At 32.7% G+C, this 63205-nt stretch overlaps 2 protein-coding genes across 5 annotated transcripts; both read left to right on the forward strand.

Annotated features, from left to right (window-relative positions):
- The first annotated feature begins 14622 nt into the window (after window positions 1-14622).
- Window positions 14623-36276, forward strand: LOC134695237 (uncharacterized). Of its 4 annotated transcripts, XM_063556450.1 has the most exons (8): window positions 14623-14731; window positions 17924-18060; window positions 25720-25884; window positions 26240-26359; window positions 28426-28455; window positions 29926-30058; window positions 33162-33361; window positions 34164-36276. In XM_063556450.1, the coding sequence occupies exons 2-8, from the start codon at window positions 17938-17940 to the stop codon at window positions 34431-34433; spliced, it is 1041 nt and encodes a 346-aa protein (XP_063412520.1). In that variant the 5' UTR covers window positions 14623-14731; window positions 17924-17937; the 3' UTR covers window positions 34434-36276. The 4 variants fall into 4 exon arrangements, with proteins under 4 accessions (XP_063412520.1, XP_063412524.1, XP_063412523.1 ...); XM_063556454.1 differs by lacking the exon at window positions 28426-28455; XM_063556453.1 differs by lacking the exons at window positions 14623-14731; window positions 17924-18060 and adding an exon at window positions 20247-20459.
- A 1462-nt stretch (window positions 36277-37738) lies between these two features.
- On the forward strand, window positions 37739-46871 carry LOC134695238 (uncharacterized). The gene is made up of 6 exons (XM_063556455.1): window positions 37739-37899; window positions 41167-41331; window positions 42592-42711; window positions 43655-43787; window positions 44777-44976; window positions 46144-46871. Exons 1-6 carry the CDS (start codon window positions 37795-37797, stop codon window positions 46405-46407), a joined length of 987 nt encoding a protein of 328 aa, XP_063412525.1. The 5' UTR covers window positions 37739-37794; the 3' UTR covers window positions 46408-46871.
- Window positions 46872-63205: the final 16334 nt, after the last annotated feature.

The raw sequence follows: 63205 nt of genomic DNA on the forward strand, positions 1-63205 counted from the left end.
AGCAAAATTTGATAACTTGGTGACAGCAAAATATGATAACTTGTTTACAGCAAAATATGATAACTTGTTTACAGCAAAATATGATAACTTGTTTACAGCAAAAAAATATGATAACTTGTTTACAACAAAATATAGAGACATCGATGGTTTTTTTACGCGGTCATTAAAAGCAAACAATGATAGACACTTTTGATCGAGCTTTTGGTCCAATGATTTTAGCATTTAAAGTCCATATGACCGTATGGCCTTCTTTAATGCGGAATCATATATGGCACTGATATTACCAAACACATAAAACTATCAAAAAGATAGACGAACTGAATGGAAAGAGAAAATTATTGAAAAAAAAGATTCTGACAGACGACAACCAACAACCACAACCGAAAAGTAGGCCAATAATATATTTTATATAAATATCTTATTTAACAGTCTTCAAACTAAGCCCTACACAGGGTAAATTTCATATCTTCTCTCAATTATAAAATGGTTAAGTAGATACATAAATCTGTCATCAACAACTGATTAGGGACAGATAATATTGCTTCAAAACAGATGTTTAAAACAAAAGCTAAGCGTGTAAATTTTTGATAACCACTCAAGTACAGAAATAACCAGATAAAACAACAAGTTAAAATGCAAGATCTTATGTTTTGCCTTTACATAGAATTATCAATATTATTACAATTTAAAAATTTGCATTTTTGTCAGCAATAGCTATAGGGTATTCCTAAATCTTTGAAAACATTTTTAGTATTAGTTGTGTATTTATTTCAATTGTTCATTTACATTGTAAAAGATGTTTTTATACTTAATATGAATGTAATATGTGTTGCTGGACAATAAACACATTAAATTAAGCAATCAATCAATTTTTCATTTTCACCTTGTTTTTATTCAAAGAAAAATATGGTTTATCATTGTTAACTTTTTATGCCATATATATATGATATATTTTTATTAGATTATGCATAATAATTCAATTTCATTGTTTGTTCATGTTGGTTATAATTTGCATGTACATTAAAGATATAAAAAATATTTCAAACATGAAAGTGGTTGTTAATTTCTGTTAAATGACATTTTCTATTTCAGCTTCAAAATTCAAATTATACCTTTTTTTTAAATAAACTTAACACTTGATTTATTAAATAAGACACAATTAAGAATCATTGATGTGTATTTACTATTAATACATTTGGCCAACAATTATCACTTCAAAATCAGGTTAACAAAACATGTGGTTTCTGTCAACTTGCAAATTTTAATTGAAATGACAGTTTAATTTGTATTTATGGTATTTTCTAAGTGATGCAGATGATAAGCCCAACATCATTTTGATGTGTTTTCTCGGGCATAGTTGCTGGAGGTAGACCTAGGTTAAGGGAAATAACTCTTAAAATCATCAGTATGTTTGTGTCAACCATTTTCATAAATATATTCAAAGCTTCTATGTTACATTGATTATTTTCAATCTGTTTCAGTTAAATGCTTAAAATACGTTGATGAAACTTGTTTTTTACAAACACAGAACTGATTTAAAGAGTTATCTCCCTGAACCAAGGTCTAACACCTTAAATGCCACGTTGATAGCGCTCTTTGATTTATTCGGACAGTGATTTGAAATATTAAAGAGGTCAATGCAAATTTTACTAAAATAAATATGTTTTATCTCAGTCAAACGAATAAACATGTTTTTGAATTTGACTAAAATAACTTCTCATAACTTCTCTACTTATTTGGCAGACAAGTAGGATTTTAGAAATTAGAGTACTCTAAGACTGAGTGAACTGATGTGAAAAATGTCTATCTGAGATAACAATGTATTTTTATGTCAGACTAGAAAATTAGGATAAAACTTAACTGCAGTAGGTTGAAAGCAGATATGGGTGTCGAATGTCAAGGTCAAGGCGAATTCCTTTTTCTGAATGGTATGGTAAATAAACCTTCGTTCAAGAGAAATCTACTTGACTTTGTCGTAATACATTTATTATGTTTTGTTGTTTCACGAAAGGACCTTGGAAATAGTCACATAGTGCAGAATTAAATGCAGTTAAACAGAATGATTTTGAAGCAAATGTAGTGCTATAAATTGTTCATTAAAAATCTTTGTGTGCGTTCATATCTGAGTCTGAGTCCGATAATTGTTCAAAAAGTTGGCATGACTCTAATACTTGATGATATCTTCATTGCGAATATACACGGTCTCGCTCTAAAGATTTCATCAGTGTGCATATAGTGTGTATATTCAGAACAGATTGAAGAGATTTCGAACATCGGTTAACTACTACAGAAGCTATTCTCTTATTTTCCCTCATTTGCTTCGAATCTATCTTTGTTTAGAAAACATGATGTTAGACTTTCCTATAAGGTTACAAGAGCGCAATTATTCGTAATGCATTTTCCATAGGGTACCACTAGTGTTCCGTATTTTTTTTCTCGAAGACTACACAAACTAGCGAAAAACGGGTGACAGTTCCTGTTACTAGAAATGCCAGTGTTGCATTACAACAAAAAAAAAACTATAGGGCATGCGGCTCAAATTGACTTAAAATGCTGTTGAAAAAGATCGTTTACTTTTTTCGCTTAATGCTTATTTTTAATGGCTCCGACGTGCAGAAATCAAAGATATTTTCTATACTTCGTAAAATATGAATAGGATTTTCGACAATTTTTAAACATAATTGGATAAGATTTCGATTAAATGTAATTTCAATCCTGTATCAACCAATCAAAAGCCGTATAGGATTCTATTCTGAGTACATCTTGGGGTAAAAAACTTGCCGGTTAAATGTAAACAAATAATTGCGCTCTTGTAACCATAACACCAGAGCTCTCGACAATGAAATTTTACTTACACAAGGTTAAGTACAAAGTTTGTGCTCGAAACACACAATCCAATATTTTGATTGGTTGATTTCTAAGTCAGGGTACAATAATCGTGCCCGAAATGTATAAGACGGCACTCTGAATATTGGTAAATGTTTAAACCGTTGATCCTGGTATCATTCTTAGTATTTAGAGAAAGTTTGTCTAACCGAGAGTGTACCATGTCAATTGATTTTTTTAGCATATCAATATTGTTTTTATTCCATGCATAACTTAACGGGTAAGATCTGATATCTTCAAATCAGTGTTTTCTGTTTCCCTGACCTGTTACAATTTGTATTCGTTGAGAATTTTTTGTTTGTCTGATTCAAATGTTTGAATGTTTGGATGAATCAAACTGTGATGCCCGTTGACTTTTTATTTAGCAACACTTTAAACACTTATGTATAGCGTTATAGATTTTGACAGTTTTTGATAAACATTTCAATCAAACTCGATATAAATAGCACTGTCCCATATAGAAAATACCTAGAAACCTTTGTTTACACTATGCTGGCATTAGTTATTATTTTACATTCTGCTTTTATAGCGCTAAACCCTTAAATGTGACCAAATACCTGTCGTGGAAAAAAAATCTTCTTTATTACTTTTTTTGCATAAACCCTAATATTGGCAAATGACCAACTGACCAATCGGCCTAGTGCCATCAGAGATGTTATCTAATACTTAAGCGTAAATACTTCAAAATCAGAAGACAATAGAAATATAAACTTGAACAAACATCAAACAAGAATATGTCAATAATTCACGGATGTGCACCGTGAAATTGGGTGTAAAACTCTACAGCATCATATAATAGGGAACCTGTGTACTAAGTTTCAAGTTGTTTGGACTTATTGAAGCTCATAAAAAACTAAATTGACAACAAATTTAACCAAAAACTTTAATATTACTGGCCATTTTAAATGTAAATACTATGTTTTTGTTTATTTATGTTGCAATTCAGTGTTTGTGTTTTTCTGTTGCTTTCCTCTTATACTTAGTTGACGTGTTTACCTCGGTTTAAGTTTGTAGCATTCATCTTATTGTTTTAATTTAAATTAATTATATTGGGTTCATTATGTAACGTTGCTTCATTTGCATTTATGTCTTATCCCTATAGAAAGAACCTTTGATAAATAAGACAACAATGTGTGTTTGACACCAAAAAACAATATTCAAGGGCTATGTTTTATTTGTTAAAATTCCTAAACCGGAATCCTTATCGGGATCGTTTCTAAATTTCCGGGAACGGTAAACAGTTCTGTAAAAATGACGATATTCTATCCCCTTTGAAATATTTTTTTCCCCAGGTACAACAGAACTTCAAAACCAAATCTTTATATATATATATATAAATATGAATTTAGTTAACGTTTGAAGTAATTTGCAGTAACAAAATCCATGACTTAAACAATTTACCAGTAACAGATTACGTTCGTTAAAATCTAAAACGTCACTGCAGACACGGGCATAGCGAACGAGTTATAAAATATCAACACCGTAGGATGCATGGTGTCTAAAGTAGCATCAGCATCCAAAAAAGAAAAGTTAACAAAAGCTAACATTGTCGTAATTAGGGGTGTGGAGTTTCCCGTGTAAAACTGACATATTTAAATCTAGGAAATGACAGTTATAAGCTTTTACATTTGATTTATCTAAAGTATGTTCCTTGGGTGAATTTTGTAAGTTTATTTAGAAACGTCTTTATTATTTATAGAAAAAATGTCATCAAGATAACGGTTACTGTTGTTGAATCCATCAAAATACTGTCCGTGTCCTTCAAATGTTTTGATTTTAAGTGGATCAAACTGTGAAGGCCCGTTGCTTTTTATTTAGCAACACATTAAACACTTATAGATAGTGTTATAAATTTTAACAGTGATTGATAAACATTTCGATCAAAATTGTTATAAATAACATATATATAACATACCAAATACCTAGAAAACATTGTTTATATCATGCCGGCAGTGTCCATAATTTATTGCGCAATACCCAATAATAATTTCAAATTCCTTTAAAAAAACCATCTAAATTACTGAAAAACTATCAAATTGATTAAAATCATTCTGTTGTGTAACAATGATAAAACCAATAGGCCTTCCACCTTCTGCGAAACTTTTTTCTAATGCTATAGAGTGAATACTTAATCCGAATACAGACAACAAATTACAAAGAGACAATAGAAACATACTCTAACAAACATGCAAAATTATGTTTTACCTGAACTGCAAAATAATATAAATAAAAGCCTGGAGCAACACGACCTGAAATAAATCTGCATATTTTTAGCAGGTGCTTCGGAAATGATATCATATACACATTATCCGACATTATTCGATTTCGTTCAGCCAACTGGTCACAATTGGTAACGATGCAAATTATCTATAATTTGAAACCTATATAAAAATGCGAAATTCTTACGAAATTGCATGTACGAATTATGCATTTTAGGTGAAAAAAGTTTCAAAACAAAAATACCAAGCTCCAAGGTAAATTCAAAAAAAGAAAGTCCATACAATTTGACGAATCTAAAGGCACGACCATATCGACCAACAGAACGAAAGAAAGGCAACTGTCAGATTCTTGATTTGTACGGGCATTTTTTTAGGGAAATTGTGGGTTATATTAAGCTTGGTTTTAAAACTAGCTTAAGCTCTTTCATAAAGTTTTTTTGCTGTTTTTTTTTTGGATAAACGTCTAAGTTACACGGGTAATTGAAATAAAATACCCTTTTAAATGTATGTTAGCGTACGTTTTTGTTGCAGTTCCGTGTTTCTGTTGTTCCGTTATTTTCCTCTTGTAGTCGATGCGTTTCACTAGGGTTCTAGTTTGTAACCAGGATCTGTTTTCGCTTTATCGCTTGATGACTTTTGAACAGGGTATGCTAATGTTGCCTTTGTTTAAAATGAACTGTATGGCATGCTCAGGGTAGTTGCAGAGAGCAATAGCACTTCACTAGGTTTCCGATCATCAAGTAAAATGACACGAAGCATATATTAACGTTTAACAAGTCTATACGAAATAACTTGGACATGTCAACTTCATAATTATAACTGATTTTCAGCTTTAACATTTATATTTGTATGTTGCTATGATGCATTTATATTTACGTCCTATCCCTAAGAGATATATAATTGTTTGGTTATATAGTGATAAAGGTTATAGCAAAATCATGACTGGTGTACCTCTATTTTTGACATTTTTTCAATTATGTTTGTTTGTTTTGTTCAGACGTTGTTGTCAATATAATGGAATTTTGAGCCACTGACATACAAGTGAGAGGTTTAACTAGCTTTGTAACTTGGTTTAATCTATTTCCGACCATTCAAGACTCTCTTAAGTAGTCCATTGACTCAGATCGAACAGCAAGCTATAACATGTATAAAGAGCCCTGTAATGATTAAAACAGAAAAACCAACAGTTTAATCTTTTATTTTTAAAGAAACGAGAAAAGAGAAACACTTGTGAACCACATAAAAAAACGACAACCATTGAACAGGCTGCTGACTCAGGACAGTTGCATATAAATGCTGATTGTTCAAAGGTTTTAAAAGACGCAAACCTTCACTCTAATTCGAAACAGCAGTGTAACATTACACCTAAAAAGACACAATATAAAATATCCATTGTTTCGCTCTATTTTGCTTACTTTGATTGGTGATTTTTTGGTTTCATTGAGGCATCTACACCTCCATGCATTCATATTTCAGTCAAGATGACATAAGATTGTCCATTTATAATAAAACCAGTCATTAAAGTGTAAAATGAAATTGCTGCAGAATGCATCGAATAATGGAGAATAATAAAATTAACAATAACACATTTTTATTTAGACATATTGTTATTGCTGCTAAAACGGATGAAACACAAGTTGCACAACTTATCAATGTCTACTCTGGAACACTTTTTGATTAAGAAGCCTTTCATTTTTGGAATATGATTAAAAGTTGATCGAAGTTTAAAAAAAATGTCGTGCTCAACTTACACTTTATCTGCATTTCCAATTAGACTTTTAGATTTTTAAGAGGAACACAATTTTATTTGTTAAAGGATTATATTTTATATTTACGCCAGACGCACGTTTCGTCTACAAAAGACTCATTAAAGACGCTTGAATAAAAAAATGTTAAAAGGCCAAATAAAGTACGAAGTTGAAAAGCATTGAGGATCAAACCTTTCTAAAAGTGTCAAAAAATGTTAAAAATGCCAATGAAAACGAATATACTGTCCCTTAAAATGCTGGAAACCATTGTGGAGAAAAGTGAAATCGAATTTCCTCGTGCATGGTAGACCAAAAGAAATTAACCATTTTAGCTAACCAGACTTTTAGCTAGCCACAGGTGAAAACGTATTTAAATAAAGACTTAAAAATCTTAGCGACATTGCATATTTGAAATATCTTGTTATTGTTGGGTAAAATGAGCAAATAAAAACAAAAAAAATAATTCAATGTGTGAATGCATCGGGTTTGTCTAAAATTCAATATTTAATATTTAGCATGATTTGCTGTCTTTTTCAGTGCACCTGAGATCTCCCAGATACTGTAGTAGGTTATGCATATAGTTATTAAAGGTACCAGGATTATAATTTAGTACGCCAGACGCGCGTTTCGTTTACATACGTGTTGTTTAGTCTTTATATTTTTAGTTATGTTGTCTTTTGAATTGTAAAGTGATGTGTGTATTTTTTTCGTTTTTCGTTCTTTGAACTGCCGTAGTCAGTTTATTTATTTTCAACTTATGAGTTTGAATGTAATAATGTTGTTTTTGCCTCTCCATCTAGAAGAAAATGTGTCTAATTCCTATTATACTGTAACCTTTCCGAAAGTCGTCCAGGCAATGTTAGAACTTATCAAAAGGACGATATTGAACATAAATGTTGGAAGTTAATATACAAAAAACTGATAAAGAAACAAAATGTATCTATTTACTGACAATTTTATGATTTAACTGTGTAAAGAAGGATAGTTTATTCATGTCTGGTATTTATCATTTACGTGTACTTTTGGTTAAAAAAAACCATGTCAATCTTGTCTGCTACTGATAAATTAAATGAATTGGAATTCACTTACTTGTTATTTACAATGATTCATTGATGAAAATTTTATGTCTCACACGTTGGGTTACTTTATTGAAAGTAAAAAAAAAACAAACATAGAGGAATATTCTAAGTGCAAAACATGTAGTTCTGAAGTTGAAATGTAATTCCCAGAGCATTCATTGAAGTCTGATGTGCAATGCTATAAGCTCGGCTGAATTTTGGTGAAGTTCTATAAATTTAAAAAAACGGACGATTAGAATTGAAATTCTGTATTCCAAATGGTCAGATTTCAGTGCATTTTCAAAGTCGGATTTTGAAATATTCTTTTTGATCAACTTAATGTCCTAAATATCACAAAAGCATTGACTACTCATAACACTCATTGGAATCGAACAATTACCTTAGAGAACGAAAATCAAATATGTTTTCGACAAATAAATATTGATTTCGAAAGATATATAAATAACAGCTGTTGATCACTGTGTCGTTAGGGGTCACAAAAACGTTTTTCAGTCAAAAAATAGTCTGGTGACCCATCTTTTTTATTTTATTGCTCAGTGATAATGTTTTGTGTTTTGGTCTGTTTTTCTTAAACTATAGGTCAACTATATTTGTTGTAATAAATAGGTTAGAATTATTAACAAATATTTTGACTTGTTACATGTAACGTCGAACGAAATTAGAGGTTTTGATTAGGTTTCCATTGCCGTAAGTATCTAAACGACTTTGTTCGAAAGAAAATCGTCACACTAAAAAAAAATCACAGAAAAGATATGCCAGACCGTAAACCTTCCCCCCTGAAATACAAAAAAAATACATAGTACGTTGTATTTCTTGTAATCAATACTTTGCCGAATGAAATGTGACAATAATTATTTTTATGGTTTGAATTGTTTCACATTTGTGATTTCGGGGCCTTTTAAGCTGACTATGCGACGTGGGCTTTTCTCATTGTTGAAGGCCGTATATAGTGACCTATAGCTATGTAATATCTGTGTCATATGATCTCTTTGTGGCGAGCTGTCTCCTTGGCAATCATACCACATTTACATCTTCTTTAAAACAAAATTATATTAATAAAGGTTGAGAAACAGTGCTGGTTTGTCTAAACCACTAATGGTAGCTTTTTAAATTGGTGTAGTTCTTGTTCTGGTAATTACACGACACAAATTGGATCAGTGCGATTTAAATGCAATGCACATAGAAAATACGTTTTTCTATGTTTTTTTTATAACCAAGTCTTCATTCCAAAATAATGATTTTGTTGTGTTGTAAATAGTACAATAACTCCGAGGAAAATTCAAAACGGAAATTCCGTTTTCAAATGGCAAACTCAAAAGCTCAAACACATCAAACGAATAGACAACTGTCATATTTTTGACTTGGTACAGGTATTTTCTTATTTAGAAAATGGTGATTAAACCTGGTTTTGAGAAAACCTTTCACTTGTATGACAGTCGCATTAAATTCCATTATATTGCCAACGATGTGTAAACAAAACACACAGACATAATAGGTAAGAATATCAAAAATTGGGATTCAGCGGTCAACAATTATGGTGTAATAATCTTAATTTCTGTCAATAAAAAACAAATGTGAAACAAAGAAACACAATAGCAGAATGACAGACAAATATTAATAAAAAAATAACCTTGTTAGCACAATGACAGGATGTATAAGTAATACGTAATATGTAAGATTCCCGCTGCTATTTTTGCTAAATAGGTGCAATTTGGGTACTCGGTGCAATCTGGGTACCGTTACGTTATATCGCCATCCTCTGCTTTACGAAAGTTATAACTGTAACAAAGATACACCAAAAGGCATATAAACAAAACACATTAGCAAACATGAAAGACAAACATATAAAAATATTACCACAGCACAATAACACAATAGCATAATGACGGGATGAACAAGTACAGAGCCACGTCAAATGGAAAATAAAAACAAACAAAACAGTAACATTTAATATAATTTTATCAATACACTAATTCAGATGATTAAATGTAAGATACAAAACGCTGTGAATATATATAGTCATTTATCTGCGTTGTAAACTAGTACAAAGAGGTTTATAAAGAAACAAGAGGCTCTCAAGAGCCTGAATCGCTCACCTTAATTCTTTTGGTTAAATCTCTCATCAATGATTATTTTGGCTTTTCAATTTATTTAAATGTTTTTTGGATCGTCCTATTTTCTTCAAAAGTAAAAAAAAACCAATTATTTTCTCCTATGTTCTATTTTAGCCATAGTAGTACGTCCCTGATAGTAGCTATGTTTCTTGACATACAAGGAAATAAAATATAAAATTTATACTAAATACTCTGAAACTCATTTAGCCTAAGTTTGGCTGAAATTGATACAGCAGTTTCAAAGGAGAAGATTTTTAAAAGTAAGTCAACATGATGAACAAATTGTGAAAAAAGTCCTTAAATGACAATAACTCCTTAAGGGGTCAATTGACAATTTTGGTCACTTGACTTAATTGAAGATCTTACTTTGCTGAACAGCATTGCTGTTTACAGTTTATTTCTATCTATAAATATATTCAAGATAATAAACAAAAACAGCAAAATTTCCTTAAAATTATCAATTCAGGGGCAGCAACCCAACAACAGGTGGTCTGATTCATCTGAAAATTTCAGGGCAGATACATTGTAGATCTTGACCTGATAAACATTATAGCCCCAGGTCAGATTTGCTCTAAATGCTTTGGTTTTTGAGTTATAAGCCAAAAACTGCATTTGGCCCCTATGTTCTATTTTTAGCAATGGCGACCATGTTTGTTGATAGATCATAACTTCGGATACAATTTACAAACTAGATACCCTAAGGAACATTCAGTTAAAGTTTGGAAGTATTTGGCCCAGTAGTTTCAGAGGAGAAGAATTTTGTAAAAGATTTTTAAGATTTACGAAAAATGGTTAAAAATTGACTATAAAGGGCAATAACTCCTAAAGAGGTCAACTGACCATTTCCGTCATTTGACTTATTTGTAAATCTTACTTTGCTGAACATTATTGCTGTTTACAGTTTATCTCTATCTATAATAATATTCAAGATAATAACCAAAAACAGCAAAATTTCCTTAAAATTATCAATTCAGGGGCAGCAACCCAACAACAGGTTGTCTGATTCATCTGAAAATTTTAGGGCAGATAGATCTTGACCTGATCAACAATATAGCCCCTGGTCAGATTTGCTCTAAATGCTTTGGTTTTTGAGTTATAAGCCAAAAACTGCATTTGACCCCTATGTTCTATTTTTAGCAATGGCGACCATGTTTGTTGATAGATCATAACTTCGGATACAATTTACAAACTAGATACCCTAAGGAACATTCAGTTAAAGTTTGAAAGTATTTGGCCCAGTAGTTTCAGAGGAGAAGATTCTTGAAATAGTTTACGACGACAGACGACGACAGACGACGGACGACGGACGACAGACGACAGACGACAGACGACAGACGACAGACGACAGACGACAGACGACAGACGACAGACGACAGACGACAGACGACAGACGACAGACGACGGACGACGACGGACGCCAAGTGATGGCATAAGCTCACTTGTCCCTTCGGGACAGGTGAGCTAATAAAAAAGGAAGTCTCGATGATTGCTATATCATTGCATATTTTATAAATTTCTGTCAACATAATAAAGATATCAGATTGAGGTGGCAATTGATTGTTTATGTTCAGGAAAAAAATGTTGTGAAGATAAATAATTTTATTTCGTTATAAATTGAGCTTATAACGTGATAATAATGTAAACGAGCTGTCAGCTTCAACAGTAATTTGTCATCGATTAAGAACATTTATGAAAGTATGAGTATATGTGTGTATACATATATCAAATAATGTAATGCAGTTGTATAGTACCATGCAGATCTGCTTTAGTTAGAAGCAGTTTCAGTAATTTAGTAAAAACACTTATCTTTCGATGGATTATGACAAATGTTAAATATTATATATGTCAATCAAATTACAATCATTTAAAAATACAATTTTATGGTTTATTTCTTTTTCTTCCTTGCAAATTGTGAAATTTGTTTGATAGAAAAGAGAAAGAAGTTGAAGAAAAATATAGTTGTCCTATTCGAAATTGTGCAAAACATCGAATAGGGCATTGCCTGTCATGCAAAATTAGGTTCAAAGAGAGATAACTCAAATTCGATTGTATGTTTATATACAAAAATATTCTTTATAAATTCAGGTTAACGGATGCAACAGAATACATTGTAACAATCCTTTAAACCGATATTTGATTTTAACATTAATTTCATAACCATGTGCCCGACCTCTAAATAATCAGAATTGTCTACAGTGACCGGATGACTTAATAATCATAACTTGAAGAAGCGATTTATAAATATCAAGGGCATCACTAGTGGTCTGAAAGAGGATTTAACATTATCTTTGAAAATATCAGAACATAACATAAATACGATTTTTTTGGGTACATTTTAATGGTTAATTTACAGTCTTATCTGACAAGTTTTTAATATTTTCAATAACAATGGCCAGCTGGCTATCAAATCAAATTGGTTTATAAATATTTGATCCTTTAAAAATTAAATCAAACATAAAAAGGTCCAGGACTGTCTATTAAATTCATATTGCAAATACATAGCTGTCATGTAAAATAGAAAAATATATATTCTCTTAACTAAAAGTACATATTATGTTATCACTCAAATTACTTTTCAAGCTCATTCTTAATCATGAAAAAAAGGCAGTGGTGGATCCAGAAATTTTCATAAGTGGGGGCACACTGACTGCCTAAGATGGGACCCGCTCCAGTCACGCTTCAGTAATTTCCTCTATAAGCAACCAAAAAGTAGGGGGCGGACCCCCTTCCCCCTAAATCCGCCTCTGCCAGTATTAATATTCGGTAAAATTCCAAAAAAAGGGAGGGGGCTCGATGGTCGAATGGGTCATCTACTGTATCACTAGTCTGTCAAAACTGAAGTTGTGAGTTCGAACCCTGCACGTCGAGAGTGCGTTCGAGTACAATCCTTATTGACCAGAATAGCTATTTTCCTGTCGAAGTTCTGTTTTTTTTTCTCGGGTAGTCCAGCTGCCTCCGCCAATACAAGCTGGTCACCTTGGTACACCTTGATACACCGTGAAAGATAGCTAATAGTGGTAAAAGTGGCACTAAAACACCAACAAATCATTACATAGAAAAATAAATATGTACGCTAACCGTGACGACAGTGAACAAACGCCACAAAACAAACAAATCTTAATGATATCTAAAGGTAAATTAACAATGTTCATCAATAGATAAATATGAAATAAGTCAAACTTAAAATACCCCCCCCCCCCCAAAAAAAAAATAAAATAAAATAATAAAACAATAAAAAAATAATTAAATAATTGATAATCAATTGAACAGACCATGACATATATGCAATATTTAACTATCTAAATGATGAAAAATGTATATAATATTATAAAAGAAGGTCTGTAAAAGGGGGAAGGGGCAAACGATCTTTCATTTTTTTATTATTTCAATTTTTAGGTATTTTTCTCTATTCTGTATTTTCCCCCATTATTCTCTATTCTATATATTTAAGCAGCCAATTATTTTATTTTCTGTATTTTTGACCTATGCTTCTCTGTTCTTTTTACTTTTCCCCTTCATTCTGCATTTTTTGTCCATTATTTTTGGTATCCATACAGACCCTCATATAAGATATGATTGAAAAAAAAACATAGATTCCTGATGGGACATGTGCATTGTGGTATAGTAAACAAGCGTTTTGAGATCCTAAATACTATTTGTGTGCCCCACCTGCAATAGTAGAGGGGCATTCTGATTTCTTAAATGTGCGTCCGTTCGTCCGTCCGTCCGTCTGTTCGTTTGTCCGTCTGTCTCGCTTCAGGTTAAATTTTTGGTTGAATTAGTTTTTGATGAAGTTGAAGTCCAATCAACTTAAAACTCAGTACACATGTCCCCTATGATATAATGCCAAATTAGAGCTTTGACCCTATTTCACAGTCCACTGAACATAGAAAATTATGGTTCGAGTGGGGGCATCCGTGCACTGTGGACACATTATTGTTCATAATATTTTCTGTATATGGAGTCATCTACAAAAAGTGAAAATAAATATGGTAATATTGACCAGCTGTGTATGCAATACATATTTGAAAGTGTACATATAGCATCGCCACCAAGGATAAATAAAATAACAATATGAAGGAAAGTTCAAACGTCGTTCTGTACCACCCCCCCACCCCCCATAAAAAAATGGAGATTTATAAATGAGAGTAAGAGTTGAGGTCGAGAAATGATTTTGTTTATTACGAAAGTCTAGATTGTTTACATATATATAAATACTTTGGTTATCTGCTGGCTCAAATATTTTCAAAACCAATATTTACACAAGCTTAAGTCCTGAAATCAATGAAATACTTGAAAATCAGATTATAGGGCCAACATCATCCTAATCATGATATACCAACGTCCAATTGTCAACCTAGAACAATTTATACAACAACTACTAAAAGATATAATAGCGTTACTAAAATTGAAATACATTTTTTTTCCATTTTTGTTGTAGTGCTAAACATAATTATTTTGTCGTATACTATACACAAATACAAATATCGAGTAAAGTATGTTTATTTATAGTAAATATTCTGCTATTCATGATCATCTTAGTGTGACATTTAAATCATTTCCAGGTCAAATTTAAAGTTCAATAAGTGATAGCAACTACCAAGATTTACGATATTTCGTACGGTATTTTGAAATTGTATTAGTTTAGAAATCTCAGCGGACATTTATTCATTCTGTCGGAGCAAGTAAGGCGTTTATAATTTTTCTTATTTTCTATGTTTTTTTAATTAGTAACAGGAGTGTGTATAAACAGTTATGTTCATTTTTTAATTAGGGTGAGAAGTTTTGAATAGGCTAAATATATTATAGAACTTTTATAGAATTTTAATAATGGGTGATCGATAGAATGTCAAGTACATGTATCGTCCTTGTTTATAAAATCAGTATGTCAATTCTATTAATTTTAGCATTGAAGTTTTTATTTTATCGTTTTTGTTTGAAGTGAAAGGAAAAGATTCGATTTGTACAATATGTACAATTTGAATGTGAAATTTTGAAATAAACGAGATTGTTTATCAGAAATACACCACACCCTTGAATTGAAGTATACTAAAACTAAAAACATTTATCTATTATAACTAGTACTAATTTCGAAAAGTGGAGAGAGAAAGTGCAAGATAGTCATAGACGTACATGTAAGCAGTAAAATATAAGAAAACGGTTACTTAATAATCATAGAAAGTTGGCATAGTCTCTTGAAAGTTATTAAGGGATGTGTTTTTTTTTTACATACATGTGTATATGTACCTATCCCAAGTCAGGAGCCTATAATTGTAGTTCAGTGGTCGCCGCTGGTTCATGTCTGTCATATTTGTTTTACATACATGTATATATATATTGTTTTGTTATGGATTAGGCTGTTAGCTTGTTTTTTCATTTGAATTGTTTCACAAAAGTCTGGCATTTTACAGTCGACTATATGGTATTGTTTTTTTATTCATTGTTGATCTTTAGTAATTGTTTACCTTTTATACATTGTATAAAAAAGAAGATGTGGTATAATTGCCAATGAGACAACTATCCACAAAAGACCAAAACGACACAGACATTAACAACTATAGGTCACCGTACGGCCTTCAACAATGAGCAAAGCCCATACCGCATAGTCAGCTATAAAACTTTGATGGAGAGTTGTCTCATCAGCGCTCATACTACACCTTCTTATTCATTTAAATATGTTTTTATGAAAAACTGTGTATAGAATTCGAAGAAAAAGCAAATAATCCATTTGCAGTTTGTCAGAATATGAGAACGGGCTACATAGATTAATGCAATTTATCAAATCGAATGTATGAACATACAGTAATTGATTTTTGAACTTTCGTTAACACCTGAATGATTAGAAGTGTAATATTTTTTTCAATCAATGTTTATCAAATAGAATAAACATGGAGATATGGATTGTGTCAAAGAATCAACAACACGACCAAAGAGCAAAAACATGACAAAGGCATCAACTGGTCTTCAACACTGCGAGAATATCTACATGTAGCGCATTATTTAAATCATGCCATCTATTCATTTTTAAACTAATTATACGTGTTCCCTTTAACGAACTGAATTTTACGCCTCTCATGTTTACATGTTTGAATATATATTTGAAGATCACAAATCTTTTAAATAAACACCACCGTTATCACATTTTAACTGAACTGTGAACTAAGGTTTTAAAAAAATCATCACCGAATACGTCCAGGCGGGCGTATGACATTTGCGCCGATTTTGAAATTTTTCATTCTTTCATTTGCGCCGATTTCATTTTTTCATTTGCGCCGATTTTATATTTTTTCCTAATTGGATATACAGGTAAGTTACAGGTAAGTTCATACTTTTACATTAGCTGAGCACAGAGTATACAGACAAATCAAGTGACATTGCAATTGGCAAATGGCTATCCCAATGTTTCGGGTTACCCTAAATGAAATCGATGACTGCTTCACGTTTGACATTGTCTGACGCTCCGCTCCTTATGATGACAAATGTCATACATTCTTAAACAACATACAAGTACACATTCCATAACAGTCAACCAATATGTGATGGCGTCCATAAAATTAACGAAAGGATGATTTAACTTCACCATTTGGAACTCTTGGTTTAATAGCTTACTTGTGAGAAAATGCGAGCCCCCACAAGAACGTATGCCAGACAAAGAAAAGATGACCTTCGTTATTGACAATAACGCCAAAATATAGAAAAGACGAAATCATAAGAAAGGAATATATTAGATGTGTTGCCTATACATACTCGGCAAGAACAGATTTATGATTTGAATGTATTCCGTTTTTATGGATTTGAATGCTGTACATATATTTTTAATTCGTCATTTAAGTATAAACAAAGTGCTTTTATCTTAGGTTTTTACTTCTTTCTTGATTTTAAGCAGGAGACAACAGTTATATACATGTTATGATTGACAATTCATAACATGTACACCTGTCTAACAGAGGAGGTCTTTAATGATAAATGAAAATAACATTACTGGGATGGAGAGTTGTCCCATTGGCACTCATACCACATCTTCTTTTATCATTTCACCTGTATTTACCTGTTATTTACCTGTATAAAAATCGGCGCAAATGAAAGAAAAAATCGGCGCAAATGAAATGCAGATCGGCGCAAATGCAAAACGCCGGTCCAGGCACTCTTCTTAAAAATTTTGTAAGTCAGACATGCTAGTGTTTTACCTGAGACTCGTCAGTGACGCTCGAAGCAAACCAGTTGGAATGCCATATTGATTTACGAAGTTGGAGCAGATGAAAAACCGAAACCAAAAATGTTGTGCAAAATACGTCTAAAACAATCTAGTAATATGGTTGGGTGTAAATAACCCGCAATTTTGCATATAATTTTGTTACTAAACTTCGAGTTTACGTGACCACAACGTCATGGTAAACTCCTTTAATATTTTTTTTAATTGGTTGGACGAACAGACGTACGGAGGGAATATCGGAAGGAAGCACAACCTTGAAAAAAATAATGCACTCTATTGTAGACCGGTCTATTGTAGGCTAGAAAAAAAAGATGAAATCAAAATTGAGAATAAAAATGGAGAATGTGTCAAGGAGACAACCCGATCAAAGAACAGATAACAGCCGAAGCCCACCAAAGGATCATCAATGCAGCGGGAAAAACCCGCACCAGGAACATTGGAAACAATAGTGAGAAAAATAGTTTGAATTCAACTTATAAGGTTTGGATAACATTTTGGTACCTATCGCCTTTCTTTAATCGTTACCAAGTTAGAAATTCAAACAACTGGCGTTGCGACTGTTAGTTACAATATCACAAGGAACTGGCTATTTTGCCGACGCTATTCCACATGTCTATCAAGAACGTATATATACCGTTTTGTTAAAAAATCTTTTTGTTTTCAGATTTCTGACATACCATGGCGTTGGATGACCTGTTGGATTCCAAGATATTTAAAATCATTATAGGAGTTGTCGCTGGAGCAGCACTTCTGATACTTATACTGGTACCAGTGTCATTCAGTTACCTCGATTTCTACGAAGTAAGACATACTTTTTTTTAACATGTAACCAACGTACAATGTGTATTGCGATCCCAAATCCGCGAAGGAATCCGAACCCCGAGGAGTTATTACAAGCGACCACAACACGGTGGGTAAGTAAAATGTGGTTCCGGTTTCCTCGAAACCTAATTCTCCACGTGGTTCGGATCCAAACTGTACTAACAGACTGCACTTAAGCAAAGTGTAATTGCTCCTCTAAATCGGATTGCTCCCCGTATTTCGTATCGGAATACCTGATGTGCAGCATAAAATATTAGATGACCAAACCTGTCGTTTATATTAAATTTACTATTCTGAAAAATTATAGCATGCCATTAAATATGGATGTTCGCTGCATGCTCTTTTTCAAAATTTCTCTCTTTTTTTTTTAAATGACATAGTATAGAAATAATGGAACTTAAAAAGTGGAAAAAATGGAATCCGTGTCGTTGTTGAAGAGATATATACTAGTTTAAAAAAAAATATATGAAAATTTAGCAGGAGAGTATAATTTTTCGATTTTTGAAACCCCACTTTTAGCTCTTTATACCGTTTTTCTTTCAAAAACTATAAAAACACTATAGAAAGACTTTAAAGATTTTCAAAAATGGCTTTTTAAACTTCATGTATATTGAATAAAATTATGAAACGAAAAGCAGGGGTATGATTGTGTGAATGTTTTTTTTATAGTGTTCTATACTATAAAAAAACACAGAGTATTCAAAATACCTGACGAAAAGTCAAAAAGTCAAAAACAATATAAGCAAATTTACATCCTTATTTGAAAATTCTGCACTGCCATAATAAATCGTTACTGTAAGGAAATTGCAATATTTTGTTAGCGACACGAAACATTTTGATTTAAAACTAAAATGAAATTATCAAATAAGGAAATGTTTTAAAGGAATGGTACAATGGGGAAATTTATAATTTATACACCTCTATGCAATAAAAAAAAAAGGGAAGATATAACAAATAGCATCATTATTTATAACCCTCCCCATAAAAAGATAATAAAATTTAAATTGAAACAACAGAATAAACATGCACGTTAGTTTGGTCTTTCAAAATTGAAATGTTTTTTATTTTTATTTAAGAACTTCTGACGAGTCTTATATGGAAAAAGCGAGTCAAAACAAACTATAAGCTCATTCAAACACATTAAATAAAACTTACGAGAAAAAAATACTCGTAGCATGAACATTTCAGTATTATTACGATCAATTTTAGTTGCAAGATTTTATGTAAAAAAGACCCTGAAATTGCGAAGAGCTACTGCTTTTGCACAGTTCCTGTATACTAGTAGTCTTCGTTAAAACTCTGTTTTTAGCTGATAGCTCTTGCTTTGGCCGTCATTTATGTAGTTCCTTTGAAACAAAACATGTTTATTCGTCTTTCTTTATTTATAAAACCAGCTAGAATCTTAAATTCTTTCTCCATTTCCTTTGATTATAATTTGATTTTGATTTATGGTGTTTTAACACTACTTTAAAGCACTGCATTTAGGCTATTTCATGGCGGTCAGTTTTTATTGGCGTAGGCAGTCCTCAAATGCATTGCGTTGCCTTGTTTTTATGTATCTATTATATTATGTTACAAATAATCAAATCGACCGGAACATACAAGAACTATTTGCCACTGGACGTTAAGCAACCAACGATCCTCAATCTGCAATATAATACCCCCCTCCAAATGAAAACTAAAAAAACTTTTGAAAGTGTCTACTTTTATGTTGTCTTGAGAAAGGGGGGAAGTGGGAAAGGGGCCCCTCCTACACCAAGGTTGTTTTCAAATTGGACGTAATTGGACTTTTCCCATGGCCACCCGTTCCTACGAAAAACACTCCGACCAACAAACAGATACCGCAGTGGCTGTAGAGATAAACATTTATCTTTAAAACCAAATATGTATTAATTCAATAACCATGTTTCCACAACCTTTATCTTTCTTATTGATTAGTCGTGATAACCGATCTGAGATCTCAAGTATATTCTATACATTGATTATTTTAGATAATTGAGTACTAGTATCTTGTTATCATATGGCTAGATATAATAAAATTAAGTGTGTAAATACATGTGTATCATAAAGATAATTTGATCCGAAAGTGTGAAATGCAAAACCGGCGAGTGCCGATATACAAAAGATAATTTCAAAATGTCAGCTATTGTCGACATTTGAACTGTTCAAACTTAATGTTAAATTAAGTTTGATACTTCAGATTTTCTGTATTTGATTGTTGTCTTTCACACAATTAAGGCGCAATACCTGAACATGTGACTTTATAATCGATTATCATGGAGAAAGGCTTCAAGTTTTTTCTGTCGGGCGTTGTCTGTTTCGTATTCGTGGCTGTTATTCTTGTAATTGCGTCTTTTGCATACGTTGATTATTTTGAGGTAAGTTTCAGATCAATTTCAATCAGTCAATCAGATTTTTCAAACATCGCACGTCTTTCTTCCTATTATAAAAATTCGTTCCTTTTTTGCCATTAATTTTTGTCAACACGGTTTTCTGAAGTCGGTCACTTCTAACAAGGGACAAATTAACCTTAGTCAGATTTAAAACAAATCTAGATCTACATATGTTAAGATAAGAAGGTCTTAAGTTTGTCAGATACCTAAGCCACATGTCGAAACGACAACAAGCAATCAAATGACCCAACCCTCTCCAAACAGAAAATGTAAACAACCAAACAGATGTTTATATTAAACACAAAAAAGAAGAAAATAAAATCTGGATATATGTGAAAAAGGTAAACAAGAATAGGCGGCAGATACCAAAGGGACATTCAAAAGTCGAAGAATGTCTGATAACGCTATTTAAAAAAGCTAAGAAGAAAAAAACGATAAAACAGCGAAGAAGTCTACACATCTTGAGATTTAGCAACACACGCCAAAAAAAAAATCGTTCGTAGGCGATCTCAGGTGCTCCGGAAAGCAATAACAGTTCCCCGTCCCATATGCATGCATCAGTCACAAAAGAGCATTATTTTACAGAGTGTCGTTCCCTTAATAGTACCACGTTTGATTTTTTAAAGTACAAAATGCCAAAATTAAACACATCAACAATTCAAAATTGATGTTAAAAAAACTTTGATATACTTGCAATCTTATAAAGGTGTATGTAATACTACCGTTGATTTCTCCAAGAAGTCCTTGTTTAATATTAAAAAAAATAAAAAAATGTGCAGAATTTATCCTAGCTTTCAATAAAAAAATACTTGGGATGATTAAAGTTTATCCTATCCAGTACTACAGACAAAATATCTAATAACATTTCATTGCATTTAAGAAAATAAACATCATTGGATATTAACCAATCAAATTTTCACCCTTTTTTTCTTAGTAACCATGTAATCTTACGTTTCTAAAATATTCTAAAGAAACACCAAATAAAAAAATAATTGTGATATAAAACACCGAAGATATATATTTATGACTCAGATTTTTGTTTTGAAGCAATAAAAATTGGGATTAATTTCCAACAGCTGTCAAATTCAAGGGAATATTTTTTTCGACCCTATAACACCTAAAGACCGCATAGATTAGACTGTAGACTGAAGAAGTTTAGTACATGTAGAATAAACGCTACATTAAACTAAATTATGTACATGTAACACAGTAGCAAAAGAACAATTTCAAATTAAGGCAATACTATTTTTAACCAGTATATATTAATCGCCAAACAAACATCTCTTATTTTTCAAGTTTATATGATTTGCACAAAATTGAACAAACAAAATTTCAACTGCACTTTTTTCTGTAGCAATTAATATAGATTACGTTTTCTGTAATCAAGCCCCTTTCAAATATTAATCTAGATCCGCCCCTGTCCTCTGAAAATAAAACACGCGCTAGCAGTAGCAGATACAATGTATGCGTGTACTATGATAACTACATGCTATTCACACGAATCATATTCCGATTACATGAAGTTTATGTCTTTTCCAAGAACTGGAGTTCTTTGACAAGTTTACCACGGTTAACTGTTTCTGGAACTTTATGTTATTTGTTTTATGTCTTTGCACGAAAAAACTAGTTTGTCGTCATGCATTTTTTTTAAGTTTCGCAACACAATCAGAGGTGTGATCTTTCAAAAATGACATTTCAATTTCATAAAATGTAACTCTATTTAAAATAACATATATAAAAAGTTCCTCATTCATTTTTTTTTTAATTGAAAAACGTTGATTTTAACCAAAAAAATATTTGTTTGTCTACTGTTATCTTGATAGGTAGGCCCTTAGTGTATCATGTTACATCCTGGACACCAAAACTTTCAATTAGTTTCAGTTTCAATTGACAGTTTCTCAGCGTAAATAAATTTAACAAGGAAATACGTTTGAGTTACCTCCCTTTAGTCATTGTTTTCATTTTGTAACATAATTCCATGTTTGTAGTTTGATCGGATTACCTTAAAGATTAATTAATATTGTATAGGGTGGAAACGTGTGTGTTTATATTTATGTTTAACACCACACTTGTATTAATTACCCGGATACGGATGTGTCGTAAATTGTGTATTTCAAAATATTAACTTGGAATTTTATATACCTGTCTTATGACGCTAATCAATAGCCAATTATTTTAAAACGATGGCTGAGGGTGGAACAATTAAAGTTATTGTGATAGCAGTCTTAGCTGCCCTTGGATTAACAGCTATTTTAATCATAACTTCATTTAGTTATTTGAATTATTGGGAGGTGAGTAAATACAGCCATATCTTTAATCTTAAAATTGTTTGTATATTGTCCGCATTCCACGCATCGCTAAACAATCTATTATTATTGACGTAAATGTCATAACAAAATGTAAGAAATGACCTGTTTCACAAAATAACAATGGCTACCACTAGAAATCGACCGGTAACTGTCCGGTATTTGAGAGAGTAGCAAAGTAGCCGTAGACCGATTACAGTATTGAATAAATTTATGAAATAATATGTTCCCTTTTCAGTCCTATACGGGCTATAGTTTGTCTAATAGACGTAATAATGTTTCTTTATTAAAATGGATGTGTTCACTCCCTTTAACATTATATTATTTTATTAAAAGATTTTTGTCAGATACACATGGGAATAGTAAACTATACTAACATTACGTCCCATGCTTCGAGTCAGTGGCGGATCCAGTAATTTTCATAAAAGGGGAGTGGGGATACTGACTGCCAATATGCAATCAGCAATTCCATATATAATTAACCATTTTTTGTCTCAAAAAGGGGGGTGTTACTCTCTCTAAACCCGCCTCTGCAGTCGTTGAATGAACATGTTTACAGTTTTGTAATGTAATTAAAGATTTCCGTATAACTCTTCAAAAATAACCAAAATCAATGAACTCAAATAAATACCTACAAATGTATTTCAAATGTGATGACTGTACCAAGGAGAAAACATGTTTTTGCGAAAGTGGTACTTGTAAATTAAACTGTTTTTACATGTAAGGTGTACATAAATGTAGATTGTCATTTACATATAAAAACATGTTTAACTACTCCATTTGAGAAAAAAAAACAATATTGTCACAACGAATCGAACAGTATAAAAAAGTGGACAAAAGTGTCCCAGGTTAGGGGAGGGTTGGGATCCCCGCTAACATGTTTTTATAAAACCCCGCCACCAGGGTCGGATCCAGGATTTGAAGTTAGGGGGGGGGCGCAAAGTTTTTATAATTTTGGAGGTAAAATTATTGAAATATTTTTGTAAATAGGGTGCAATGTAGATATCTCGAATTATTGTGTGGTAAAACTATAGGGAGAAATTAAAGTTTCAAGCTGAAACCGCATAAATGCTCCACTAACATCAACTTACAATCGCCATATTTAACAAGAAATCTTTTAGGTTCCATTCATTGAGACTACCCCCAGATATTTCTCAGCAAACGGGACTGAAGACAATAAGGATAGAGACAGAACTCAGTCCGGAATACACAAGCTGACCCTCCATATAAAAAATATAGCGAAGTTATGGCAACGGTTGCTAGGAAAACTTGTGTTGCATTATATTTTAAAATCAATCGAATATCTTCAGGGGGGAAACAGTAATGAATTAACGATTTTATTAGATTTGTATAGATCCTATTGGTTCCTCCGTACCAAATATCAAGTGACTTACTGGCGGATGGACGGACAGATGTAAAACAATATATCCCTGGTCCACGAAGAACCTCCGAGTAGTGATAGCAAGGCCTCCTACAAATTGGAAAAATCTATTACCATCTCCTAAAACCCACCAAGGAATCCAAGGAATTCATATTGCATATATGAGTTTATTAAGCTACAGTTATAAAGCTGCAGCCCTAAAAACAGAAGCTGAAGATCATGTGAACATTTTATTTTGATTCTGTGTTCCTATGCAAACCAATCTACAACAAGACACCAGCAGTTGTTGTAAAACTGTCTATATATCAATATCGGGTAGTATCTTAACTAAAGTCACTAAACCTTGAAAGACAAGGTGTGGGTAGTTGTAACATAAAGAAATACAGGAACACCACAAAAAAAACTCTTGTTTTGCACATCGTCAATGTGTTTACAAAAGACTCATCAGTGACGCTCAGATCAAAATAGTTATAAAGCCAAACATTATATTTATCATAAAACGCAACTCCACGTTTGACACCTCTCATTGAAGTATACAATATTTATAGAACTTAAATAAATAGTAGGTAAGTTGATTTGTAATCACGCTTATCCTGTTAAACTGACTGTTTTATATACTTTGAATGTTAAAAAGATGGAATGGTCTCGTGTGATACTTAAAAAAGTTTAAGACAACCCATGCTTTGCAAATTTAAGGAGGGAGGGGGGCGCACGCCCGCCACGCCCGCCACGCCCCAGCCTAAATCCGCCCCTGGGCCACATTATTTATGTTTGTGCCTGTCCCAAGTCAGGAGCCTGTAATTCAGTGGTTGTCGTTTGTTTATGTGTTACATATTTGTTTTTCGTTCATTTTTTTGATAAATAAGGCCGTTAGTTTTCTCGCTTGAATTGTTTTACATTGTCTTATCGGGGCCTTTTATAGCTGACTATATGCGGTATGGGCTTTGTCCATTGTTGAAGGCCGTACGGTGACCTATAATTGTTAATGTTTGTGTCATTTGGGTCTTTTGTGGATAGTTATCTCATTGGCAATCATACCATATCTTCTTTTTTTTTTTTTTTTATATATAACGAAGCATATAAAGAAAATAAATACAAGTAAACACAATTTTATTCTCCAGCCGAAACGGAGGGGTCATTAAGTTTTACGCTTGTCCGTCTGTACGTATACGTCACAAAGTTTGTTTCCGAACTCTTAACTTTAGTTTACCTCAACCAAATGAAAAGAAACTCATTCACAATGGGTATATCCACAACACACAGATCAATTTGAATTTTGTCGGCGTCATTTTAACTGTTCTAGAGTTATGCCCCTTAGTTTGCTTTAACCAAATGTTATGAAACTTATGCACAGTACTAATTACTATAACATGCAGATCAAGTTTGAATTTTGGTGATATGACTTGAACCGCCTAGCTTACACATGTACACTTTCTTCCCTCTATAATTCCCGCCCACTCATTCTCATGTTTCCTACCCATGTCCACCCCTCTGTACTGCCCGTATCATAACTTTTATATTATTTTTATTCTTTTAATGCAAGTTTCATTTTTTACAGTATGGATTAAAACGACAAAAATCAACAGGAAGTGTTGATAAAACAGAAATATACGACAGTGGCAGGTATTTTGTCGGTCCAGATTTTGAATTTAAAGTGTTTCCTTCAGATCTGCACTATGTTGAATTGGAGGATGCAAAAATATTCACTTCTGATAAACTGGAAGTAAGTAAAAATATTACGTACGTAACGTTACTACCGTCGGAACAAACAAAAAATGAACCAACCGTTTTATCAGAAAAATTACACTGGTTATATAGCAGTTTGGCCAACATTAATTTTGATCATTGAGAAGCTTAATATTCCCTTAACAACGCAACGTAATTTTAAAACGTTTAGATGATTTTACAGAGTTATCTCCCTGTAGTGTTAGGTACCACCTTAATGAAAAGGTGAAATGGAGTACTATGCAGATATTGTAAATGTGTGAATGTAACGTTTCAGAATCCTCTTTTAATAATTGTATACTAGTATACTCAGAAATCATTTTACATGTCATTAACGTTTTAATATATTTCAGGTTGAAGTTTCAGTTAATTTTCAATATGTCATCAGGAAAGATGAACTAATATCTCTACACGATACGTATGATTTGGAATATAAAGAAATCATGAAATCTAGTGCTTTGGATGCCTTGAAGGTATGTACTAAGAGATATAGAATTTCTTTTAAATATGTATCGTTTTATAGCTGACTATGCGGTATGGGATTTGCTCATTTTTGTAGGCCGTACGATGACCTATATTTATTAATTTCTGTGTCAGTTTGGTCTCTTGTGGAGAGTTGTTCCATATGTAATCTTACCACATCTTCTTTTATATATAGCATATTCCTTTTAACAAAACGTGCATATGATTTCATGGCCCATTTGTAGCCTGCTATTCTGGTTATGGGGTTCACGTGATTACATTATTAATTTGTGAACTGCTATTCTGGTGCTGGGGTTCACGTGATTTCATTGTCAATTTGTGAACTGCTATATGGTTTCAATTCAATTCAAAGCTTTATTTATAGTCGGCACGTTACATAACAAATAAACATAACGTCGCTGTTATGCAAAAACCTCGTATCTAAGGTTTTCATAATTTTACACCAGGCAATAAAAACTGATTTTTTTTTATCGATTATTTAGAATTAAATATTTATGTTTCAATGTATGCAAAAATATCTGATCTTCTAACCAATCAATTACCAAGGCGAGCAAAAATTTCTGCACCTATATTGTATTTTCAAAGCTTTTCATTATTTCTAAGCTTTACATATTATATTAGACAAAAAATTGACAAAACTGTACCTGTTATAATCTCAGCTGCTAGTGCCATCTTTTTTTTCTTTTGAGATATGATATTTTCGCACAACAAAATGTCTCACCAATCCGACTACACTTTTTTCGTCACTTGTCAATTTCGGGTTAATGATTGGTTAGAAGATCAGATATTTTCGCATTCAGTGGAACATACATATTTAATTCTTAATAATCGATAAAAAGATTTCCGCAAAAAATTGAGATACGAGGTTTTTGCATAACAGCGACGATAAGCTCTCTGAGCTTTTATAACCAACAAATACACACATTTACATAATAATCATACACAATACAAATATTAAAACATTTAGGCTGCACTAATTTATACACATGTATCAACATAAGCACTAAACTAAAAGCAACATAAAAACTAAAGCTCAGCATTCACAAATTATAAAAAGCTAAGCAAACAATCACAAAAGCAGCACTATTATGTTTCAATCTGTAACATAAAATAGATAAAACTAAGTACATGGACTGGTTTATGGGTTCAATTGGTTCACGTGATTTCATTGTCAATATGTGAACTGCTATTCTGGTTATGAGATTCAGTTGATTTCATCGTCAATTTGTGAACTGCTATCTGGTTTAGGGGTTCACGTGATTTCATTGTCAATATATGAACTGCTATCTTGTTTAGGGGTTCACGTGATTTCATTATCAATTTGTGGACTGCAATTCTGGTTATGGGGTTCACGTGATTTCATGGTCAATTCGTGGACTGCTATTCTGGTTTTGGGGTTCAAGGGATTTTATGGTTAATTTCTGGACTGCTATTCTGGTTATCGGGTTCGAGAATGGATTTCTTTTACATATTTAATATTCGTTTTCACATGTTACTAAGCATGTCAATTTGTTCCGTGGAAAATTTGCTTACAAGGCAAAGATGTTAATTTTCTGAAAGTCTACCGGTGTCCGAGCTCTCACACACACATGAAAAGGCCATCTTATAAAAGAGTACACTAGTCTACCTGATAACAATTAAACTCATCCTATTTATCAGATTCCTTCCTAGGGCTTAAATGTGTTTATGAACATGATAAACATTATAAGTATTAGACGTCACAAACATATGGCCGGAGATTACCAACTAGGCGAAATCTCGTGTGGACCATCGGAAATATGGAGAAGTTTAAAGTGAAAGTAATACTTCAGTATAAAAAATAGTTTATATTACAACTGGAACTTATGATTACATGTTAAGAGATAATGATATTATAGTCAATTTAATGGAATTGCCAATCTCTGCAATGTGAAGAAAGAATAAGAAAATGTATAAAATCAACAATTCTAGTACAATCTGGTGTTTCAAAAGTTAATCTGCGATGTTTTACACATAAATCAGTGTTGAAATCTTGATTTACTATGTTAAGTACCTTATCATCCATTTGGACTGTTAGTCCGTTTTCAGTAATCCCGTTAATGCATCGGTGAGTAGCACCCGTAGATCACAGCCAGTCTCTCTCTCAAACTGTTTTACATGTATGAATGGAAAATCACAAATACGTAGTTCACAGCAAGATCCTTTTCTCGGACTTTGTTATAAATGGAAAAAAACATAAATACGTAGTTCACAGCCAGTTCCCTCTCTCGAGCTCTATTTATAGAAAAGCACAAATATCATACTATCGTCAACTTCGAAAGTTCTTCGAAGGCTTTTAAAAAATACATATATATGCATGTTGAATTTATGGTGATTTTTTTTTAGGGAGATCTATATTATATAAGAGAAAAACACAAACGAATAAAGTCTTTTTTTTTTTTTTTTTTTTTTTTTTTTTTAACTTTAGCCATATAATTAAGATTGCAAACTGAGTCGGATAGAAATGGACCCCATTCAAGTGCACGCGCTCGTATACATATATAAGACTTTGATTAATTTTGAATATTCAAATACGAAGTTAAAGAATAATTTTAGTCTGATTTGTAGTATTTTTATACCAAAACAATTTTTGAGATTTTTTCGACCCGTATCACGTTAATAGATGCATGTATAATTGGTATTCATTGCATAAGATCAATTTTGATCCAAAGCAACTCATATTATACTTCCTTAACATAAGTATCAGACGTATTATATGCACTTGTATTGTAATTATTTAGGGATTGTCAGTTTTCCGGCCGATTGTCGGTAGTTATCTTTGGGCATTCCGTCCGGCTTCCTTTGTCATTAAAGATTTTTTACGCCGCGATATGGATATATAATAGTGCTGAACATGCCGTCAAACAACCAAATCAATCAATCATTTGTATCGAGCAAATCAAGAAGGTTAAAACTAGAATGTAAACAATAAAGTATTTCGCGTGTGTGTTATTATCTTAAATGACATACTGATTATTCTTTTCTGTTGGCTATTGTATATGTGATATGCTTACTTCTTATATTTGACAGCTATTAACATGAGTATTTTGTTTCCGTACTCTTAACTTAAGCCGTTAGACTCAACAACATTTTATGAAACTTATACATTCATGGTTGTTACTACAAAACTCAGACCACTACGAATTTGGGTAGCGTCACTTTTACCGTTTTTCGAGTTATGTCCCTTTAAAACGTCCAATGCAGTCGGAAGTATTATTTGTACAGCTACTATATTCATCAGTTATTTTTCTTTCCTTTATATTTGTATTGATAAATGGAACCAGCCTTTGGCAGTTAAAATAAAACTTGTAATTTAACAGCAGTAATCAGAGGGAACACAGGGTTCTCCGAAATCCTGTAGATTTAATGTTATTCTTGAAAAGTTAGACCACAAAACAACGTCTATATATTTATATTTATAATTCTTTGTTCTCTAGCCACTCTGGTTCTCTGACCCTAAAACCTTTTATCTTCGATCTGTGTCTGGTATTTCAATAAATTTGATTTTTTTGTTATTAAAACTTGTGTTTATTTTTAGGGTGCTATAACGGTGTACACAACTAGAGAACTGATTAACAACAGAGCCGTGATAGAACAAACAGTTTGGAAATCCGTCAGGGAAAGACTTGGTGGCACTTGTTGTAACAGTTACTGTGGACGTTCAAATCCTTGTAAGTTAGTGGGATTTGAGGGAAAAAAAAGATAAATTTGCCATTAATGATGTTCGCTACTCCTGATTAAGACTCTTTTGTCAGATAGTTTGGTATCCGCTAGTTTATCCAAGTAATCATGCCATTAAACATTTTACCCAGTCACTTCAACTTTTTTTAAAATAATTTTTATCATATATGTAGTTAAAAATCACAAATAAAAACTTTTATTTTATCATAGTTTTAGAAAGAAAAAAGGTGCCAATGTTAAATTTTATGAAAAGTCAAGAGAGAATTATTTTCCGCCAAATTTTCAATGGATATATCTCAAAACCAAAAACACGGACCTTGCATTTCATTCTGCTTTCTAATTTCCATAATACATAAACTATCAACTGATATCAGTATTTTGAAAAGCTTGTTGTTTCTAAACAGAGGAGCAACATTTTATTATCCTTATAGGTTTCTTTAGGTTAGGTGTCATCATAATTAACAATTCTGTGTCAAGTAGACTTTATGGTGTAGACATTGATACCTACCTACCTATTCTCTTAGCTCCTGCAGGAGCACAATGTCGCCATTAGATAAACCTTCTGTTTATTGATTTCTTGTGTCGATTTCTGTAATAAGATTTTGTCTTATATGATGAGGTTATTAGCCTCATACTTAACCCCCAACTTGGAGGACCAGGGTTTTTGTCGTTGACGTTTCCATCCTGTAGATAAGTTGCCTTCCTGGGCTGTGAGTGACGATCTACCCAGTTTGGTTAGAGTTCTCTCTCCTAGACAAGTTGCCTTACCTGGATAACAACCCCTATCTTGCTGACTATTTACCCATAGCTTCTTCCTTAGAAAAAGTTTGGTTTAATAAAAACTACTTCCTTAGAATCGTTTACTTAAATAAATTTCTACTTCCTTAGAAACTTTTTCTTCAATAAATTGCTACTTCCTTAGAAACGTTTTCTTCAATAAATTGCTACTTCCTTAGAAACGTTTTCTTCAATAAATTGCTACTTCCTTAGAAACGTTATCTTCAATAAATTGCTACTTCCTTAGAAACGTTTATTAAATGAATTACTTCTTCCTTAGAAACGTTTATAAAAAGAATTACTTCTTCCTTAGAAACGTTTATAAAAAGAATTACTTCTTCCTTAGAAACGTTTATAAAAAGAATCACTTCTTCCTTAGAAACGTTAACTTTGATAAATTGCTACTTCCTTAGAAACAGCTTCTTCAATACTTTGGTGCTTGCTTAGAAACAGCGTCTTCAATAATAAAATCAACGGTACCAATTTTGTTGAACCAGATGCGCATTTCGACAATACATGTCTCTTCAGTGATGCTCGTGGCCAAAATATTAGAAATCCAAAGCATATATAAAAGATGAAGAGCTATAATTCAAAAGGTCCAAAAAGTATAGCCAAATTCGTGAAAGGAATCAGAGCTTTGCATGAGGGAGATGCATTCCTTAATTTATAATGATTTCTAATATTTTGTAACAGCAAATTTTAATGACACAAAAAATCCGTATTTTCATGCCAGTACCGAAGTACTGGCTACTGGGCTGGTGATACCCTCGGGGACTAATAGTCCACCAGCAGAGTCATCGACCCAGTGGTAGTAATACAATCAACGGTACCAATTTTGTTGCACCAGATGCGCATTTCGACAATACATGTCTCTTCAGTGATGCTCGTGGCCAAAATATTAGAAATCCAAAGCATATATAAAAGATGAAGAGCTATAATCCAAAAGGTCCAAAAAGTATAGCCAAATTCGTGAAAGGAATCAGAGCTTTGCATGAGGGAGATACATTCCTTAATTTATAATAATTTCTAATATTTTGTAACAGCAAATTTTAATGACACAAAAAAATCCGTATTTTCATGCCAGTACCGAAGTACTGGCTACTGGGCTGGTGATACCCTCGGGGACTAATAGTCCACCAGCAGAGGCATCGACCCAGTGGTAGTAATAAAATCAACGGTACCAATTTTGTTGCACCAGATGCGCATTTCGACAATACATGTCTCTTCAGTGATGCCGCCGTCGTGGCCAAAATATTAGAAATCCAAAGCATATATAAAAGATGAAGAGCTATAATCCAAAAGGTCCAAAAAGTATAGCCAAATTCGTGAAAGGAATCAGAGCTTTGCATGAGGGAGATATATTCCTTAATTTATAATAATTTCTAATATTTTGTAACAGCAAATTTTAATGACACAAAAAAAATCCGTATTTTCATGCCAGTACCGAAGTACTTGCTACTGGGCTGGTGATACCCTCGGGGACTAATAGTCCACCAGCAGAGGCATCGACCCAGTGGTACATGTAGTAATAAAATCAACGGTACCAATTTTGTTGAACCAGATGCGCATTTCTACAATACATGTCTCTTCAGTGATGCTCGTGGCCAAAATATTAGAAATCCAAAGCATATATAAAAGATGAAGAGCTATAATCCAAAAGGTCCAAAAAGTATAGCCAAATTCGTGAAAGGAATCAGAGCTTTGCATGAGGGAGATATATTTCTTAATTTATAATAATTTCTAATATTTTGTAACAGCAAATTTTAATGACACAAAAAAATCCGTATTTTCATGCCCATGTCAGTACCAAAGTACTGGCTACTGGGCTGGTGATACCCTCGGGGACTAATAGTCCACCAGCAGAGTCATCGACCCAGTGGTAGTAATAAAATCAACGGTACCAATTTTGTTGCACCAGATGCGCATTTCGACAATACATGTCTCTTCAGTGATGCTCGTGGCCAAAAATTGCCACTTCCTTAGACACGCTTTCTTTTATAAAAAGCTACGCTCTCAGAAACGTGTTCTTTAAGAAATTGCTACTTCCTTCGAACCCTGTACTTTAATAAATTGCTTATTCCTAAGAAACGTACTTTTTTTATAACATTGTACTTCTTTTGAACCTTTTTCTATTATAAATATCTCTTTCCTTAGCAATCTTTTCTTTGATAGATGTTGCTATTGTATTTGAATAAACTCAATCTGTCATACAAGAATCTTGTGACTTCACTTGAACTTATCGATCTTACGAGAGCTCTTCAATATTGAAGGAAACAAAGCTATATGTAAGTACATGTACATTCACATTTATTTCAGTATGTTCAACATGTAAAGTTGTTTGTACAGCCTCAGATAAAGGATTGAACGTTGAAGTGAAATATTTCCAGTTAAGGAGAATACGGATTCCTAGAGATGTCGAGAAGCAGTTTATACAGGCATTAGTATTGCAGGAACAAAACGAAGAAGAAAAGCTAAAACAAGACGCCGTTGTTGTAAGAAAGGAAACAAGTCAAAAGGTAAAGGGCATAATTCAATATCAAGTTGTGTAATCCTTATTTAATGAAAATTCGATTGGATGAACGCGGCCGTCTTTTTGTGAAACTTAAATGGCCCCAAGCATATTTTAAAAGGACATAAAACATAGATAGCTCTGTCCCTGGGCTAAAATAGCTCCTAACAATGACGAGGAAGCTATACACATTTTTTTTTATATTTTATGCTTGGTTAACATATTTTGTCTCACGTGAAGGGTGAATCGAAAATTCTCATACAAAAGTTAGCATTTTAATACAAACACTAGGAGAGAATTGGTGTAGTGGTTAGCGCATGGATCATATAACACAAAAAGTCCTGGTTCGTCCCTGTTTTGGTTAGAAAATGTCAAGGACTAAATTTTCGGTTCCCCCGTAGCATCATTTGCGAGTGAGAAACGATGATTGTCAGTCGGAAGAGGACGATAAATGACTGACCCGTATTAGAGAGTCATATCTCGTGCACGTTAGAGACACCCTTGCTTATTTTGAAAATCAGCAGGATTCGCACCCGCATAGTCGAAAGGGATTAATATAAGTTGCAATAACTTGTTTCCCAATCCACTATAAATAAATATGTTCAAACTAAAACTAAACTAATACAAACACCAACATGAGGCCGTTTTAACAATTTTTTAAAGTAAATTGTTTGATATATTTTGTTAAATATCTTTTAATGTTGGAATTCGAGGAGCCAAACCAATCACCTAATTATATCTTTTCTGTGTAATTCAACTTGGATATCAATTCATATTCTTTTAATCAGGAAAACAATATTCAATTTCAGGTTCTAGTGATAGAGAATGAGGCCAAAGAAATAAGCCAGAATGCAACAGCACAGGCAACATTGATAGGATCGATTGCCCAGGCTAATTATACCGCCATCTTGGAGTCGGCACGTTCAGACGGACTGAAACGAGCATTCGTAGAATTAAATTTTAACCTACAAGAGCATAAAAATAGTTTCGATTATCTTCGGACAATACGGGGACAAGAAAATACTCATCTGACAGTTAACTTCCAACAAAAAATTGCAGGAAACCTCGGCTCAAACTAAAAATGAGATTATTTATTTAAAAATATTAATTAATGGCGGCCTTGAAAAAGTAGTGGCACTATGTTTTCAAGTCTGTCTGTTTGTCCTGTGCCAGGACACTTTTTTGGAATAAGTGAGATATGTTGATGATTTTTAAGGTAGTTAACTACGAAGTTGTAGTCACGTCATCTTGATATTTAGTACATATATGTTCATTTGATATAATTTATTTTACCTATATACCAAAATTAAGGTTTTCTCGTAGATTTCACAGTAAAATGTTTCCTTTAAAGTGATGGTTAAAGAATTTTTACCACGTAGTTTTGGTCACTTAATTTCAAACTGAGTATACTTGTTCATAGTGAGCTTTTATAAATTAATACTCAGGGTTTCATTATGCATGACATATGTTGATAAAAAATGTATCATATAACAAATATTTATTATTATGATATTTTTTATTTAACTACAAAAAGGTTCTTTAAAAACCTACAAACGACGTGAAACACACATTTTTTTTGTAGATTTATAGTGTATCTCTGAAATACTATTTTTGATTCATTAAAGGGTCAAAGACAACTTTTATAATTATAAAATCATATCATGAATTAAGAGATATATTCATAAAAATAGTTGGAATGATCACTTTCGAAAATTTCTACTATTGAAAATGTACTTAAACCAAAAATAGCATGTGCTTATATTTTCACATCAATATTCACGCACATTCATTGTTGTTTGGCTTTGTTGATATCTATTGTATTTAATGCCTTTGTTTTGAAAATCACACGTTTAAAATGAATTAGGAGCACTTATCGTAAGACTCGTTCAAAAGTTTATTATATAGGAACAAAAGAGAGTCATTCATGTTTGTCATAACATGTTTTCAAAGGTTTAGTTGGAGTTTTTCTTAACACGTGTATAAAACAGAAGTTTTAAAATGTCGGTAATACAATTTTAATGTTTATTGTTGTGAATTCATCAAATCAAATCTCGAGTTTTAAATATTTATTTTACAAATTGCTGTGTTGTGAAGTCAATCAAGTTATAATCTCAGGATTTTAGTTTTGCAAGCTTCTTCTTCTTCTCTATGTAAACGTTGGAGCACACACAGCTAGCTGTGTTCCCATAACAGATTAGTTTTTCAAAACCTGCCAGCTTTGGTATGCATATTAGGTATTGACACTTGTGTTGTGTCAAGAAAAAACACAACTCGTGAATGAGTGTTCAATTTGTATTTTAATTATGTAACTTATTTTTGTAACTTAAACTTTTAAAAGTATACGTACATTCTCTGATCTTATTTTAATTTCTAAGAACATTAGGTTGGCACAGAAGTAAAATATAATTTCAGTACACATATTAGATAGATTATTGTTAATGCCAAGGAAACAGTGATTAATTCTTAAATGCAAAAACTACTCTCAAGTGTCCACATATTTCGGTTTTATTTGCTAAAAATGTCTGCATGGGTACTTTATTAACATTATTTTCAACACTTCATTTTTGTTTTCAAAATTTGCACTTGTGCACTTTATTTTGTCAATGTAGGTTTAAAGATGTTTGAGTAATATATTGCACAAGAACAAATGTTTCTAGATACAGTTAATTTTTTATCGATGATATACAGGATATTATATACGTATGCAATACAGAACATTGCTTTTTAATGTTGTAACAAACATTTTGAAGATCTTTGCCTGGTCTATCAGTGTATGGATATATACGTACGTACGTTATTTATGATTAATTATTAGTAGTTACCGCACCTTATTTACACTTAACACCTTGTAATATGTATTTCTTTGTTTATTGTATAATGTATAATGTAAATATTATTTTTATATTATATTTTTATCAAAACGTCTCTCAGATTTGTTTGAATATTATTTTCATTTGTATTCCAACGGTATACTGATTTGATAGATTTTTTCCTTGCTTTTTGTCCAGTGGACATTTTTTATGCATTTTCAGGACGACAAATTTGCCCGTGCGTTACCGTTGTTGAGGTCTAAGTGTGCATGACCGCTTGACTTTCGATAACGATTTTTATTTCTGTTAGCCATACTTATTTCACCACCATGATATTCGTTTGTGTCAACTAGAATAATCGAAAAGAATATCAATAAACTCATCATAGATACCTGGATTAAAATTGTATACGCAAGACGCTTGTTTACAAAAGAATCATCAGTGACGCTCCAATATAACAAGTTTAGAAAATGACGAAAAGTATGAAATTGAAGAGTATTTAGGACGCAAAATTCTGTGAGGTTTTGCCGAAGGTAATCTATTCCTGGGGAAGAAACTTCTACTGTTTATCCCTCCAAAATGGTAGCAAAGGGATTTTTTAGATTCGTGCGTCACGTCACTGATGAATTATTTTGTAGACGACACGTGCGAATGACGTACAAAATTATCAGCATGATACTTTTAATGACTTTCTCATAGTTTGTACTGCTCCTGGAGGACATTTTTTTTTATAGAACACTGTCAAACCAGGAGGACTGCTGTTGTGTTTTTTCCATAGTTTACACTGCTACAGGAGGACAGTAAATATAGAACACTACCCCATTAAGACTAGTGTTAATTCAACAGTGAAGGGATTTGTTAAAGGTACAAAAACGAATTTCTGGTCTGGTTAACTGATTTTTAAACAGTTTTCACTTTTACGCATGTGCAGTGATCCCAATTTGAGTTCCAGATTTTTACCTTTCGATGGATAGTGAAATATTGTTTGAGAAAAAGAGGCGAAAGATACTAAATGGATATTATAACTTATAAGTCGAAACAAACTGACAATTTATTGACAAAATTACGAAAAAAGATCAAATGACGACATAAAAAAAGTCTCCACAACACAAACCCGATAAAAACGGTTGCTTAATTTAAGTACTCCTGAATGACAACCAGCCCTGGTCAACGTGTTATATCTCTATGTCGATCTCTATAGTATTAAATAGTAGAAAGTAAGATCACAAAAATACTGAACTTAGAGGAAAATCAATTTGGAAAGTCCATAATCACATGGCAAAATCAAATAACAAAACGTATCAAAAACGAATGGACAAGAACTGTCATTATGATTAGTATCATAATCTCAATAAAGGGTAATCTCAAAATATGTTCTAATCATTCTGAGCAGGTACATGTTCGGGCGTTCCAATCACGAAAACATCAGTTATAAGCATAGTAACATAGTAAAAAAGTCAACAAAAAACGCATGGATAAGCATCCAACTATGTATCTTATAATTAACAGAAGATTAACGAATACTATACACTTACGCATCATAATAACCAACTTCGTGTAGTTTATTGACACACCGGATACAAATAAATGTTAAGTAAATGTAAAAGTTTGATCTATACACGAGCTAATTATGTCGTCGGGCGTAATTAAAGTTATTGTATCAACTGTAGCTGCTATTCTTGGATTAATTAGCATTCTCATAATTGCATCGTATGGTTATTTGGACTATTACGAGGTGAGATTTATTTGATAATTTTTGGTCCTCCAATACTAGTATTACAAATCAAGCTTACTCGGACGATACATAATATCAATAACCTTAAATTAATATTACATAACCCTTTCTGCGAATATTTTATTTGTGCTTGACGGCGTAAAGCAAACACATACTAAGTTAATTAAACGTTGTTGAAAGTTCAGGCTATTTTGTATCCATTGATATAAACGGTATGACATAACTAAAACGAAAAGTCTATATAATGGAACATTAAGTCGTTTTCAGTCTTTCATTTAGTTTCCAGATATATCGACTGTGGGTTTTCCTGTATAGACCCTCGAAACTATTCGTTAGGATTCGAAAAAGTACTGTTAATACGTTTTTGTAATAAAAGTCTGCACATAAAAGAAGTGATGTTAATTGACTGAAGGTAAATTTTCTGAACAGTTCCAATTTTTACTGGAATGGATAAATGTGATAAAATGATAGAGACACTGGAAAAACTGGATATTTTATTGTTCAGTTTTTTAAGAGCTGTTTGAATCAAAATTACTCTTCAGAGTTAAATTAAATTACAAGTGAAAAAGATGTGATATGATTGTCAATGGGATCACTTTCCACTAGATACCAACAGGCCGTATATAACTGTTTTAATAACATAAAAATTTACAGGATTTTCAAATTGCACATATCTTTGCAACAACCTACAATTTTTTCTAAACATGTCATGTACCAAGTCAGGAAAATGGCCATTGTTATATTATAATTATTTTCTGTTGTAATGTTCTTTTTTTTTATATTTGTTATATATAGTTTTAGTTTGAAACCCGGTCCCCCCCTTCTCAATCGATTTATGAATTTCAAACAGCGGTATACTACTTTTGCCTTTATTTACAGCAGTAAAGCTGCAATAGTTTTTTTCTGCTTTAGACCTTTTCTACGTAATATATATAGAGTTTGCTGAAATCAAGTGGAATATAAAATTAAAGTTGAAGTTAAATACTTCCCATCACGTTATTTAAGTTTCTATTTAAACAATAACTTTAAAGGAGATGTGGCTTTCCAATGAAATAACTATCAACTGAGGTGTTAATGACGTAGATATAAACAACTATGGGTCACCATCTTAGATAATACTTTACAAAATGAAAAAAAAAAACTCCGACCAATTCATATACTTTAAAACAAAGCATAAATAAATTAAAATATATATATTTCAATAGTCAAATATCGAATATGATCACAAAACCAGATGAACAAGGTTTTATTTTCTACGTGTTCTACGTTGTTACATTTCATATCGGATGCTTTAGGAAACAAACAAGTATATGATCAACAACATGTTTTCTGAAAAGTATTAAATGAAAGAAATTATATGTATTCATGTATTGATGAGTTCCAGGGTGTGGTTTACAGACTAGAGAGTACTAGACAAACTGAAGAGATTTATTTTCAAAAAATTCAGAATAAAAAATAATGTTGTGTTGAAATATAAAGAAAGGGAATACTGGGTAAAGTTGAAAAAAATACAGAGACGATCCCTATGTCCAATATAGACCCTCATTGATAAAACTAGCTCAATACCTTAACATTCACCTCTGGCCACTCATAATGATAAATTTCTAAGCAAATGATTCTGAAGTTTTTGATTTACACTGTAGGTACTGACCTAAAACATAATACAATTTCAATACTTGATACTTAAAAAAATGAAGTTTTGTGATTTTGCGAAAAATGAATTATAACAGAAAGTAAATCACTTTTGACTCTCATGTGTATTTTAAAATATTTTTACCCGAGTTTACCTGTTTTAACATTATAACAAAGTACAATCTTATGATAATTTTGATACAAATGCAAACGATAATAAATACAGTACATAACGCATATAAACAAAAGAGTTGTTCGACCTCATTCCAACCATACTTAACATATATTTCTTCGGAAATTCCATATACGTTGTCAGGAATATAACAGTTGCTTTTCCTTTGTGCTGATGATTAATGTTGTAGAGCCTATTTTTATTGTCAGGCTTTATGAACTTCTCCCTTTTTGAATTTACCTTGGAGTTCCAAATTACTGTAAATAATCAAACAAATGCAGTGTCAGAGACACCCTGTATGTCGAAAATTTAATTCACTAAGAGAATAAAAGAAAAACATTTGAGAATTTAGAAGCATAACAAGTGGTCCGAGGTTATAAATGATGAGTATCGGAGATTCGAAGGTATATGTAGCATAACTCCTTGGTGAAAGCATTTAAAGTATAAATAGAGAATCATCAGGAAGCATTTCAAAGTATGCCATAAACCAATAAAACGAAATGAATTTGAAATCGGAGAAGCGACGTTTTAATCGTTGGATTGTCTACCTTAGACCAATGAAAGGTGAGTAATGTTTTAAGAGCAAGATCTATTTAACCAACCGGATTATCTGAGGTCGCCCCTATTTTTTTTTCTCGTATTGATCAGTTATTTATTTACTATGTTGTGGGTCGTTTTCTGTTGTATCTCGTTTTGTCTTTTTACGTTTTTATTTTGCCATGGCGTTACCAGTTTAGTCTCGACTCCTGATTTTACTTATAAAAGAGAGGGACGAAAGATATCAGAGGGACAGAAAATAAACTGACAACGCCATGGTTAAAAATAAAAAAAACAAAACCAAACGAACAATAGTACACATGACACAACATAGAAAACTAAAGAATAAGCAACACGAACCCCACCAAAAACTAAGGGTTATCTCAGGTGCTCCGGAAGGGGAAACAGATCCTGCTCCACATGTGGCAACCGTCGTGTTGCTTATGTGGTAACAAATCCGGAAAATAGTCTAATTCGGTAGGTCTAATTATAAGTTAGGTATCTTAAGCCTCTGTTTATGTAACAAGTGTGAAAATTCATTATTAGATATATTGGAATATCTAGACTTCAAAACGAAATATTCAATAAAAACAGGGTTCCTGTTAAAGTCACAAAGATAGGTAAGCATAGTATTGTTATCTGGTTATATCTGCTTATATCATAATAATTAAAAAAAACCTAATACAGTAATATGTTAAAATATTAATTAAGAAAGAGAGCAACAAAATATACCAATGGGGCATTCAAATTCATAATTCGAAAATAAACTAACAATGCCATGGTTAAAAAAGGAAAGGATAAGAAACAGTACACAAAACACAACACAGATAAAAAAAAAAAAGACTTAGCGACACAAACCCCGCATAAAACTAAGGTATTTCAGGTGCTCCGGAAGGGTAATTTGTTATTAATTGAATCTATTCCAGTATGGTTTGAGACGGCAGAAATCTACAGGAAGCGTTGATAAAACGGAAGTATACGATGGCGGGAGATACTTTATTGGTCCAGATTTTGAATTTAAAGTCTTCCCAGCAGATCTCCATGAAGTTGATATAGACAACGCAAAAGTATTTTCTTCTGACAAATTGGAGGTAAGTTGTTTCAGAAATAGATGGTTTATTTTTAGTTTAAATTTATGTTTATTTTACGATTTTGCTGCACTTACGTTAGCCTATGTTCTATGTCCTGTGCACTTGATCACTCAGTTAACTTGGTAAGTAGCGTGATGCATCTTTTGTATACATAAATAATGTAAGGAATGAAGCAAAACACATACATGCACTGACATTACCACATGTTTAAGCTTATACCAGCCTGAGACAATGAGTTTTGTATATAAATAATGATAATACGAAAAAAAACTTCATTGTGTAATCATACGTTTTTTGATTGAGTTAAGTCTGCCAATTGATATTTTATCGTGTGTTTTTCTATGTTGTGATGTTATGCTATTGTTTCAGAAAAAGGGAGAAGGTTTGGATCCATTAAAATGTTTAATCCCGCTGCAAATGTTTGCACCTGTCCTAAGTCAGGAATCTGATGTACAGAAGTTGTCGTTTGTTTATGTAATATATACGTGTTTCTCGTTTTGTTTATATAGATTAGACTGTTGGTTTTCCCGTTTGAATGGTTTTACACTAGTAATTCTGGGGCCCTTTATAGCTTGTTGTTCGGTGTGAGCCAAGGCTCCGTGTTGAAGGCCGTACTTTAACTTATAATGGTTTACTCTTTAAACTGTAACTTGGATGGAGAGTTGTCTCATTGGCACCCACACCACATCTTCCTATATCTATTATAAATTCATCAATTAAGTTAAATGTCTTTTCAACCGATTTTTATTTCAGCCGTCTTTTATAATCTATCTCTTTCCTTTTATTAAAATTAATGTCACTTTCGAACGATACTTTTTCAGATTGATCTATCTATACGCATTATAAATTACTTCTTTTTGGTCATGTTGGTGATCTTACTCAGTTGATTTTGAGTGACTCGGTGGACAAGTGACAATAACAGTTTCCCAGCCTTCTGACATACATTTTTGAATCTTTACAGTATTATACAAATGTAGATGACGACTATGTCACGTGCCTGTCAACACGTAGGTTTTGAATTCGATCATCGCACATTGAATGTCTGATCGATTCTTATATTCATTAACTAATATTATTACTGTTTCTGTCGAAGGCTATGGTTTTTCAAGATGCTTTGCAATTAGTAAAAAAAATAATGTAACCGCCATACATACCCCTTAGTGCTGAAATCGTATTATCAAAACTGACAATTCACCAATCCATTCAGACAGCAAGCTTCGTTTGTGTTTAAATAACATAATTTAATTAACTAATTTACAGGTTCAGTTCTCAGCTCACTTCCAGTATGTTATAAGGAAGAATGAATTAGTTAGTCTTCATGATGCGTACGATCTAGGCTATAAAGAAGTTATGAAGTCTAGTGCATTAGATGCAGTAAAGGTAGGCGATACACCAGAAAAGAAATGATGTTACAAATTAATGCTACATCATTTAGTTGTTAATTCGCAAGAAAAATGATACTGCATGTAATTGATTAAGAGACAGTCAAACTCATAGATCGAAAATAAACTTACAACGCCATGGCTAAAAATTAAAAGACAAACAGACACACAATAGTACACATGACACAACATAGAAACCTAAAGACTAAGCAACACGAACCACACTATTACGACACCAGTTTTCCGACGACTGAAACGGACATAGATTTTCATGGCGAATGATATCATTCACATTGTTATCATGAGCTTTGCCGTTCGAAGATTTCATTTTACGTCTGAACATAATTATGTGATGCAATTTGTGTTGCAAACTATTACTTTGTTTTTGTAATTAATTTCTAATGAATCAACACTAATCTACATTTACGAAAGCTCCATTATGACTGTGAATCACAGATGTGTTTATTTCGTCTTTTCGCTTGCGTAGATGATCAAAATGAAAATGATTAAAGTTGACTACGAATAGTGTTCCGTGAGGACAAAACCAAAACTGCTCTCGGGATTTTCAGTTTTCGTTAAGATTGCAAATCACCATTTGTTGAAGTGTTTGTTTTGGCAGAAAATAGCGATTACCGTTTAAAGGTGTAACAAAAAAATCCTCATTACCTGATTATAGAAGTTGACTTGTCTACACTGTGATAAGAACTCGTGGTATTAACATGCATCTCTCACGATCACCAATTAACTTGACAAGGAAGATATGCGTCTCTTATTTTTCTGCCATCAAGGTATACGATATGAGTTTTATCACATTATTGAAGGCCTTATGGTTGTCCATATTTGCTAAGATAAATTTCTATTTAAACCTTGTCGGATAGCTGTTTCATTGGTAATCATATCACGAATTCCTGTTATATAATATCATGTTTGCTATTTTGTAGGGTGCAATAACGGTATACAATGTTAGAGAATTGATTAACAACAGGTCAGAAATTGAACAAACAGTATGGAAATCTGTCCGGGAGAGACTAGGAGGTACATGCTGTAACAGTTATTGTGACCGAAACAACCCATGTAAGTATATAATCAGATATGACTAAGCGTGGTAATAATAATGCATGTGCACAACATTTCTAGATCCTTTCTATTCGGTTTGAGAATTTCGGTAGATAAATCGCGAAAGAATTTTTTTTCTTCAGAACAATGGTCATACTAAGATTTCGTTGATTTTCTTTCTTTCAGCAAAGTATTCCAATTATATTGTTTCATTGTTGGTTGCTTAACGTCTACTGGCAAACATAACATGAATATTCAGGAGACGAGTATTACGTTTTTTTAAACAAGGGGTATATCTACATGCTTCATTTATTTAAATTGGTTCAATATTTGGAGAAGGACCTACTTCCTGTTCTGCAGACATCGAGACCACACTCAGTTTGGGTGTAGTGTTAAATGTTTAGTTTTCTATGTTGTAGTTTTTGTCTTTTCATTTCTTTCCGTTTAAAGCCATGTTGTTGACAGATTATGTTCGACTAATGTGTTTAATTGTCCCCTTGGCATCTCTCGAATTTCCTTTAAACATAAAGAAATGCCTGTGCCAAGTCCGGACAGTTGTTATCCATTTGTTTGATGTTTTTGAGTTTTTGATTTTATCATTTGCTTAGAGACCCTTCGTTTAGAATTGTCATCGGAAATCGGTGTTATTGTCATTTTACTTTTTATATATGATATTATGTTTATTTCAGTATGTAAAAATGGTTGGACAGTTTGTCCAAAATCATACAGAGGACTAAATGTTGAAGTTAAATATTTCCAGGCTATTGAAATAAAAAAAACCCGGGACTTTAAATGTCCCTTTAGCATCTTTCGCCTATCTTTTACAAACTTATATTAATTTTATTTCAGTACAATGTATGTACAAATGGTTTGACAGTCTGTTCACGATTAAACAGTGGTCTGAATGTTGAAGATGAATAATTCCAGTTGCTGAGAATGAAGGGACATTAAATGTCAAAAAGCATCTTTCGCCTCTCTTTCACAACATATTATTATTTTTATTTCAGTATGTACAAATTGTGTGACAGTTTGTTCACGATCTCAGAGAGGCCTCAATGTTGAAGTTAAATATTTCCAGTTGGGGAAAATTAAGATTCCTTCCGAAGTTGAAAACCAGTTTATACGGGCATCTACTCTAAAGGAACAAAATGACGAGGAGAAGTTAAAACAGAAAGCTGTAATCGTGAGGAAAGAAACGAATCAAAAGGTGAAATCAATTTCATACACAATGAAATATACTGTAAACCAATTTATTTTTTGCGAGCGATTTATTTTCGCGATTTTCGCGAGTAGAAAAATATCGCGAATATAAATCGTCGCAAAGATTACTTGGATTTTTCCTTACTATCGTAATACTATTATACTACATCATGCAAATACAGTAAAACTTTAAACCAAGTTGGTTAACAGTAAACATGTCAATCAGGAAGCATCATAACTTTTCCCCATTGGAGTATGATTGAATTGACACTGAAGTCATACACAATGTCACAGCTATTCGTAGTTCTACATGAAATACAATTACTGAATGCTTGAACAAAATTTGTTCTGACTGATTGCGCACAGTCACACATGCTGTTTTAACTTTAAAATGGTTTACTCTGTTATGAACTGCAAAACATTGTGCTTTTTGGTCTTTTGACGAAACGCGGGTCTGGAGATCAAAAGTATAAGTCTAGTATATATAATGAGATTTTTTAACCATTTATAAATAACATCATAATTTTTGGGGATTTCAAATGACTTGTGGTTAGCTGACAAACTTACAGTAAAATGAATGTCGTCTACTAGTTATGAGGTCCTTATTTTGAATATTGAATTTAATTTGTATAGAAATGAAAAAAATTCTAAAGAGTTCTAAGAAGATTGCATTATTTCTCAACGAGCCGTCAGTAATTTTCTTATATAAACTGGACACTGTGAAGTCAATAATTTTCGTGGGTACCTAGTTCCATGGAATGATGAGAACCTGCTTTTTGGTGGATTTATTTTTATGTATTATTTAAGTCTTCTTACAACCTTATAAAAAATTTGCAGTTCGTAGATCATTTACAGTAGTGGTTCACATGTACCAATGAAATACATGAAAATTGTGATCCGACGAATAATAATGAATCCAAAGTATTTTGTTGATGCATATTCTGTATTTATGGATCTATGTAAATGCTTTTATGTTAAACCTCAAATAAAGTACGATACGAAAACAGTCAAGGCAATCTTATCTACTAATTGACATCTAGAAAATTTAAAGTGAGGGTTATTTCTGTTGGTTTAGGATGGAGTTAATTACCGCGAAATATAAAAATAAATGACAATTTTAACATGTAATACGTAATTAACCCAAATACCATAACAATGTATATCTCTTTTGTAGGTTGCAGAAATAGAAAATGAAGCCAAAGAAATAAACCAGAATGCCACAGCACAAGCAGCATTGGTACAATCAATTGCTCGAGCTAATTATACGGCTTTACTGGAGACGGCCAGGTCAGAGGGACTGAAACAAGTATTCTCGAGTTTAAATATTACTCAGCAAGATAAGAAAAACAGCTTTGATTACCTGAGGACGATTCGTGGATTAGATAAACTCCATCTGACTGTTGATTACCAGCAGAGAATTGCCGGAAACTTGGGCTAAAAAATTGAAGACCTGCTCTCACCAATGTTGGAAACTATAAAATGCTGTAAATTCAGAAATATTGCGTGCATTTATTATTGCAAATTGTGTCGAATTAACCATAGTCAGAGAATAATTATTACGTTTTATTGCAATTTACATACCGCTATCATGGGTTTTCGTGTCATTTTTAATGCATTGTCCATGACGTCACACTTTGCATTGCTAAAACATGCATGGTACTAACTCATAGGACGTGAAAAAAAACCATATGATCTGACCATTATGTATCGTATATAGAAATGCAAATTATTTATTGTAATATTCATAAGGTCACATTATTTGCATTATAAAAAACCTCGCGGAATAATTTCTAAACTTACAGTAGTTGATACATAAAAAAGAATCCCGGTTAAGAAATGAATAAAAGTGTAGTCACATAATCTTGGCATTGTAAATGCTTACTTGTGTGTTGTTAATATGAATTGTTTTTGTTTCTACTCTTGTTTAATTTGGTTTTCGGCTCTTGTACAGATCTTATGAATTCAGCCATTTGGTATTGAATTTGACAGTTTTATTTGTGTTTTGCTTTTACACAATTGTTTAGGGTAATGGACATGATTAAGCACTCATTAACGCGTTCAAACCCGCCATATTCTGTATATGCGTGTCAACAGTCAGAATCTTGTAGTTTTATGGTTTTATGTTTATGTCTGTAGGTTTTGTTTTTGTAAATTGTTTAGTTACTTATTTAGACATTTTCACGTTTTAATTGTTGCACATTTTTCATGTAGGGGCCTGTTATAGCCGACTATACAGTATGAGGTTTTTTTGTTGTTGGAAGGTCTTAAGGTTGCCTTTAATACCATCTTCATCTCTCTTTTTGTGTCTCATATATAATTCCAAAGGAGAAAATGAACCGTGTTGACAGAAACACAAAACAATTAAAACTTCCCGATGGAAACATTTTCCCCCATCCTTGTAAACATAAAAGTAACTCTGAATCACTATGTTGAGTGTATCTTGCGATGATTGTCTTGTTTAACTATACCACTGCTGGCGGATCCAAGGGTCTACCCAGTAGTCAGCACTTCGGTGTTGACATGAATATCAATTATATGTTCAATTTATAAATTTATTGAATTTAAAACTTTGGAATATTTCGAAAAACTAAGGATTTTTGTCACAGGAGTAGATAACCTTAGCCGTATTTGGCACACCATTTTGGAATTTTGGATCGTCAATGCTCTTCAACTTTGTACTTGTTTGGCTTTATAAATATTTTGATCTGAACGTCACTGATGAGTCTTATGTAGACGAAACGCGCGTCTGGCGTATTAAATTATAATCCTGGTACCTTTTATAACTATTAACGAAATGGTATGGTACAAAAATAATGGCGTCACATGTCATCACTTACCAATTCTAGAGGTGGCGTGAATCAAATGTGGATACTTAAAAATTCCTTTTCCTCTAACTCTCTTTCATCTTGTAACAGTATTAAAACATTTGACTTTTCTAATCTTTACACAAGTATTCCACATTCCAAACTAAAAGACAAATTAAAAGAGTTGGTATTAATTTGCTTCATAAAAAAGAATGGCCAACGTAGATACAAGTATCTTGTCTTAGGGAGGGATAAATCATACTTTGTAAAGAATCATTCTGATTCAAACAAAAAATTCTCTGAAACCGATATTATCAAGATGCTTGATTTCTTGATTGACAACATATTTGTTACGTTCGGAGGACGTGTTTTTCAACAGACTGTCGGCATCCCAATGGGAACAAACTGTGCCCTCTACTTGCTGAATTGTTTCTTTATTATTATGAGGCTGACTTCATGCAGAAACTTCTTAGGAAGAAAGATAAGAAGTTAGCAATATCCTTTAACTCTACTTTCCGCTTTATAGATGACGTTCTTTCACTAAACAATTCAAAATTTGGTGACTATGTGGATCGCATCTATCCCATCGAATTGGAGATAAAGGATACTACAGATACAGTTAAGTCGGCTTCATATCTTGACTTACATCTAGAAATTGACAATGAGGGTCGGTTGAAGACAAAACTTTACGACAAAAGAGATGATTTCAGCTTTCCAATTGTGAACTTTCCATTTCTAAGTAGCAACATTCCAGCAGCACCTGCATACGGGGTATATATCTCCCAATTGATACGATATTCCCGTGCTTGCATTTCCTATCATGATTTTCTTGATAGAGGGTTACTGCTCACAAGGACGCTATTAAATCAAGAGTTCCAAATGGTGAAGTTGAAATTATCCCTTCGTAAATTTTACGGACGCCATCACGAGTTGGTTGACCGTTATGGAATAACCGTTTCACAAATGATATCGGATATGTTCCTTACGTCGTAACTACAATCCCCTTCCCTTTCATGCATTTGACCTACCGAATTAGACTATTTACGGGATTTGTAATCACATAAGCAACACGACGGGTGCCGCATGTGGAGCAGGATCTGCTTACCCTTCCGGAGCACCTGAGATCACCCCTAGTTTTTGGTGGGGTTCGTGTTGTTTATTCTTTAGTTTTCTATGTTGTGTCATGTGTACTATTGTTTTTCTGTTTGTCTTTTTCATTTTTAGCCATGGCGTTGTCAGTTTGTTTTAGATTTACGAGTTTGACTGTCCCTTTGGTATTTTTCGTCCCTCTTTTATTACCACTGGGTCGATGTCTCTGCTGGTGGACATTTTGTCCCCGAGGACATCATCCGCCCAGTAGCACTTACGAAGAACTAACAGGAAACTGGCTCGGACGTCGCCCAGTATAAAAAGGTCCGAAACAGACGTCACCATGGACACGGTGTCGTCTGATACGGCAGGTGTCCCCTCATCACCAGACATGACAAATAACCCAAACACGACTCATTCAGATCATCGTCCTAGTGACAACAGCAATATTACACATATACAGCCTTGTTCAGTTCTCCTTAAAGACATTTTGGTTTTTGATGACACAGTACAACACTGTCGCATTTCAAAATGTGAGACCAAAGGCTGCAAAACTTGTGCTATTTTAATAACAGATGCTGAATTCACTAGCAATTTGACCAAGAAGTCATATTTTACCAGAAGTTACGATGATCTGAATTGTAAATCGATAAATGTCGTCTACGGATTAGAGTGCAACCTTTGCGGCTTGGTATACGTCGGTGAAACGAAAGGAAGGCTAAACAAACGTATGTGCGGTCATAGATCAGACATTAATCTCAATGCTAACGACATTCTATACCAGCATTTCAATCAGCCCGATCATTCCATCGTTTCTATGACAGTTCGAATTATTGAAAAAATATACCATAGCTCGAACAATCCTAATCTTTCAACGACTCTCCGTAGACAAAAAGAAGACTACTTGATTAGACAATTGGGAACTGCAACACCGTATGGCTGCAATGACAAAATTGATGGTATAGGTATTCTATCTAGTCCTTCGTGTAACTCGGTGAATGTGATGAATATTTTCAACTCGACTCCTCGACGTAGACGTAGTCATGGCCACCGTCATTATACATCACCCTCTCTGCATGATGTCTCTATTAATGACTTGCTGCCATGCATACAAAAACCGTTAGGTATTCATCACATTCGCACGAAACTTTATTCATTACCCCTTTTAAAACTTCATTCTCTGTTCAATTAATGTTTGGGATCCACTGTTACAAACCCTCATTCAAACCAATACAAACTACAAGCTATAATTTCGGATATTGCTAGTCACAGACTTTTCAAGCCAGTTCGCATTGGAAAAGATGAAAAAGAGAAAAGATCTTTTCTAAATCTTTCCTTTGCCAACAAAGGTCTCGATGGCGTCAACCTAGGCAATATCCTTCATCATAAATTAGTTCAATCGAAAATACCTCCTTATTTCAAAGACCAGTCTGTACCAATAATTTCTTATACCTATACCAAACCTATTGCAACTAAAATTTTCAATTACAAACGCGTTTTGCAGGATCTCGATATTGACGACTTCAAGTCTAAACCTCCTGATTGCACTTGTGCTAGTTCCCAATTCACATATAATCCTGCTGGCCACGTTATTACCGGTGACCTTAACATTGTTAATAACACTTCTCTACGAAACGTGTTCTCGAAAGGTCCGAAATATCGTGAGCCTAAATCCATCAATTGGAAACACAACTTTAAAATTTTGATGGATTCAGTCGTGGATTATGCCAGGCAATGGGCTAAGCGCGAGAAGGACGACGTAGACACTCTATCCGAATGGATTAAGGCAGTGAGGTCGTTAATACAAATCAGAATTAAGAAACTGAATGGGTCCATCAATGCCCATGCTACGTCAATCTTCAAAGATCCAAATGTTGCTAAACACATATCTGACCTCCATGATGAATATGTTGTTGTCCCCGCAGACAAAGCCCCAAATAACATCGTTTTTATCTGTAAAAGTCATTACATTAATTGCTTGATAAACGGATTAGGTATAGACAATTCACTTGAAAACCCAACATATACCCTCACGACACTTACCAAAGAGGAAATCCTGGATAATCATAGGTCTGTTCTTTGTTCCTTTGGTATTTCAACCAAAGATGAAGAACTGGATCTTCCATCACTGTATTGGATACCTAAACTGCATAAGTGTCCTTACAAACAACGGTATATTGCTGGGTCTTCCAAGTGCTCCACGAAACCCCTTTTTAAATAATTAACATCCGTTTTATCAGCAATCAAAGACGGGCTTCAAAGTTATTGTGAAACTGCCTATTCTAGAGGTGGCGTGAATCAGATGTGGATACTTAAACATTCCAAAGATCTTTTAGAGTACATACAATCTAACTCTCTTTCATCTTGTAACAGTATTAAAACATTTGACTTTTCTACTCTTTACACAAGTATTCCACATTCCAAACTAAAAGACAAATTAAAAGAGTTGGTATTACTTTGCTTCATAAAAAAGAATGGCCAACGTAGATACAAGTATCTTGTCTTAGGGAGGGATAAATCATACTTTGTAAAGAATCATTCTGATTCAAACAAAAATTCTCTGAAACCGATATTATCAAGATTCTTGATTTCTTGATTGACAACATATTTGTTACGTTCGGAGGACGTGTTTTTCAACAGACTGTGGACATCCCAATGGGAACAAACTGTGCCCCTCTACTTGCTGACTTGTTTCTTTATTATTATGAGGCTGACTTCATGCAGGAACTTCTTAGGAAGAAAGATAAGAAGTTAGCAATATCCTTTAACTCTACTTTCCGCTATATAGATGACGTTCTTTCACTAAACAATTCAAAATTTGGTGACTATGTGGATCGCATCTATCCCATCGAATTGGAGATAAAGGATACTAGAGATACAGTTAAGTCGGCTTCATATCTTGACTTACATCTAGAAATTGACAATGAGGGTCGGTTGAAGACAAAACTTTACGACAAAAGAGATGATTTCAGCTTTCCAATTGTGAACTTTCCATTTCTAAGTAGCAACATTCCAGCAGCACCTGCATACGGGGTATATATCTCCCAATTGATACGATATTCCCGTGCTTGCATTTCCTATCATGATTTTCTTGATAGAGGGTTACTGCTCACAAGGACGCTATTAAACCAAGAGTTCCAAATGGTGAAGTTGAAATTATCCCTTCGTAAATTTTACGGACGCCATCACGAGTTGGTTGACCGTTATGGAATAACCGTTTCACAAATGATATCGGATATGTTCCTTACGTCGTAACTACAATCCCCTTCCCTTTCATGCATTTGACCTACCGAATTAGACTATTTACCGGATTTGTAATCATATAAGCAACACGACGAGTGCCTCATGTGGAGCAGGATCCGCTTACCCTTCCGGAGCACCTGAGATCACCCCTAGTTTTTGGTGTGGTTCGTGTTGTTTATTCTTTAGTTTTCTATGTTGTGTCATGTGTACTATTGTTTTTCTGTTTGTCTTTTTCATTTTTAGCCATGGCGTTGTCAGTTTGTTTTAGATTTACGAGTTTGACTGTCCCTTTGGTATCTTTCGTCCCTCTTTTACAGAATTTTCTTATACAACATTTATAGACATCATTGTTTTGGTGTGGTTCGTCACTATTTACGTATTAAAAACATAGTTTGACATCTCCTTTTTTATTTTAATGATGTCGAATGTCAAGAAAAATACAGCCGTCATTACGGAAAATTATCAATAATTAATAAGAAACATCTCTGACGTAAAACTATATTCTTTTAATTTGGTAAAAGTATATATTTTTTTTAAATGGTTCATAATCATTTTAGCAACTCATTCGTTTGAATCATATATTTACATCAAAACTTTTTTCCTTAACGTAAGACCGACAAACAAAGCTAGTGTTATGTAAAACAATATTCAAAAGTAGGAAAAATCTTTCAATTTCGTCAACAACCAGACGGGGAAGTATCCGATAAACCTATTGAAGAGATATCCAATGTTGCCGAAAGTTTAAAATGATGATTTCATGATGTTTTATTCAGTTTTACAGTATTGTTTAAAAAGGAAATAATTATAATAAGGAAACAACCATTTAACCTCAAAAAGGGTGGGGGCTGGGGTGGATTATGATTTATAAAAAAATCTGATCTCCAATTTGAAGAAAAAAATATTCTGGTCATGCAGATGACTGCCCCTTCCCCCCTCTCCCCAAAAAAGTTCCAAAAACTTGAAATAAAATGTTTACTCTCTTATTGAGAGAATATATAATTATTGAGGCAATACAAATAGATAAGTTGAATTGCAATAGACTACAATTTAGCAAACTGTTTTTTTAAGTATTGAAAGCGGTAAAAAATATTTTTCTTGTCAAAAGAGGTCACGAGGAAGACTATCTACCCGGGAAAACTGTTTATCTGCTCATTAGATGATACATCTCAACACCTTGTATTAATTTTTAGGGTAATTGAAAACGGATTGATTAAGTTTTCACTTTAATTAGTTATATGTCGATAAAATTACATGTACATGATTCATTCTGTTGTAATTCTCTCTCAACTTGTATATTTTTACGTTGAACTGTGTGTCCCCTTTATCAATAAGTATACTTTTGAAAAATCTTCTAGTACAGTTTTCAATATTAATGTACATTCATAAAGCAATATAAAATCTTGTATCTGGCGTTTATGACGATCAGGTCTGTCTTGGCGTTCATGTATATCACATTTGTCATTAGATTCCACATCAAAATTTGATTCGTTTTCACTAACGTGTTCTGAGCTGATACCGGAATCCTTATAATCTTTCTCACTTGGCTCGTCTGTTTCGTTGTCAATATTTGGTGCGTCTAGGGATGTACAACGTGGTAGGGTTGTTATTTGTTTCATTCTGAGATCTATCAAAGTCATAACATCGGTTCTTAGTTTACTCATCAATGTGTCGTAATTTGTATGATTTGGTTGTTCACCCATAAAGTGAGGTTCATGTTGATGGACTTTCGTCAGCTTGGCAAGTACATCTGCGATTGTATTATGAGATTTGTTTAACCATTCATTTTCCTGGAAACATAAGTTACAAAAAAGTAAGTAAAAAAATACACGAAGTTTTCAATTTTCTTTTTAACCGCATGTACAAACTATAACTTAACTGATAGAAATGCGACAATATTAGGCGATCAGCTGCTTACGAGTTGCATTGCATTACTGCAAGCTTTTCTTTTGTAAACGTTGTTTCTAATTGATATTTTTTCTTGCTAACTTTGTCCACGGAACCAATGTTTACAGTAAATTTTATATGTCACATTGTTTAGTATTTATATTGTTTCGTTTGTTATATCCCTAGCTTAAATATGAACAATGTATACAATGCCATATAATAAAGACAGCTTGTTGTTCGGTGAGAACCAAGGCTCCGTGTTGAAGGCCGTGAATTGACCTATAATGGTTTACTTTTTTAAAATTGTTATTTGGATGGAGAGTTGTCACATTGGCACTCACATCACATATTCCTATATTTACTTGTATATAATTGGAGTCAATGTGATGACCGCTAAATTTCGTTTGTATAAGATGAATTTGTTATTTGGTTGCATTCTTCCCTTATTACACACAACAAATCCGTTAATCCAAACCCATCGATGCCAACAATTCGCCGTTTCAGAAACTAGAGGACTATGGGTAATCTCATTGTGCGTACACCAAAATGAAAATAACGTTACGTCACTGGTCATTTGTTTAGAACGTTTTTAACCAATCACAACGTTGTGGTGTACGCTTTTTCACATATTACCCATAATGCATTAGATTCTGAAACGGCAAATTTCAATGGTAAAAATAATAATATTGAGATGCAGACATCTATATAAAATTCTTCAAAACACAGAAGTTATTAGTAGATAGCAAAATTTGACCAATGGGATGTTTATAGATGAAACCCAAAGCAACATAAGTTAAATTCTACAGTGTAACTTTAAAAGTTTCCTATTTGCAGCAAACGGATTATTAATATGTTTTGCCTCCGATGACGAACAAATTCCAACCAATTACACAAACGATTAATTTTTTAACCATGGCGTTTTTAGTTCAATTTCAATCTATGAGTTTGACTGTCTCTTTTATAAATTTCATCCCTCATTTAACATGTTAAATGTGATATATAAACCGCATGATGAAAATTTGACCGAAGAAATTGGCGTATGTAACTATTAACCAAATTTAACTCTTTTGAAAGAAATAACTAACACTGCCTTTAACAGATTCAATGTGTCCATCAACGGGAAACCTTTTAACCACAATTTGACAAGATACTTGTACTTAAGGTTGTACCCAACACCTTCATCAAAAATAATTTGCGCTTTTAATTTTCATAAAATTTTGACAGAGTATTTACATTGACCCTTTGACTAAAAAAATTCAAATAAATCAAAAAATCAAACCAACCATTTATCAGAAAAATTACACTGGTTATATAGCAGTTTGACAAACACTAATTTTTATCATTTTTAACAACACAACGTAATTAAAATGTTTAGCTGGTTTTCAGCGTTATCTCCCTGTAGTGTGAGGTACCGCCTTAAATGTATATACCTTTTGTAAATTCCTGACTATTTTCTCCGCCTCCTCTTCTTTCAGCTGTTTTGTCTTCTTTGATTTCCTTAATTCTTCCACAGCTTTCTTTCTTGCTTGATCGATAATTTGTGTACTTTGTATCACTTTGTTTGCCTGATAGGTATATATATGGTGTTATTTTAAATAGTTTTGCTACGCTTAAAGAATCAAAGCAAAAATATGGGAATATATCTTTTTGTGCTTCTTTGTTTTATATATGTTTGTTTTAATAGTGATTGAGATCATGGCACGGTGATGACTGATGTTCCCCTATTTTTGACATTTTAACCTATAATGTATTTTGGTTTTGGTCACAAATCGTTGTCAATATGGTGGAATTTTGTGCAGCTGTTATACAAGTGAGAGGTTTATCAAGCTTTGCAACCATTTTTCTTTTTAAATAAGAAAATTTCTGTACTAAGTTAGAAGTATGACAGTTCTTATTTATTCGTTTGATGTGTTTGATAATTAGATTTTGTCATTTGATTTAGAACTGTCGGTTATAAATTTTCCTCGGAGTCCAGTTCTTTTGTGATTTTACTTTTAAAAAACATTGATTATCTACAATTTTACCGAGAAGCGAAATAAAACACGAAAAACACATTATGACAAATTATAATGGCAAAAGCTTTTTACTTTTTTGTTCAAATAACGAATTGAGCAAATTCAACATCAACACTGGTAGATCTATCAATTCTGTGGAAGGGATAAACCACAGAACATTTTTTTTTCATGGTTAATATGGTGCTGGTCGTTATGTACACACTCCGCTATACCTATTTGACTAAGAGGGTAAAGAATCAAGTCAGATATTGACAAATGCAGAAAATGACACACATGACTTGAACATATGTCATTGTTGCACTTTAAATCGATCTTCAATCTGAATTCAAATCTTCCAAGATAATTCATAGCTAAGGATAGATGATTGATTACACAGTTGCACTCGATTGAAAATATATTCTCTTGAAAACCAATCCCTCAGAGGTACACATTTGAAAATGACAACGGAGGTGACAACAACTAAGAAAACAGGCGAAGCTGAAAGTCAGGAGTCAATCTGAATATATCTGTATATGTCATTAGTTCTAGCAGGTCAAAATAAAATTGATTGTATTATAACCAAGTGAAATGTTGCAAAATTAATATTGACACCAGACCATGTTTGACTTTACATTGTAACAGTGTACAGTGATATATTCATTACTTACAATGGTTACAAATTATACAGCCCTATAACATTGAAAGGTGTAATATACATCACAAATTTAATTTTGCAACACTATAAAGCAATATAACTTTCAAAATGTTTAATTATAAGTATTTCCTATTGTTCAATTTAAGATAGATAAAAACACAGTTAGAATTATCTTTAGAATAGAGATATCCGTATTGAATTTGAAGCTTTCCTCACATAAAACTTTGGTTTCACTCTAGCAAATTTTGTTTACCTGGTAGATTAGAGAAAGATAGACATAACGCAGAACATACAATTTTGTTCATCCACACGTTTGCATTTAAAGTAGATATGCTGTAAAAATTGTAGATGATATATAATAGTTTGACACATAAAAAGACAAGCCAAGTGTATTTAGATAGTTTGTAGTGTTAAATCCAATATGAACCAATATATCTACTAGATTAAATAGGATAGCTAAATGGCAAATATAAATAAAACGTTCGTTATCAACTTAGATTATATTAAAGCAATTAACATATTCAGGTGAATAAGAAGATCAAGAAAACTATCAATCATATGCAATAAAAATTGGAGTTGTATGCATCATCCACGTACAGGGCTAGACCTCACAAACTCAATGAGGACAGTCGAGTGTTACAATACTGGCCCCATTTTACGGGAAGTGTGATTTTCACATCCCACCCTTATTCTATCAATTTTGTATTTACATTCTATTAAAGATCATATTTATTCGTTGAAAATATGTTCATTTGTTTGTGTTCTAAAATCTTTTTATTGAGTTAAGCCATTTCAATTGATATTTTATATTGTAATATAGTGTTATTATCTTTGTTGTGATGTCACACTATTGTTTCATGTAAGGGTGAGGATCGACACATATCCAAACCTTTAAACCGGCTACATTTGTTTGCAACTGTCCTACAATGTAAGCCAGGAACCTGATTTTCAGCTGTTGTGGTTTGTTGATGTGGGGTATAAGTGTTTCTTGTTTCTTTAGAAGAAAATAATTCTGTTTTGGTGCCCTTTTTGCTTGCTGCTCGGTATGAAACAAGGCTCCGTGATGAAGACCGTACCTTGACTTATGATGATTTACTTTTACAAATTGTGACTTGGATGGAGAAGTGTACCATTTACACTCATACCACATCTTCTTATACACATGATACATCTATTGTTTGCTTTGATTATAGATATGCCATTTTGGAACGTACCCGTTGTCGCCTGTGGAACAGATTTTCCACTACAATCAAATAAGTAGTAATGGCGTCAGAAAATTTTACGAAGGGTTGATTTCAACTTCACCCTTAAAAGCAATGAATAAAGACTTATATTAATCATATGTAAAGATAATAAACAAAATAATTCTTACAAAATTCTGCTGCAGTTGATCAGCTTTTTCATGGCTTTCATGAAAATATGTTTTCAAATCTTTATATATTTCTTCACGGTCTATTGGAGGAGGGTTTGGATGAGAAAGAAGGTTCCCTTTACTCAGCCAACCAAAACAGATTCCCATTATTTCTTTCCTATTAAAAATACAAAAAAATTATATCTGACTTAACAATATATTACATGGTATGGGTTTTGCTCGAACATCTAAAAGATAATAATTTATGTCATATGGTGCTCCAGATAGTGGAGGTATCTACAAAAAAGAGAGAAAGAAAATCAAAATAATCACTTCTTGACCTTTAACTGATTTATATTCTAGCTAAACTGTAAAAGTCAAGAAGATAACTAAAGGGAAACATTGTAATAAATATTTGAATAAAAAAAAACAAAAAAAACCAACAGTTAACCCTTTGAAAACATGTTCTGTAAATAGTTATCAAAGGTACCATGATTATAATTTAGAACGCCAGACGCGCGTTTCGTCTTCACCAAACTCATCAGTGATTCTAATATCAAAATATTTATTAAGCCAAACAAGAAAATAATGGGAGAGCATTGAGGATCCAAAATTCCAAAAAGTTGTGCCAAATACGGTTAAGGTAATCTATGCCCGGGATAAGACAATCCTTAGTTTTTCGAAAAATTCTAAGTTTTGTAAACAGGAATTTTGTATAGAATTACCACAATATTGATATTCATGTCAACACCGAAGTGTTGACTACTAGACTTGTGATAGCCTCGGGGCCAACACGTTCATCAGCAGTGGCATCGACCCAGTGTTGTAAACGTATATAGATTTTTCGTTTGCTTGTTTTAATTACAGTCCTTATTTTCTTTGTTAGTATATATATAATAATTATTTTTTAAATGGATTTTTTATGTGTTTATGTTTACTTCGGTTTTTTTTCTCTATTCTAATTCTTTTTACTTTGGAAATCGAATTTAAAGAAAAACGTACCTTTTAAAAACTATGTAACTATCAGTTTTGTTGGTGCTGTAGTACTCATACTTTCAACAAGAACACACAAAACTCCATAAGTTTACGATCGATTGAGTGCACCTTTATATGTCTGTAACTTATTCTCCAAAAAATTTCAACAGCAAATCAGACCAATTGGACCTAGCGCACATTGAGAATTTCCTGTTGGGTGCTTTATTCTAGGAGTCAGAATTTACCCAAACTCACCCTATGTTATTCGTTGCATATTGATTAAGACTGCGTGGATACAGTGGCGGATCCAGAACTTTTCATAAGGGGGAGGGGGTTGCCGTTGACTGACCTAAGAGAGGCCCCCTCCAGTCATGCTTCAGTAATTCCCTATATAATCCACACATTTATCATACGAAAGGGACAGGTCTCCCTAGCCCCCCTCCCCAAGCCCCCGGATCCGCCAAAGAGATATAATAAAAGAAAAATAATACTAAACTTGTGTCATCTCAATCACCTTTCAATCCTTTTTACAAGCATAGAATACTTGCAACATATCGTTAAACATCCAACAATCATGCAATCAAATGAATTGCAAACCAGACGCGCCAATGCTTTTAACAGGGACTTTTTATACGGTTAGTAAACTGTTTATACTGTTTGTATATAAAGTCCCAGCTTTTAACTACATTACAAACTGACATTGTTCTTTTTAAATGGATAAGGGAGATAAATCGAACGCATGTATATTCGACATGTAAACAATGAAACATGCAACAACAGATAATAAATTGTCGCACTGATATTTAACCACACTAATAAAATGTAAGGTTGCAAAAAGACTCTGCAATTGTTAACTGATATCTTTAAACACACTACTATATCAGTAGACATTTATCGTGGATTTTGATTAAAAACATTACTGTTCATTAAAGATAGGTTCGTAGAGTTTCGTCCGTTCGTAAGATGTTGACAACCCAATATTCTGACATTGGACTCGGACTTCTGTTAAACTAAGTTTTAATGTGCGTATTGTTGTGCATTTGATTTTTTACATTGGCTAGTGGTATAGGGGGAGGGTTTAAATCTAAAAAAACACGTTTAACTCTGCCGAATTTTTGCGCATGTCCCAAATCAGGAGCCTCTGACTTTTGTTAGTCTTATATGATTTTAATTTTAGTTTCTTGTGTATAAATCAGAGTTTAATTTAACGTCTATTATCACTGAACTAGTATACAAAAAACCGTTGTTGGCATAACACGGGTTATGTTCTTCTCATATATATTATGATGGTATGATACTAAACCCCTGACGGGAAGGATTGTGCCTGATATTCATATGATGAAAACATAATCTTTCAAACAGTTTAATTGAAGTCTGGAGCTGGCATGTCAGTTAACTGCTAGAATCTGTTGTTATGTATGTAGTATTGTCATTTTGTTTATTTGTTTTGGTTACATCTTCTGACACCAGACTCGGACTTCTCTTGAACTGAATTTTAATGTGCGTATTGTTATGCGTTTAATTTTCTGCATTGGCTATATGTATGGGGGTAGGGTTGATATCTCATAAACAAGTTTCACCGGCCGCAATGTTACAATTCTTCCATAACTATTTTTTCTAGTACGCCAGTCAGCACTTGTCTCTAGAACTACATATTGAGAGTGTCTTTTTTTCGTTTATATAATGATTTTTCAGTGGTGACAAAGAATATAACAAGAAATAAAGATAAGCATTCTAATCGTTAACTGATTTTTATCATTTTTTTTTACAAATCGGTTGTTTCGACTTTTTGTACATATGTGTTATGTTCTACTAGATATATTATCATTAAAGTTTTTACCAGAATACCATTCGTTTGAATTTGCTTAATACCTATTTGAACTAAAGTATTAGTCTCTGCTACAAATCAACCAGTTTTATTGGTATTTCTTTCCGGACTTCTCAGATATGTTGCATACATAAACGGATAATTGTCATGTTCCGCAGATGTTTTCATCAAGTTAACCAATACATTACATGTGGAGCAGGATCTGCTTACCCTTCCGGAGCACCTGATATCACCCCTAGTTTTTGGTGGGGTTCGTGTTGTTTTTTCTTTAGTTTCCTATGTTGTGTCATGTGTGCTATTGCTTTTTCTGTTTGTCTTTTTCATTTTAAGCCATGACGTTGTCAGTTTGTTTTAGATTTATGTGTTTGACTGTCCCTTTGGTATCTTTCGTCCCTCTTTTACAGTTGATACTCCAGGAATATAGTTGCAAAGTAACATGCACATATTAGACATAAAGCTTTTTGCTGTTCATTTCAATAGCTGTTTTGGAGGAAAAAGTAAAATCAGGAAAATAATGAAATTCAAGGAAAATTTGAAAAGGAAAGTCCGCAACCAAATGTCATAATCAAAAGCTCAATCGTGTGGCTAACTAAGATTTTGATTTTAAATTCATACGGTTTTTCACTTAAGTAAATCAATAAATAATATACACAATTCATAGATCAAATTGATTAATCATTTTTAAACTACACGTTAAAAATCTCTATTTGCTTAAATGAATAGTCTGTATCAGGATAGCACAACGTCATTGACGTGAAAGTTAAAAACCATATGATCAACATGAATACCACTCCTGAGAGATTTAAAATCTTGATATCTTATAATTTTTTAATTTCTCAATTTATAAACAAACAATTTAAAAAATGTTTTGTTATAATTCATGAACTGTAATATATTACATCAACATGAAATAGTAAGTGGGACGGTGGAAAGGGGGGTTATATACATTTATTAAAAAAAGATGTTCATTTTAATTTTTTACAAGTCACTTCAGATTATATTATGCCTTACTTACAAGATTAAGTTATCTCCAATATTATATAATATATTTATGTTCATGGCTGAGTATTTATATAGCAAAAAACGGATTTTCCTAATATCAGAACAGAATACTAATACGGATATGGAGTCATAATTAGCATGTGGATTTGAAAATTCTGGATTTTATTTCCAATACTGGGTGATCGATTACATATGAGGGTCTGAATAGAGATCTTCATTTCTGTTTTCACGTTTTTATGCCTTTTTCTCTTTTACTAGTTTTTTTTTTGCTGTTATTCTCTTTTCTTTATATCGTAGTAATATTTTTCTCTATTATTTATAGCGTAGCACTCCATCATTCTCTATTCTTTATTTATTTTGCATATATTTCTCTCCTCCTTTTTTGTTTTATTCTTTATTCTGAACATTTTACTTATTATTTTCTGTTCTGTACACCCCTTGCATACCCTCACGTATTACGTGTGACATCAAATTCAATAAAATCAGTATAGGAAACAATACACTTGACACAATTTAATATTACTTAGTATGTTAAAGTGCACGGATATTGTTTTAATAAACATATGTAATACATGCATTTCATCATGTTGATAAATTAATGTATCTTTAATATTGGTCAAACTACATTAATTTGGACTGCTTTCATGATTTTATTTATCTTCCTGTCTGTATAGGGGTATAATCCTAACAATGAAGTAAATAAACAATTCACGATGGTCTTGAATTAAAGATCACGTCATTGTGCTATTGAACTATGGTTATTTTTGTATATTCTTGTTTTTCCGATTTGCTAATGTGCATTGTCTGTAGACTGTTTTCCCTGAATAAAAGCATAATATTAATAATAATTGTGAACATGTAACAAATGTTAATTCTGTACAAACCACTTATTTGATAAAATAAGAATACTATTTATATTTTCATTTTAGGATCAAGTAGTTCAAGTTGATAATAATTCATTAACTATTCTATTCAATAGAAATGTTGTACAGACAACAGTTGCAGAGATACTAGTTAAACGTAACGAATGTATTTCCTTGAAGACCCATTTTGTAAAAATCTATATTTTGTTATAGATTTGTTATATTTGTATGCATCAGTTTTTTTTTAACAGATGATAGCATAGAACGGTTCTAATTTTATTTATCCGGATGTGCAAGTCGAACATTATTATTATCTTTTCGTTACTAAAAGAACCGAAAATAAGAGCACAATTTGGACTTGTTTGTTTATAATGGTACATTTTGATTTCCTTGTTGTATCATTAATTTACATGGAAAACCTAAAATGAATAGTGGGAAAATTGCCTGTACCGGTTTACCGACTATATTTTTGCAATAGGAAATTCTCTTTTCATCAATTATAATGTAAACGAAATAAATTTATTTCTATTCCGTTATATTTGGAATTT

Source organism: Mytilus trossulus, chromosome 13 (assembly GCF_036588685.1).
Source record: "Mytilus trossulus isolate FHL-02 chromosome 13, PNRI_Mtr1.1.1.hap1, whole genome shotgun sequence".
Classification (NCBI taxonomy): Eukaryota; Metazoa; Mollusca; class Bivalvia; order Mytilida; family Mytilidae; genus Mytilus; species Mytilus trossulus.

Excerpts from the sequence above, each read along its gene's own strand:
- LOC134695237 (XM_063556450.1), top strand. The coding sequence starts at position 17,938 with ATGGCGTTGGATGACCTGTTGGATTCCAAGATATTTAAAATCATTATA. Across the intron at positions 28,456-29,925 it reads GTAATCCCGTTAATGCATCG|GGTGCTATAACGGTGTACAC; the intron begins GTGAGTAGCACC and ends GTTTATTTTTAG. Across the intron at positions 30,059-33,161 it reads CTGTGGACGTTCAAATCCTT|TATGTTCAACATGTAAAGTT; the intron begins GTAAGTTAGTGG and ends CATTTATTTCAG.
- LOC134695238 (XM_063556455.1), top strand. The coding sequence starts at position 37,795 with ATGTCGTCGGGCGTAATTAAAGTTATTGTATCAACTGTAGCTGCTATT. Across the intron at positions 41,332-42,591 it reads TTTCTTCTGACAAATTGGAG|GTTCAGTTCTCAGCTCACTT; the intron begins GTAAGTTGTTTC and ends ACTAATTTACAG. Across the intron at positions 43,788-44,776 it reads TTGTGACCGAAACAACCCAT|TATGTACAAATTGTGTGACA; the intron begins GTAAGTATATAA and ends TTTTTATTTCAG.